Here is a 72,089-nt window from a genome sequence, read left to right on the forward strand (position 1 = left end):
AAGAACCTGAGTGAAGAAAATAGGAAAAAGTGACTTCTGAGCTCCTTGAGATTCCACAGAATATCTGATTTCTCATCAGCCATGGGAACAGATTGACCTCCTATTGAGGTAATCTCATAACCTAGCTAATTCCCTACTCCTTTGACTTACTTCACGAGGTTTCAGTTTAAGGGCCCAGTGTTGACTGTTTCAATGTGCATATTTAAAGTTACTAAGTGGGATTCCTTAAGTGAATAATAATACATCCATGCAGCTGTTCAAAATAATGAGATAGATCAATCTAAACACACTAATGTGAGAGAGCACCAAAGATGTATTACTAAGTGAGAAAAGCATGGTGTAGGGTTATGTGTATAATACAGTCTCATTCGCTATTTGTATGTGTGCATGAAAATTTTCTGAAAACATACTCAAGAAAATGTTAAAGTGGTTATTTCTCGGAAGCGGGTTGAGGAGGGAGGAAGATGACTTCCTTTTCAGATTATACCCTCCTGTCATATTTGAATTTTTTTAATCCTGTGGTTTATTGCATTTATATAAATCAAATGAAAAATAAACTCCCCAGATATAATTTACAAATGCCTTTTATATGTGTATCTCAGATATATCAACTTATTACCCTCCTAATATTTGAGAGTTCTTTTTTCATGCTAGGAAAGGGAGTAATGATGCTACATTAGAGAAAGCATCCAGAGTTGAAGACTGCATTTATTAGGGCAGCTTTACATGGATGAAATCCATGATAAGGTCAAGATCCATTGAAATTCAGTCAGAATCCCACAAGGACAATACCTATATCCCAGGGTTGCAAATTGCCGCTCTGACACTGAGTACCCTCTCCGTGGCGGTTCGGGTGCTGGTCGGCTGTAGATAGCTGGTTTGTTTAGACCCATCACCTCTATAAAGAAATTCTGATTTGAAAGCGCCTGATGGATTGGATTTGAAAGCGCCTGATGGATTACTTATCACATTTACATAAACAGGAAAGTGCATACATATACTTCATTACCCCTTGCTTCGCATTTATTTTGTAAGGCTATTTTCATTTAGTTTAAATTTGGTTTCATTGAAATACATTAAAAATTTAACAGATCATAATTCCAGTAAAAGCAACCTTTTTTTTCTCCCTGGTTATAAAAGTAGTAACACTCAATGTAGGAGAGGCAGAAAAAGCAAAATAAAAATCCAAACTCTAAGTATAGTTTGGTGCATATCTTCCCACTCTCTTTCGCCATGAATATATATTTTCATATTTTACATACTGCTTTGTGTCTGGATTTGCTTACAATCCATCACAAACCTTTCCCCAAACCCAACATTGTAAAACAACTATGCCCCAACTAAAAAAAAAAAAAACCTTTCCCCATAACATTCATTATTCTAAAACATGATTTTTGGCTATGTAATATGGTTACCCTATAATTTACTTAACCAATTGATTATTAGACATTACATAATAATTTTTAGTACTATAAATTATACAAAGAGACATACATAAAAATGATTTGTTTACCTTGCTTTTAAAAAGGAGTCTTAGAAGTATGACTGAGTTCAAAGGATATAAATATTTCTAATCTTTTAATACAAATTGCTCTCTGGGACAGTTGTGCCAATTAACAGTCTTACAAGCCCATAGGTTCCAATTTCCTTGCTGCGTTATCGCGATAATATCGCTTTTTACATCTTTACCAATTTGACAGGTAGAATTGGTATCTTGGTTTAATTTGGATTTATTTGGTTACTAGTAAGGCTGAACTTATTTTGATATACATGAACTATGACTGTCTTTGATTCTATACTCAAGCACATGGTAATGTGGTAGATACTCTCTGAATAACTCAAAAAGTGTTGGTTGATGAACTGACTGTACTCTTGAAATTTCCTTTTTTTAAAAAAAAAATTCTTGGACATCTAGATTTAAATTGTACTCTATTGCTGTAAGTTTTTCTATTTCAGAACTCTGCCTCTTTTTTTCCCTCCTCTTAATAAGGGTGTTCTAGATAATGAAAACATTAGCTCTTTTGGTAGGAGTTTTAAAGGCCAAGGACACAGTTTTATCGAAGCTCCACGTGTGAAGATGACAATCTTAATTTAAATTTGTTTGATTCTGTCTTCCAAAACATTCCCAAGGACACACTAATTCTTTGTTATACACAAATTGTAGAAATTGAGATTGAATTAGCTAGCAAGGACACAAAACTTTATGGCAGATGCAGTATATTTTTGTCTCCTGTGAATTTCTGTTTTACTTGATGGCATTTAGCTTCCTTGCCTTCTACAAGCAAATCTGGTAAATAATAGTTTACATATAATTTCAGATTTTAACGCAAATGTACTTAGGTAACCCAGAACATATATAGTAACTGGAATTAGAGATCTTACATAAAATATGCTTAACTCTTGAAATAATTCATTGTGTTTGTGACTAGTTATTGCCAAGTTAGTAGGAATGTGCTGTTAGAACAAGGTTATTAATTGATAACCATCATCTGTTAACAGAGGCTGTAAATTTTAATTAATCCACAGTGTTTAGGCAAGGGTTATTTTGGCTAATTGAATAGTATATTCACTCCACATGGGATATGGATTTTTGAAGTAATGAAAATTTAGCAAAATGTATTTATCACTAAATTTAAATTATTTCCATTTTTAATTTAGAAGACATCAGGATTATGAAATTCCTTAGTAATGTATATGATCCTTAACCGTAATTGTATAGTGTTCTACAAGGATTAGATTCAATGCTTTAATAATCTCTTCTCTGCTTGAAATTAGCTTATTACCATTTGCTGAGAGAAACAGTTTTTTTCATAGTTATTTTTTCATAGTTTGTATTCTAGAAAGCCAGTTTACTGTATATCATTTTTTTTTAACCTCACACAAAATTTGAAATTAAAGATAGGTAGTTTTTAATACTTTATTTCCATTGGGTCTTATTAATCTTAAATTAACCTCTCATTTAGAAAGTTAATCTAGTAGACAAATAACAAAAAAACATAATCTTGTTTTATTTATTCTAGGGTACTGCAATTCCCATATACTCTTCTTAAACTGTGGCATTTTTGTCACCTCATTTGGACACAAAAATCAATAACTTGTGTTAATTCTGTGGAAGGAAATTGAAGTATCTTAAATCATTTGCTGGGGTATTCTTATGAATTGTTTTACAAATCGTTCCTTTTCTTAAAGTTTTAGTTGTTTTTTTCTTATTTATAGTCTAATTTTCTAAAAGTTGTGGGTAAATGTACAAAGTTTAAGAGCCACACAAGTACACTTTCCATGACCTCTTCTCCCAATGTAGCCATATAGAAATCTCAACTGGAGCAATATTCAGTGTTTAATTATTATGACTTTGTAATAAAAGCTAGTCACAGCCAAGCCATGAAGTATAAGATGACTACTTTTTCCTTACTGTGTAACTTTTTGTTTTCCCTGGAATGAATAATTTTCTTGTCTCTTTTGTTTGTTTAGTTTTCTGGGTATCTACAAGTACTTCATCCCCAGACTCTTCTCTATCCTTCCTCTCAATAAGTTTGAGTACATTAGATATTCTCTCAGTTTATTGTTTTTTCAGAGAAGTCTCTCCCAAGATCTGCTTAAATATGAACAGCTTGCTCCCTAGGCTTGCTGAATACTGTCAGCCTAGAATCTCCCTTCACCACCATCTTAGGTGTGCTTTTTTGCCTTCTTCTTGACTTGGTTCTTCTATTTCTTTTTCTCGTATTTCCTCTTTGTATTTTATTGTCCTTTTTGATGAGCACATCCTCCAGTAGTTTCCCAAGAAAGAGGGCATGGGAGATAAAATTTTTGAGACTATAGGTGTTTTACTTTGCCCTCATACTTAACTCCTAGTTTCACTGAATGTAGAATTCTAGTTGGGAAATTATTTTTTCCTTCAAGTTTTGATGGCATTGTTCCATTGTTTTCTAGCTTCCAGCGTTGCTGTGGAAAAATAAAATGCCATAATGATTCATGATCCTTTATATGAAAGAACTTTTTTTTTCTTCTCTTGCTCTCTGGAGAGATGTTTTCTTTGTCTCAAGTGATTAAAACTCTGCCTTGATGTGGATCTATTTTTCTCTGTTGTGATGAGCTCTTTTAAACTGGAAATTCAAGTCTCAATTTTGAGAAATGTTCTGGAATTATTTTGTTGATGATGTCTTCTCATCTGTTTTTCTTTACCCTGTGTTTGTGGAAGACAGGAATGCAAAAGAGAGACAGCTCTTACTCTTCTTTATAAGCCTTATAGAACTATTTGCCTCTTAAACTATATACATTCCCCTGCAACTTTTACAAAACTGAGCTATAAATAAGAAAAAAAACTAAAACTTTTTAAAAGGAAAAACTTGTGAAACTTAAGAGCTCATTAGAATACCTCAGCAAATGATTTAAGTTGCCTCAGTTTCCTTCTACAAAACTAACTCCGCTTATTCAAATTTAGATCTTCTGAATTGGTCCTTATCTTTTTTCTCTTTTTTTTTTGCGGTACACGGGCCTCTCACTGTTGTGGCCTCTCCCATTGCGGAGCACAGGCTCAGCGACCATGGCTCACGGGCCTAGCGGCTCCATGGCATGTGGGATCTTCCTGGACCGGGGCACGAACCCGTGTCCATTGCATCGGCAGGCGGACTCTCAACCACTGCGCCACCAGGGAAGCCCTTTTTTTCCTCTTATTTTTAATCACATATATTTTGCTCTATTTTCTGAGAGATTTTCTCAACTTTATCTTCCTAATATTTTACTGAATTTTAATTTTATTTCCAATAGCTCTTCAACCCTTTGTGTATTCTGAATGTTCTTTTCTCATACCATCTTGTTCTTGTTTTGTGGATATAATATCTTACCTCTCTGAGACTATAAATAATCCTTTTTTTAAAAAAAAAGTTTTCTTCTCTCTGCAAAGTTTGTTTCCTGCTTTTTTCTGTTTGGTTATTTTGTCTACTTTGTTTCATATTTCTCATATCTGCTGACCCTTGACTCTTTGAACACATTATAAAGCTTTGCTTACATGAGTAGGTTTTTCAACTGTGGGAAGCACTATAGGATGATCTGCCTGATCTATTTCATTAGGAAATCCCCAGCAATAATATATTTTCCCCCTTGAACTGGTCAGATTCCCAAGAGAAGACCCTATCACCTCTTTCCAGCATTTGGGAATCTGATTGGGAAAAGAAGGCTGGCATCAACATTTAGTGTGGAAAATTTCCTTTATTCTCCTTATGTTCATTATAGTATCTCTTCCATCTGCCGCACTTGGTGTCCCCTACTCCAGAAACTTGCTGTCCTTCTCATCCACTAAAATGAATAAAACTTCAGTCTTTTGTTAGGATGAGGTAAGATCTGTCTTGGCTGTTTGGAGTGGAGGGACACTTTGGGATCTAACTTCTTACACAGATTTTCAATGAAACGTCCTTTTTTTAGCCTTACCTTAGCTGCCATTTCTACATATGCCACCAATCCCTGAACTCTTAGGAAATTCTGAAGTGCAAAATGGGTTGTTTCTTGGCTTTCCCACTTCTGGTTTAGAATTCAGCTGAATTGAGCCTCTTAAGTCAGTTACCATTTATCCATCTGTCATCCACCTTCCTTCATTTTACTGCTGTTGTCTTCTCTCTCTTCTCTTTGTTCTTATGGTTCTATGGCAGTTGTAATAATGTATATGCTCAGTTGGTCATTATTATCCAAAACAGTGCCCTCCTTTTAACTTGAATTCAATATAATATCCTTGTGCTTTTCTGATACATTTATTTCCTCCCATTGCTCCCATCATCCCTTTATCTCCTCAATCTAACCATATGTTCAAATGTTAGATCTCATTCATGATATACACATAAGGTTCTGAATGACAGTTGCAGATTTCAGTGCAACTGTTGGAAAAAACCATATGTATTTGAGTGTGCATGGGTGTGCGAGCACACACACACACAGAATATGATTAGGTTAAACTCCTTGTTTATTTAGGGAAGAACATAGAATCATCTTGGAAGCAAGTTGGCCAAACAGAACAAAGGCAGGTTCAGCATATCTTGAGAAGCTATCCTTCCAGCTCTGCCCCAACATCCCTTGGAAGCTGCAGGTGACACTGACCATGCAAAGTTGAAGTGTTTTGTTTACTTTTTTGACTTGGGAACTCATTTTTTAAAAAACTACACCACAGTACCACTGAAGAAGAATTTACACAAATGTATGCCCTTAGAGGGAAATATTTAGAGATACCCTAGAATATTAGAGGCAAGCTGGAGGGTAGATGGGCAAGAGATTCTTGAGGAAACTCAGCATCAGCAAGACCCCACACTCATTTAAAGGAAAATACAGAGTGAGTGTGAAGGTGTCCCTGGACATTTCTCTGTATCCATCTTCCCAGTGTCCTGGAAAGCCTGTTTCCCTACAGTCTGTCCACAGCCTTCAATAGAATACTCCTTTTGCTGGAGTGACTCTGATCCTATGTTTGGTCAAAAGATCATCTAGCATTAAATTTTAAAACAACCTCCCAAATGTTTGACTTTAGTGTTTATGGGATAGAGTAATGTTGATGTCCAAATGAGTCTTTTTTTTACATAAAAGCCATTTATTACTCTTGCAACCAGTAATATTATTGCTGACATCATACCTTTTTAGTTCTAAGCAATTACTGATCTACATAAATGATACAGAAACTTGCAATTTTAAAGAGTTTGCCCTCTCACTTTGCATATGGCCTTTCTCCCAGTAATACATTTTGTTTCTTTGTAATGGAGTGCAGTAGGACTCTGTTTAGTGTGGATTGGTTTAGTTATAGAAGCTTCAAAGACTGTTCTAGGTAAAATAAGGTGCTCAAGACCTTCATGCAGCCTTATAGTAGATGCTACAAGGACCGTAGTGCTTAGTGCAAGTCTATTGACAGAGAACACTTTTTAAGCCTCTAAATGGCAAACATAAGTGAGTTCAAAAGGCCTATAATTGGAAACAGAGTGATAGTGTGTCACCAAGGTATAAATAGCTAAATAATTCATTTTCATTCATAAAAGAAAATAATACGTGACCAAAAGGAGTAAGCTGAATATTCTCCATTCTTTTTAGTTGTCACTCCAAATTGCTGTTTAAACAAAGACTTCTTGGGTGCAGAGATAATAAACCCAGAAATTTTTACCCCAGCAGACCTTGGTGAGTTGTAGCCATTATGATAGCAGCCACCAAAGAGGATTTTCACCCATAAGCCAAGGAAGGCTTAGCTCAGATGCCCCAAATTTTACTCCTTACCCTGAAAATGCTTTTAGCAAGTTTAAGTGTCCTGCATGTTTGGCAGTTGGGTCAAAGTTAAATAATCAGTAGTTTTACGAGTTCTTGAGGTATTTAGTCCTTTTGGCAAAATAGATTTTTCTCATTTGAACTCAGCTCAGTTGCAAGGAGTTTGGTCTAAGTCTGAGCCCTCATATTAAGGAGTAAGCAAAGTTCATTTCCATTTTGTTCTTTCCTACAGGATGGCTGTTATTAAGTTAATATAATTCTTTCCTTAGTAACTAGTATTATATGTTTTAGGACTCTGGATCAGAAATGTAAGAAAATACCCTCAAATTCATTTTTTTCAGACTTTTAAAAGACAACACAGACTCAAATTTCAAGTTGACATTTTTGAACAAACTGTACAAACTACACTTTCTGCTGCTTTGGAGTGTAAGAGGATTTTTTTTTTGAATGTTTGTTATGTGGCTTACATGGCCTCTGGTCAAAGTTACCATTTGAGCTTATGTTTGATCTCTTGTAGAAATGTTCTTTTATCCCCTTTCAATAACTGAATCTACATACAGCCCATGGTTCATTAGTATTCACATTTTAATCAGTTCCAAGACCAAACATAGAATTGAAGAAAATTTTTAACCTGTAACATACATATCTAAGCTGATGGTATGCATTTCTAAAGTTGTACATCACATTAAGAAAAACACTTGAATGAAAGGGCATATATGGAGTGTTTTAAAATTCAAATACTAATGCCATTTGCTGGAAGAGTTATAGCTAAAAAAAAAAAAATCCCTCTACAGGAATTTGACAATCAACTTGCCCTCTGTTCTGCATTATGCATGCTTAAGATATGTTTAAAGTCTTTGGGCTACTTTCCAATGTTACAAGGAACCAGTTTTGTTGGTTTCTCTGTTTATTTTAAGGTCCCATTTTCAAAACAACCTCATAGCTGGGAGAAACTAAAAAATTAGAAAATTAACTTTAGAGCATATTATATAAGTTCCTTTTTAAAAAATACTACCTTTTCAAGCTCCAGGGGTGCCAGCAACTCACAGATAGAGAGCATTGCCCTCATTTTACAGATAAGAGTACTGAGATCCAGCTGGTAAGCCAAGATATGTGTCTGCTATTGGCAAAATAACTTTAAAGAGTAGTAATCATAAGCATGAATGTATCAAAATGATATAGCTATATATCTAATTTTGAACATGTTAGCACATAATAAATGTGAAGAAAATAAAATTATTATATATAACTATATATAATTATATATTATATTAATATATTATATAACAATTATATATAGTTATATCTGAGATATATAATTCTAGTATATATATCAGCTATATACTATATATAGTTATATCTGATTATATATATATATATATATATATATGTGGGCTAATTTGACTATTTGGACTCTGAACATTCCTAGTCTGCATTCTGAAGAATAATACCAAAAAAATGGATATGAGGCTTGAACGCTACAAAAATTTTGTAAAGCCCTAGCTTTAAGAATTTGATTCAGTAGACATTTATTGATGCCTGCCATGTGCAAGGCACTGTGCCAGATGCTAAGGAGGTATTGAATTTCCTTTAACAAACAATCCTCAAATCTCAGTGACTAAACACTTAAGTCACAGGCCCATGTAGTCAGCAAGTGTTGGCAGGATGGTGGGATGCTCCAAGCGTTATCCAGTCTGTAGCTCCATGTGACAGACTGGCTGGATTCTCACCAAACCCAGCCTGAGTTGGAGATGGCAGAGTAAATTAGTCAGGGTAAGTTACACACAGTGGTGTGCTGGAGTTAGTTCATACAGGCTCACAAGAGCCAATGGTTAGCATCCCTTCCCAGCTCTGTGTTCAGTGACATCACTTTGGTAGCTTGAAATTGGCCATGGTGGGAGTATTTATACCATGGAAATTTATACCATAGCAAACTCTACAAATCAATGTTTTTTTTGTTTTGTTTTATTTTGTTTCATTTAGAGATCCAGTTGCTAAACATTTACCAGCACACAACTGGTTATATAAGCTGCTTTTACAAACAATCCCAGTATCTCAGTGAATTGACGCAATACATTTTTATTTCTTGCTCACATCACCATATAATGCCAGCTGACAGGGGACTCCACTCCAGGCAAAAACCAGAGATCCAACTCCTTTCATTGGGGGGCCCAACTATCTTCACATGGCTTCACCGTTACCCTGGGACGTCTGCTTACAGACAGAGGCTAGGTGGAAAGAACACAGAGAAGGCCCAACACCTCTTAATTTTTAATGCCTCAACCCAAAAGTGACCCTTTACTTCCATGCACTTCCAGCAATGAGAACTAATCACAAGGCCCCACACAGAAGCAAGAGAGACAGCAAATGCTTGGCAGTGGAGGATAGCAGAGGAAGTAACACCTTAAAGTTATTGAAGGGCTAAACAAATGTTTGTTTTTTTTTTTCTGGATTCAGGAAGACCTGGATTTAAGAAGTACTTATTACATTGAATAAACCCCACTCATGTGATGTAAATTTGACCATTCTATTGATCAAAACAAGTCACAAGAGGAAGGGAAAAAAATGTCACCTCTTGAGGGGAAAAGCAGCAGAGTTACATTGCAAAGGAGCATGGACATAGGAAGGTGTGATTTTTAATAATCTACCACAACATAGTTCCAGCAGGATTCAAGCAACCCAGCCTGCCCTCTGTTCTTGAAAGCCATTTTGTGACTTTGGCTGTCTGTGATGCCAGCCCTAGAGATCAATTCAATTTGCCTGGTGCTTGCAAGACATGGGGAGAGCCCCAAATTCTTCCCCAGCTTAAATCTGCCAACCCACTCTTAGGTCTCAACTTTTACAGTGTTTTGTGTTCCAGCCATTTGTCTACTGATCATTTCCTCTTTACCAGGCTTCTGACTTTTTTAAAATTGAGGTATAGTTGACATACAATATTACTTTTCAGGTGTACAACATAGTGATTCAAAAATTTTTAAAGTTTGGACTTCCCTGGTGGCACAGTGGTTGAGAATCTGCCTGCTAATGCAGGGGACACGGGTTCGAGCCCTGGTCTAGGAGGATCCCGCATGCCACGGAGCAACTGGACCCGTGAGCCACAACTACTGAGCCTGCGCGTCTGGAGCCTGTGCTCCGCAACAAAAGAGGCCGCGATAGTGAGAGGCTCGCGCACCGCGATGAAGAGTGGCCCCCGCTCACCACAACTAAAGAAAGCCCTCGCACAGAAACGAAGACCCAACACAGCAAAAATAAATAAATTAATTAATTAATAAACTCCTACCCCCAACATCTTCTAAAAAATTTTTTTAAGTTATACTCCATTTATAGTTATTATAAACTATTGGCTATATCCCCTGTGTTGTATCCTTGCAGCTTATTTATTTTATACATAGTAGTTTGTACCTCTTAACCCCTTACCCATATCTTGCCCTTCCCCCCTTCCCTCTCCCCACGGGTAACCATTAGTTTGTTCTTTATATCTGTGAGTCTGTTTTTCTTTTTTGTTATATTCACTAGTTTGTTTTACTGTTTAGATTCCACATATAAGTGATATCATACAGTATTTGTCTTTGTTTGTCTGACTTATTTCACTTAGCATAATAACCTCCAGGTCTATCCATGTTGTAGCAAATGGCAACATTTTATTCCTTTTTTATGGCTGAGTAGTATTCCACTGTGTGTGTGTGTGTGTGTGTGTGTGTGTGTGTGTGTGTGTGTGTGTGTGTATACACACACATATATATATATACCACATCTTCTCTAACCATTAATCTGCTGATGGACACTTGGGTTGCTTCCATGCCTTGGCAATTGTAAATAGTACTGCTATGAACATTGGGATGCATGAATCTTTTCGAATTAGTGTATTTGTTTTCTTTGGATATATACCCAAGAGTGGAATTGCTGGATCATATGGTAGTTCTATTTTTAGTTTTTTGAGAAAACTCCATACTGTTTTCCACAGTTGCTGCACCAATTTACATTCCCACGAACAGTGTACTAGGGTTCCCTTTTCTCCACATCCTTGCCAACAGTTGTTATTTGTGTTCCTTTTGATGATAGCTATTCTAACAGGTGTGAGGTGATATCTCATTGTTGTTTTAATTTGCATTTCTCTGATAGTTAACAATGCTGAGCATTTTTTTCATGTTCCTATTAGCCATCTGTATGTCTTCTTTGGAAAAATGTCTATTCAGGTTTTCTGCCCCCATTTTTTAATCAGGTGGTTTGTTTTTTTGATGTTGAGTTGTATGAGCTGCGTATATATTTTAGATATTAACCCCTTATTGGTCATTATCATTTGCAAATATTTTCTCCCATTCAGTAAGTTGTTTTTTCATTTTGTGGATGGTTTCCTTTGCTGTGCAAAAGCTTTCCAGATTAATTAGGTCCCGTTTGTTTATTTTTGTTTTTATTTCCTTTGCTTTAGGGGATAAATCCAAAAAACTATTGCTACAATTTATGTCAAAGAGTGTTCTGCCTATGTTTTCTTCTAGGAATTTTATGGTTTCTGGTCTTACCTTTAGTTCTTTAAGCCACTTTGAGTTTATTTCTGTATATAACATTAGAGAATGTTCTAATTTCATTCTTTTACATAGCTGTTCAGTTTTCCCAGCACCACTTATTGAAGAGATTGTCTTTTCTTCATTGTATATTCTTGCCTCTTTTGTTGTAGTTTAACTGACCATAAGAGCGTGGGTTAATTTCTGTGCTCTCTATTCTATTCCATTGATCTATATGTCTGTTTTTGTGCAAGTATTATACTGTTTTGATTACTGTAGCTTTGTAGTATAGTCTGAAATCAGGGAGTGTGATACCTCCAGATCTGTTCTTTCTCGAGATTGTTTTGGCTATCCTGGGTCTTTTGTGTTTCCATACAGATTTTTAAATTATTTGTTCTATTTCTGTGAAAAATGCCCTCAGTATTTTGAAAGTGATTACACTGAATTTTAGATTGCCTTGGGTAGTATGGTCATTTTCACAATATTAATTCTTCCAACCATGAAAATGATGTATATTTCTGTCAGTTTGTGTTGTCTTCAATTTCTTTCATCAGTGTCAAATAGTTTTCCTAGTACAGGTCTTTTACCTACTTAGGTAGGTTTATCCCTAAGTATTTCATTCTTTTTGATGTGATTGTAAATGGGATTGTTTTATTATTTTCTCTCTGATAGTTTGTTGTTAGTATATAGAAATGCAACAGATTCCTGTGTATTAATTTTGTATCCTGCAACGTTACCAAATTTATTGATGAGCTCTAGTAGTTTTCTGGTAGTGTCTTTAGGATTTTCTACATATAGTATCATTATATGCAAACAGTAACAGTTTTACTCCTTCCTTACCAATTTGGATTCCTTTCATTTCCTTTAATTGTCTGATTTCTGTGGCTAGGACATCCAATACTATGTTGAATAAAAGTGGAGAGGGCTTCCCTGGTGGCGCAGTGGTTGAGAGTCCGCCTGCCAATGTAGGGGACATGGGCTCATGCCCTGGTCTGGGAAGATCCCACGTGCCACAGAGCGGCTGGGCCTGTGAGCCATGGCTGCTGAGCCTGCGCGTCCAGAGCCTGTGCTCTGCAACGGGAGAGGCCACAGCAGTGAGAGGCCCGCGTACAGCAAAAAAAAAAAAAGTGGAGATAGTGGGCATTCTCATCTTGTTCCTGATCTTAGAGGAAATGCTTTCAGCTTTTAACCATTGAGCATGATGTTAACTGTGGGTTTCTCATATATGGCCTTTATTATGTTGAGGTAGGTTCCCTCTATGCCCACTTTCTGGAGAGTTTTTATCACGAATGGATGTTGAATTTTGTCAAATCTTTTTCTACTTTGTGGCTATTGAAAAATCCTTGCATCCCTGGTATAAATCTTACTTGATCATGGTGTATGATTCTTTTCATATATTGTTGGATTCAGTTTGATAATATTATGTTGAGGATTTTTGTATCTATGTTGACCAGTGATATTGGCCTGTAATTTTTTTTTTTGTAATATCTTCATCTGATTTTGGTATCAGGGTGATTCTGGCCTTGTAGAATGAGTTCAGAAGCATTCCTCCCTCTGCAATTTTTTGGAATAGGTTGAGAAGGATAGGTATTGACTCATCTATAAATGTTTGGGAGAATTCACCTGTGAAGCCATCTGGCCCTGGACTTTTGTTTGTTGAGGGTTTTTAAAAAGTTATTAATGATTCAAATTCATTACTGGTAATCGTTCTGTTCATATTTCCTTTTTATTTTCTTTTTAACATCTTTATTGGAGTATAATTGTTTTACAATGGTGTGTTAGTTTCTTTATAACAAAGTGAATCAGTTATACATATACGTATGTTCCCATATCTCTTCCCTCTTGCATCTCCCTCCAACCCACCCTCCCTATCCCACCCCTCTAGGTGGTCACAAAGCACCGAGCTGATCTCCCTGTGCTATGCGGCTGCTTCCCACTAGCTATCTGTTTTACGTTTGGTAGTGTATATATGTCCATGCCACTCTCTCACTTTGTCACAGCTTACCCTTCCCCCTCCCCATGTCCTCAAGTCCATTCTCTAGTAGGTCTCCATCTTTATTCCCATCTTGCCCCTAGGTTCTTCAGAACCTTTTTTTTTTTTTTTTAGATTCCATATATATGTGTTAGCATACGGTATTTGTTTTTCTCTTTCTGACTTACTTCACTCTGAATGACAGACTCTAGCTCCATCCACCTCACTACAAATAACTCAATTTCATTTCTTTTTATGGCTGAGTAATATTCCATTGTGTATATATGCCACATCTTCTTTATCCATTCAACAGTCAATGGACTCTTAGGTTGCTTCCATGTCCTGGCTATTGTAAATACAGCTGCAATAAACATTGTGGTACATGACTCTTTTTGAATTACGGTTTTCTCACGGTATATGCCTGGTAGTGGGAAATAGCCCTCTTAGAACTGCTTTTTCTGCGTCTCATAGATTTTGGTCACTTTATTTGTTTTCATTTTTCTCCAGGTGTTTTTTTATTTCCCCTTTGATTTCTTCAGTGATCCATTGCTTGTTTAGTAGCATATTGTTTAGACTCCACATGTTTGTGTTTTTTGCACATTTTTTCTTGTAGTTGATTTCTAATCTCATAACATTGTAGTTGAAAAGGATGCTTGGTATTATTTCAGTCTCCTTAAGTTTACTGAGACTTGTTTTGTGGCCTAGCACGTGACCTATCCTGGAAGATGTTCCATGTACACTTGAAAAGAAGGTGTATTGTGCTGCTTTCAGATGGAATGTTCTGTATATATATATATATATATATATATATATATCTATTAAGTCTATCTGATAATGTGTCATTTAAGACCAGTGTTTCCTTATTGATTTTTTGTATGGATGATCTGTCCATTGATGTAAGTGGGAGGTGTTAAAGTCCCCTATTATTATTGTGTTATTATCAGTTTTTCCTTTTACATCCATTAATATTTGCTTTATGTATTTAGGTGCTCCTATATTGGGTACATAGATATTTACACTTGTTATATATTTTCTTTGGTTGATCCCTTTATCATTATGTAATGCCCTTCCTCATCTCTTATAACAGTCTTTATTTTAAAGTCTTTTTTGTCTGATATACGTATTGCTACCCAGGCTTTCTTTTGATTTCTATTTGCATGGAATGCCTGTTTCCATCCCCTCACTTAAAGTCTGTGTGTGTCTTTAGATCTGAAATGAGTATCTTGTAAGAAGCATATATACAAGTCTTGTTTTTGTATCCTTCAGCTGCTCTGTGTCTTTTGATTGGAGCATTTAGTCCATTTACATTTAAGGTAATTGTTGGTATGTATGTTCTTATTGCCATCCTGTTAATTGTTTGGGGGTGGTTTTGTAGGTTTTTTTTGCTTCTTTCTTCTTCTTTTGTTCTATTCTCTTGTGATTTGATGACTGTCTTTAGTGTTCTGTTTGGATTCCTTTTTGTTTTTGTGTGTGCATCTATTATAGGTTTTTGGTTTGTGGCTGCTATATGAAGTTTTTATATAGCAATCTCTCTATATATGTGATTATTTTAAGTTGTTGATCTCTTAATTTCAAATGCATTTTAACAACCCTGAATTCACATTCTCTTCCCTTATATTTACTCTTTTTGATATCATATTTTACATCTAATTATTTTTGTGTGTATCCCTTAATTGCATATTGTGGATGTAGATGATTTTACTACTTTTGTCTTTTAACCTTCCTATTAGCTGTGTGTGGATGATTTCCTACCTTTACTGTATGTTGGGCTGCTGACTTCTTGAAAGCGAGGCCTGGATCTTTCCCACCTGTATATCTTCAGTAATGCCAAGCACAGCTTTGCACATATCAGGCTTCAATAAATGTTGATTCAAATTGACCATCCCAATTTTGGTCAAACTTTTCTTCTTGATCTGCCCCAATATAAAATTATTTCTGATAATCAGTCTGATTTTTGTTCTGATTATCATTCAAGAAAAGAAAGCAAATAAAATAATACTGAGGTCTCCTAGAGAATTCCTGAAAACTATCCTTTGTTTCTAGCCACACTGTTTCTCATAGGCAAATACCATCCTTCATCTGGTATCTATGCCTGTGGTCAGCCTTCTAGGAGCAGCCCAAGGAAGGCCAAATACTTAGTGGGTACTGGATAGAGCCACTGGAAGAATAGAAATCAAAACTTTCCACAACTGGCTTTTCAAAAAACACAAAGGAATGGAGCCTCAATATTGTAAAGGGCTATGAGCCCTGTGTGGGAAAACACCATATAAAAACAATGAAAGAAAAAATAGCTAGCATAGCATTGCCAAACCACATACATACCTCTGTTCCCCTACCCCAGCCTGAAGTGACTATAGATTACAGTGAAGCCATTAGGAAACTTGTTGTAATTCCAATTATATTCTACTTGATTCCACTGCTGCCTCATACTCCATCTGCCATCACCAAAAAAGTGTGTCAATATATTCACCACTAATTCTGAGGCAGTCTTTGTCCTTTAGATGTGTTTGTAGACCCCCTCCACTCTGGTGACCCCTGCTAATTCCAAGATGAGGCAGTTTCAGATGAGTTCAAATACTTTGCCCACCAAATTAAACTGGATATTGATGCAATTTTAATTTCTCCCTTTTTCCATCCCTACTTGTGATTTGGGGAATTAGCCAGGCTTCTCAATCTGCTTGTCTATAAAGTTGGGCTATCCATTCACATAAAAGAGAAAATCTGTGAAAAACATTGAGATTTTTTTTTTCAGAGATGACCCAGCTTGAGTCAGATTTTTATACCTCACCCATTCCCAGGAGCTGAGAGATGGGTAGCTTCTTCCACCCTAAGGTTCTCTCTGGGACAGAAACAGCCCACCTTTCATTTTCCTTCCAGCTTATTCTTGTCTCACTGCCGATGTTTTACTTTGCTATGTAATTTTTTTGGTTTTTCTTTGTTGTTAGCAGTTGGATGTTTAATTTTTTAAATGTAGTGCATTATTTGCATTTGAATTAAAAACTTTAAAATCAATGAATTAATGGCCATCTATGTGAACTGTTTATCATAAATCATTGATTCAAAGCAAAACAGTTATCTATAGAAACTCCATACTTCTACCATATAACTGCTGTATTTTTAATAGCTTCATTGAGGTATAATTCACATAAAATATGCTGCACATATTTAAGGTACACAATTTGATAAATTTTTACATATGTGTATAGCTATGAAACCATCTTCACAATCAAGATAATGAACATATCCATCACCTCCAAAACTTTCCTCATGACCTTTTACAATCTCTCCTTTCCACTCCTTATAGCCCTGCCCATCCCCACACCCATCTCCAGACTGGTAGGAACAGGCACTATTCACTATTCCTGGCTCTGTGTGACCACTGGACACTGTTCCTTCTAAACCTTTGGGGTGGTTCTCTCCCCAGCCTTGTGTAGTTTCCTCACACACATACTGATCAGTACTCTGCTGAATACTTAAGGGGGGCCCTCTGCAGCTCTTCTGAGTTTTTTCTCTATATACTTTTCTTATCTCTACACTGTGAACTCCAGTTGCCTTGATATCCCTGGACTCTCAGCTCCATATCTTCAACTCAAGGGTTCTTCTGCTGCGCCTCCAAGTTCCTCCTCCCTGTACTGTGACCTGGATACCTTCTCCAGGTAGTAAGTAGTAGTGATTATGGAGCTTACTTCCTTTGTTTCCTCTTAGGGATCACTGTCCTTATTTGCCTGCTGTCCAATGTCTTAAAAACCATTGTCTCATATATTTTGTCCAATTTCTTAGTTGTTTAAGATGGGAGGATAAATTTTCTCCCTGTTCTCCATCTTGGCTACAAGAGGAAGTTCCTCATAGTACTTTTGTTTGCTGTAAAATATTTAAAGGGCAATAAAATTTCTGCTAATAAACTGTAGGAAAATGTTTTTCATGAACTCAATAAGCAGATTTGGAAGGTAAATTTAATTTCCCAACTCCTTAAGTACAAGGGCATGGGACTATTAAGAAAGTAAATATTCATTATAACTGCATTTGAAGGAAAATGGGTGAAATGAATAAAATTTAGAAGTGAGTAAATAAGGAGACATGATTTCCAATTTCTTTTCCCTTTTCTCCATTTTCTTACACTGCCTTCTCTCCAATGTCTGCCCACTCTCCTCAATTTAAACTTTACCACCCAACCCATCCATGTATCCATTAATCCACTTATCAAATGCTACTGAGTGCCAGGGATAAAATGAATTATAAGACAGGGAACCTCTTGCAAGGTGCTCATATATGATGGATGAGATTTCTCTTGTCATATAGGTGTGAATAAAATACTGAGACAATGTGGATGGTGGAGTCATTAACTTGGGGTGGGGTTGAGGAACAGCTCAAGGAAGGCCTCTCCTGGATGGGTACATTTGAAATGGGTATTGAAGAATAAGTAACATTTAACTAGGTGGAGATGGGATGGAGGAGGCATTTGAGAGAGAGGAAATGAGCCAAGGTAAGTGTGGCAAAAATATCAGTCCTGTTTGTAGAGTGGTGAAAAACTGACTATGGCTGGAGTCTACGGGATGGAGGTGTGACTTGGCAGGGAATTAGGCTGTAGAAGTGGTTGGGGCCAGGTTAAGGAAAACTGTGAGTGCCAGGTCAAGGAATCTGGATTTTAATCTTCCAGCAACCTGAAATTTTGGAGCAAGGAGTGGCATGATCACATGTGGGTCCTGGACTCTCTAGGAGAGGAAAGAAGCAAGAGGGTTCTTCAGGAGGCTGCTGAAACCATCCAAGAAAGGATATGTGGACTAATCTGAGAGACGTTTCTGCAGGAGAACCTACAGTGTACAGTGACGAGTTGCACACCAAGAATGAATGAGAGGGAGACTTGAGGATAAATGCCTCTAGGTTTTCCAATTTGAGAGAATTGGCAAATGTCATGCCATTAACTAAGATGGAGACAGAAGGCAGAATAAGCTTAAATTATCTTTTAGTCTCACTGAGTTTGGAGTTTTTATGAGCCATTCAGGTGGAGAATTATAGCAGCCAATTAGATCCCAAGAGAGATGCTTGAGAGTCAATAGTTGTGGTTAGGATGATCAAAATTGGTTTTGTCATAGTATATAAAATGAGAAGGAAATTAATATGTTACTCTTGCTTTCTCAAAAACCTTAATGAAGAATATTGTGCTTCAAATTTCTATCAAACAAAGATATTCATGCAGGCCAATTTCTAAGTGTCCCAGTGTAAGAGATAAAATTCTGCCATAATATTCTCTCAGTGAGCAAAGGAATTTAAGGTATTCTAATCGTCCCTCATGAATTCTAGAATTTTATGTGGTGTAATAATGTTCTTTAGTGAAAATGAAAGTATCAGACACGAGGCATATATTGTCATAGACTTTCTAAGCAGTGACCATTGGAAGAGAAAAGTAAGAGGGGTAGCTATAAGAGATTCTTAGGAGTCAGTGCTGAGCCCTTTTCCAAAGAGTTGCTATTTTAAGGTCAGTTCTGATTTAAATATTCCTGGTACTGAATAAACAGAGGAACTTGGGTCAGCCTGAGTCAGCCTCACACCCTCAACTGACTTCATCAACCAAGACACATTCTAACTTGGCCATTTTATGAGCCTATGAAAGTGAGACCTATTTGAGGAAGAAGTGATTTGGTTTGACCTTCAAGCAGTGGAAAAGAAAACACTTGCCACTTCAGGAGGACTTCCTCAGAGGAGGCTCTCCTCAGACAGTAGAAAGCACTGACATTTCTCAGGCTCTTGAAATGTCAGAAATATTGGCTACAACATTTGTATTCATGAGGACTACTTGTTTGAGCATTATTTCTGGACAACTTTGTTAGTGCCAGTTAGTCCAAAGCTCTTACCAAGTTCTTTCCTTCCTTAACTCTCCTGGTCCAGGGTAAGCAGTGTCACAAGTCATAAGGAGGCTCCTGGAAACTTCTTATCCAAGGCTACAAGATATAGGCAGAGAGAATGAAGAACCCAGGTTTCCTGGATCCTAAGCCACTCCCCCAAACATGGCATGGTCCTATTCCTCTATTCCAAAATCAGACATCCCATAGCATGATCACTCAGTTTTCAGACTGAGACAAGATTTGTTGTTTTTTTGTGTCTTTCAGGGAAGTAGACAACATCAAGAAACTTCTTGTTCCTCAAGTGCCATCTAGTATGAGTAATTCTCAAATACACCAGAGATTACAAAATAGCTAGGATTTGCAATCACACCGTTTAAAAGTTTTCTTCTTCATGTTATTGGAAGTTGTGTCAGTGGAAATAAAGAAATGCAATCATAAACTCTCTTCAGGAACCTCTAGACCTGCAAACATAATCCTGAGAGGAAATAGTGTTGTCACTTATTCCAGAATAATTGGAAGGTCCTTGAGAAGGTAGAAGTTGATCTTCAGACAGCTTAGAAATTTTTGGTAAGTGGAGCCTGTTTCTGGAATCCAGGGCTTTCTGTCTGCTGGGAAGAGAGTGCTTAAAAACGATGGTGAATGGGCAGCTATAAGCCACACCTATAGATGTCCAGTGCTAGAAATGGAGAAAATGGCCTTTTGTTTTCCAGGGCCATCCACAATGAACTTTGAAGGAAGTGCACAGAATGCTCAAATGGAGTAAAAGCCTTGAGCCATTTGTATCCAAAATAAGCTCTAGGTAATGATGAGTCATGTTAAGGATGTGGTGCAAAAGGTTAGGGGCAAGGAGCTCACACTCAAAAGGCCACCACCCTTGTCCCAAACTGCTACTGATCTCTGAACTTCTACCACCACTCACTCCCTAGCCACCCTCTTCTTGGAATTTATGGAAGAAAAACAGGTGCTACCACCAGGATGTGAATTAATTAACCAAATTGGTTCCCTGGTTATTATCTGGGTCATTGGTTGGTAAAGGAGAAGGTAAGCAACCCCAAATAAAACTCCGTCTCCTTTGCAATTTTGCTTACTTATTATATCGCTGTCTTTGGGAATTCCTGATTACCCCAGAAGTGAGAATACCTTATAATATGCTACTTTTTCTGGTCATTTTATTAGGTATTCTATGTTCCAGGTTTTGTGCTAAGCATTTTATGAATATGATTCTTACAAAAGATCCTGAGATGTGGATAATATATCTATTTTATAGATGAGGAAACTAGGAGTCCCTGAGGTTAAGTGACTTAACCAATGTCACTGAGACTCAAACCTGGGTCTGTGTAACTGCACTGTCCTATTCTGCCTAGACTTTTGTTACATCTCTAATGAGTCATAATGATAGTTTTCTCCATACTTAATCATAAAACTATGGCTTCTCTTCAAATAACTTTTAAATGGTTTTCCACTAAATAGTGTTTAGGGTTTATACTCATTCATTCTCACTATTTAATTCAGTCTTCCTCAGGGCCAACTTGTGTCCCATTTGCCTGGACAAACTTTGCTGCAGCCAAACTACAATACTTCATGTTCTCACATACCCCCAATATTTTCCAGTGTACATTCTTTTTCAAGAGCAGAAAAATGGGGACAGTGTGTAGAAAGAACTGCATGGTGTCCATCTTCTGCTCATTGTTGGGACAGACAGAAGCTGAAGACATTGTTTTAAGGAGGGCTGTGTCAGATATGAGACATTCAACATATCTTCGTGTCTATGTAGATGGCCCTGGAAAACAAAAGACCATTCTCTCCATTTCTCCATAGAATTAGTAAGGCTTCAGTCCCAGGAGTCAAAGGGACCATGAGGCCATCATGGCTTCCACTATAGCAGCTTTGGGTGCACAGGAGATAAATTCATGGGAGGTATACCATACTCACAGAAGGGGTGGTGGCTCTGCAGAGTGGGCATGGCTGGGATATTGCCTCTTTCAAAACATCGGATAAAGACCAGACTGGAAGAATAAGAGAAGACAGTGCATGAGCACATGCAAAACACCCCTTAAGGTCCTGGGAATAACTGAAATGACTTGGAAGAGAGATAGTTCTGGGCCTGAGGCCCAACATTATCCAGAGATATCAAAGAAATATGAGTTATCCCCATTCGGTGACCTCACCCTCATTTGGACTAACCAACTGGTGGGGCTTCGATAAGATTGAGTTCTATAGTTCATTCATTTGGGAGACATGTGTTAAATACCTAAGATGTGTCAGACTCTGTGCAAAGCTCTGAGGATCCAAAGACAAATAAGACCCAGTCCTTGCCCTCTGAGGATTTACATCACGATAGCAAGTCTACTGTTTATGTCTGCAAGAGATTTTGTCCTGGAAATGTCTTAGACTCTTGCCCCAAGATTGCTACCAGTGGCCACAAAGGTTGTATTCTGCTCAGAGAGTATGATGTGAATGGCAAGCCCTTGTGTTACAAATTGAACAACCTCACTTGGTAGCCCTGTTTGCCCACATATTCTCCACCTAAAAAACCTTCCCCTGCAACTCTGTCTTCCAACTCCTTCCAGATGCATCTCTGATCTGAACTCCTTTCTCTATCCTCACAGTCCCCTCCTGCCCACAAACCCCAAGGTGTCCCATTTTCCTCAGACCTTCTTTGGTATATTCTGTCTATAATGGTAACCTGAAAATTAAACAAAGCCTGCATGCACCATCTCTTGTTCAATGTTTTCTTTTACTATTATTTTAGCCCTGTGCTCTTATTCAGCTTTTGGCCAGCCTGAATCTTATGTTCTTGCATGGTTTTCAGCTGTAAGCGTAGGAACTGTGTCCTATCCATCTTTGTATCTCCCTACAGGGCTTGCACATAATTGAAATTCAATAGAACAAAAGAAGAAAGTACTGTTTAAGATGATAGAACTTTTAAAGAGTGAAAGATGCCAGTTGAAATGGAGTGTCTGTGACAAAAATCTTCAGTCAGTAAGTTTTTCAAATTCTTTCAGTTGTTGACTCTCAAATATTTATGCTAATATGGGGGGAAATATTTATGCTAATGACAACCAGGAAAAGCACAGATGTTGGAAATTTACCAAACTGAAGACTAATTCTAGCCAACTAATTCTTTTCACCAAACTTCCTGCAAGAGCATCTAACAAGAAGAGGGGCAGGCATCATTGACCCCTTGTAACTCTCCCTTGAGGGAGTCAATCTCTTTCTTTCTCGGGTTCAAACCGTTAGTGAGAGGTCCAAAGTATGGTGATCTGAGGGTATAGGAGGAATATGGAAAAGGAAAGGGAAAAAGCAAAAGATCTGAAAATTAAAGAAAACATATAATTGTTGATATAGAGCTTGGATTTAGAAACTTAGAAGATATCAGCTAAGGTCAGTTCCATTTAATTACTTAAGTAATTTTATTCTTGTAAAGAACAGTTGCTTTTTTCAAGGAAAGAAGGAAGGAAAGAAAGAGAGAGAAAGAGAAACAAAGAAAGGAAGAAAAAGAGGGAAAGAGAGAGCGAAGGAAGGAGGGAGGGGGAGAGAGGGCAAGTGAGCAGAACATTAGGGGAAGAGGCGGAGTCTCCAAACAGACCGCTGCTTGCCTTTTTGTTATTCTATTGAAGTTCAATGTGCTTTAATTGACACAAGAGTCTGGAATGCTCTGAAACTCTGACTAAGGGGACCTCCCTGGGTAATTTAAACTTCCGTTCTCATTCATAACCTTAACCACAAGGTTAAACTGGCACCCCATTCTTTTTAAATTTCATGAGTAAAAAATGTACTGAAAATGATTACTCTAGCTAGAATGAGTGATATTTCCTCCAGATCTACTTTCTGACAAATAGTAAGTCCTAAACCAGGTAGCTGACTAAGTCCTTAGTCACAGAAACAGAAATTTTTCATCTGAAGTCAGTGTTTTCCCCCTCTGAGTTGGCCAGGCTGCCCCATCTGCTCTGGGACAACGGAGTGCCATGAGTAGATTAGAAACCTAACCTCAGGGGAGTGAGATACTCAGAGGAAAACCCCAGCATCCTGTGATCTCTGATTGTAGCACCACACAAGGACATTAGGAAAGAAAATGCAAATAGTTTGACATAGACTAAGAATTAGTAGGTTCTGTAGTCTGATACTAGGGAGTCTGGGAAGACCCTAATGTCACCTCCCCCCACAGGATTGTGGCCTTCTGAGGTAAGGCTCTAATCCCTCCTCAAAGGTCAACTGATTAAGGTCCCAAAGTGTTGTTAGTCACATCTTCATGTGAATGCATAACTTGAAATAAAGTTTGGAGAGAAGGAGAGAAAGAGCAAGAAGAACAACGCAGGTTAGGGGGTACATGTCAGACCCCAAGGCAGAACCTTGGAGAGCTGGGTGCCTTTGAGAAAGTTCTTTTGCTTCTCTGAGGATCTTGACAGTTGATCTAACTTGATGATCTTACCTCTCTCTCCCCTTCCTTCCTCCCTTTCTTCCATTCTCTGTCTTTCCTTTCCTCCTTTTCTACAAGTATTTTTGAGCCCCTACTCTGGCTTTGTTCTATGGCATTAGGAATATAACTGTAAATAAAATAGGCTAAGTCTCCATCCCACTTAACTTACATTCTGGTGGGGGAAACATAACAAGCAAATAGTAGATGTGTAATACAGATAGTCCTCACTTTGCATTGTTCCGATTTACATGAATTTCAATCACCATGATTTAGTTAACAGTAGTCACCCAACAACACAGTTCAAATTTCAGTCCTCACCATAAATTAATTATGAGTAATTGCATAGAATACAAATTTCACTGCTAGCTCTCCAGTCCACAAATCAATATGTAAATAAGAGATGCATGTTATGGTATGATCAGTGACCAATCACATCCCTTCTTTTCAAAGTGAATCAGTGACTAGTCACTGCACATCTGTTGCTCAGCTCACACAAGGACAGCAAAGCATGTAGTTGTATTGCCTCCTTGTCTTCCAGTGACAGAGAGACGTTGCAGGGAAAATAATTTAACTTTTATAGATACATGTATATGTAAAAAAAAATATATATATATATATATACATTTGAATTTAAAAAGTTTATGTGATAACAAAAGAAAACCACTACTACTGTTGGATAATGCTCCAGGTCACCCTGATTCTCTTGAATGGAAATGTGAAAATTTGCTTTTTACCACCAAACACAATTTCATCCAATGGACCATGGAGTTATTTCAACATTTAAAGCCTAGTAGATGGACTTTATAACAGGCTATTGATGACACAGCTGGAGAGAGAGAGGGATACAATTTCATGCAATTCCTTTAGCTGAGTTTTGAAAAAAATATAAGTCATGCAATTGAAAATATTCAAGCATATAGCAAGTAGTATGCACACAGCAGGTCAGGAAATTTTACTGTGCTGTGTAAGTAACTTTACAGGTTTCTAATAGAAAGTAAACGAAGTTATAGAATAAATAGCTGACTCTGAGATGTGGACACAGTGCTGCTGTTTGAGAGGCTCTAGCTTTGCAGCCAGAGGACGTTAGAAAGGTAACTTTATGGGCTTAAATGAAAAAAGTGAGCATGACTCATCATGAAAAGGATGAAGAAGTCCCAGAGGAAGGCATACCAGCAAAAGAAGTTAACATTAAAGGAACTCTTAGAGATTTTTCGTGACATTGAGAACACAAAGGACAAAATGTTGGAAGCTGGTCCAAACTTAGAAAGGAATATGGCTGTTCAGCAAGGAATAAAAATAATGTCATGAGTTTTACAATGAGAAGAAAGAGGCAAGCACTGCTCAAATTACTCTTCATAAGTTTTTTTAATTGGCAAAATATACACAACATAAAATTTGCCATTTTAACCACTTTTAAATGTACAGTTATGTCATTAAATATATTCACATTGTCGTACAACCATCACCAATAGCCATGTCTAGAACTTTTTCATCATCTCATACTGAAAATATGTACTCATTAAACACTAACTCCCCATTCCCTTTTTTTACTTTTTAACATCTTTATTGGAGTATAATTGCTTTACAATGGTGTGCTAGACTCTGCTTTATAACAAAGTGAATCAGCTGTACATATACATATATCCCCATATCTCCTCCCTCTTGCATCTCCCTCCCACCCTCCTTATCCCATGCCTCTAGGTGGTCACAAAGCACTGAGCTGATCTCCCTGTGCGATGTGGCTGCTTCCCACTAGCTATCAATTTTTAATTTGGTAGTATATATAAGTAGATGCCACACTCACACTTTGTCCCAACTTACCCTTCTCCCTCCCCGTGTCCTCAAGTCCATTCTCTACATCTGCACTACTTATTGAATAGGCTGTTCTCCATTGTATATTCTTTCCTCCTTTATCAAAAATAAGGTGACCATATGTGTGTGGGCTTATCTCTGGGCTTTCTATCCTGTTCCATTGGTCTATATTTCCGTTTTTGTGCCAGTACCATACTCTCTTGATTACTGTACCTTTGTAATATAGTCTGAAGACTGGGAGCCTGATTCCCCCAGCTCCGTTTTTCTTTCTCAACGTTGCTTTGGCTATTCAGGGTCATTTGTGTTTCCATACAAGTTGTGAAATTTTTCTTTTTTACATCTTTATTGGGGTATAATTGCTTTACAATGGTGTGTTAGTTTCTGCTTTATAACAAAGTGAATCACTTATACATATACATATGTTCCCATATCTCTTCCCTCTTGCGTCTCCCTCCCTCTCACCCTCCAAATCCCACCCCTCTAGGTGGTTACAAAGCACCAAGCCGATCTTCCTGTGCTATGCGGCTGCTTCCCACTAGCTATCTATTTTACGTTTGGTAGTGTATATATGTCCATGCCACTCTCTCACTTTGTCACAGCTTACCCTTTCCCCTTCCCATATCCTCAAGCCCATTCTCTAGTAGGTCTGTGTCTTTATTCCTGTCTTACTCCTAGGTTCTTCATGACATTTTTTTTTCTTAAATTCCATACATATGTGTTAGCATATGGTATTTGTCTTTCTCTTTCTGACTTACTTCACTCTGTATGACAGACTCTAGGTCCATCCACCTCATTACAAATAGCTCAATTTCATTTCATTTTATGGCTGAGTAATATTCCATTCTATATATGTGCCAAATCTTCTTTATGCATTCATCCAGTGACAGACACTTAGGTTGTTTCCATCTCCTGGCTATTGTAAATAGAGCTGCAATGAACATTTTCGTACATGACTCTTTTTTTTTTTTTTTGTGCGGTACGCAGGCCTCTCACTGTTGTGGCCTCTCCCGTTGCAGAACACAGGCTCCGGATGCGCAGGCTCAGCGGCCATGGCTCACGGGCCCAGCTGCTCCACGGCACGTGGGATCTTCCCGGACTGAGGCACGAACCCACGTCCCCTGCATCAGCAGGCAGACTCTCAACCACTGTGGCACGAGGGAAGCCCACATGACTCTTATTGAATTATGGTTTTCTCAGGGTATATGCCCAGTAGTGGGATTGCTGGGTCATATGGTAGTTCTATTTGTAGTTTTTTAAGGAACCTCCATACTGTTCTCCATAGTGGCTGTACCAATTCACATTCCCACCAGCAGTGCAAGGGTGTTCCCTTTTCTCCACACCCTCTCCAGCATTTATTGTTTGTAGATTTTTTGATGATGGTCATTCTGACCGGTGTGAGATGATATCTCATTGTAGTTTTGATTTGCATTTCTCTAATGATTAATGATGTTGAGCATTCTTTCATGTGTTTGTTGACAGTCTGTATATCTTCTTTGGAGAAATGTCTATTTAGGTCTTCTGGCCATTTTTGGATTGGGTTGTTTGTTTTTTTGTTATTGAGCTGCATGAGCTGCTTATAAATTTTGGAGATTAATCCTTTGTCAGTTGCTTCATTTGCAAATATTTTCTCCCATTCTGAGGGTTGTCTTTTGGTCTTGGTTATGGTTTCCTTTTCTGTGCAAAAGCTTTAAAGTTTCATTAGGTCCCATTTGGTTTTTTTTTTTGTTTTTATTTCCATTTCACTAGGAGGTGGGTCATAAAGGATCTTGTTGTGATTTATGTCAAAGAGTGTTCTGCCTATGTTTTCCTCTAAGAGTTTGATAGTTTTTGGCCTTACATTTAGGTCTTTGATCTATTTTGAGCTTATTTTTGTGTATGGTGTTAGGGAGTGATCTAATCACATACTTTTACATGTACCTGTCCAGTTTTCCCAGCACCACTTATTGAAGAGGGTGTCCTTTCTCAACTGTATATTTCTGCCTACTTTATCAAAAATAAGGTGACCATATGTGCGTGGGTTTATCCCTGGGCTTTCTATCCTGTTCCATTGATCTATCTTTCTGTTTTTGTGCCAGTACCATACTGTCTTGATTACTGTAGCTTTGTAATATAGTCTGAAATCAGCGAGCGTGATTCCTCCAGCTCCGTTTTTCATTCTCAAGATTGCTTTGGCTATTTGGGGTCTTTTGTGTTTCCTTACAAACTGTGAAATTTTTTGTTCTAGTTCTGTGAAAAATGCCAGTGGTAGTTTGATAGGGATTGCATTGAATCTGTAGATCGCTTTGGGTAGTAGAGTCATTTTCACAATGTTGATTCTTCCAATCCAAGAACATGGTACATCTCTCCATCTATTTGTATCACCTTTCACTTCTTTCATCAGTGTCTTATAATTTTCTGCATACAGGTCTTTTGTCTCCTTAGGTAGGTTTATTCCTAGATATTTTATTCTTTTTGTTACAATGGTAAATGGGAGTGTTTTCTTGATTTCACTTTCAGATTTTTCATCATTAGTGTATAGGAATGCTAGAGATTTCTGTGCATTAATTTTGTATCCTGTTACTTTACCAGATTCATTGATTAGCTCTAGTAGTTTTCTGGTAGCGTCTTTAGGATTCTCTATATATAGTATCATGTCATCTGCAGACAGTGATAGATTTACTTCTTCTTTTTCGATTTGGATTCCTTTTATTTCCTTTTCCTCTCTGATTGCTATGGCTAAAACATCCAAAAGTATGTTGAATAAGAGTGGTGAGAGTGGGCAAGCTTGTCTTATTCCTGATCTTAGTGGAAATGCTTTGAATGTTTCACCATGGAGGACGATGTTGGCTGTGGATTTGTCATATATGGCCTTTATTATGTTGAGGAAAGTTCCCTCTATGCCTACTTTCTGGAGGGTTTTTATCCTAAATGGGTGTTGAATTTTGTTGAAAGCTTTCTCTTTATCTATTGAGATGACCATAGGTTTTTCTCTTTCAATTTGTTAATATGGTGTATCACATTGATTGATTTGCATATATTGAAGAATTCTTGCATTCCTGGGATAAACCCCACTTGATCATGGTGCATGATCCTTTTAATGTGCTGTTGGATTCTGTTTGCTAGCATTTTGTTGAGGATTTTTGCATCTATGTTCATCAGTGATATTGGCCTGTAGTTTTCTTTCCTTGTGACATCTTTGTCTGGTTTTGGTATCAGGGTGTGATGGTGGCCTCGTAAAATGAGTTTGGGAGTGTTCCTCCCTCTGCTATATTTTGGAAGAGTATGAGAAGGATAGGTGTTAGCTCTTCTCTAAATGTTTGATAGAATTCGCCTGTGAAGCCATCTGGTCCTGGGCTTTTGTTGGTTGGAAGGTTTTTAATCACAGTTTCAATTTCAGTGCTTGTGATTGGTCTGTTCATATTTTCTATTTCTTCCTGATTCAGTCTTGGCAGGTTGTGCATTTCTAAGAATTTGTCCATTTCTTCCAGGTTGTCCATTTTATTGGCATAGAGTTGCTTGTAGTAATCTCTCATGATCTTTTGTATTTCTGCAGTGTCAGTTGTTACTTCTCCTTTTTCATTTCTAATTCTATTGATTTGAGTCTTCTCTCTTTTTTTCTTGATGAGTGTGGCTAATGGTTTATCAATTTTGTTTATCTTCTAAAAGGACCAGCTTTTAGTTTTATTGATCTTTGCTATCGTTCCCTTTATTTCTTTTTCATTTATTTCTGATCTGATTTCTTTATGATTTCTTTCCTTCTGCTAACTTTGGGGTTTATGATTTCTGCTAACTTTGGGGTTTTTTGTTCTTCTTTCACTAATTGCTTTACGTGCAAGGTTAGGTTGTTTATTCGAGATGTTTCCTGTTTCTTAAGGTAGGATTGTATTGCTATAAACTTCCCTCTTAGAACTGCTTTTGCTGCTTCCCATAGGTTTTGCGTCATCGTGTCTTCATTGTCATTTGTTTCTAGGTATTTTTTGATTTCCTCTCTGATTTCTTCATGGATCACTTTGTTATTAAGTAGTGTATTGTTTAGCCTCCACGTGTTTGTATTTTTTACAGAGCTTTTCCTGTAATTGATATCTAGTCTCATAGTGTTGTGGTCGGAAAGATACTTGATACAATTTCAATTTTCTTAAATTTACCAAGGCTTGATTTGTGACCCAAGATATGATCTATCCTTGAGAAAGTTCCATGAGCACTAGAGAAAAATGTGTATTCTGTTGTTTTTGGATAGAGTGTCCTATCAATATCAATTAAGTCCATCTTGTTTAATGTATCATTTAAAGCTTGTGTTTCCTTATTTACTTTCATTTTGGATGATCTGTCCATTGGTGAAAGTGGGGTGTTAAAGTCCCCTACTATGACTGTGTTACTGTCGATTTCCCCTTTTATGGCTGTTAGTATTTGCCTTACGTATTGAGGTGCTCCTATGTTGGGTGCATAAATATTTACAATTGTTATATCTTCTTCTTGGATCAATCCCTTGATCATTATGCAGTGTCCTTCTTTGTCTCTTCTAATAGTCTTTATTTTAAAGTCTCTTTTGTCTTATATGAGAATTGCTACTCCAGCTTTCTTTTGGTTTCCATTTGCACGGAATATCTTTTTCCATCCCCTCACTTTCAGTCCGTATGTGTCTCTAGGTCTGAAGTGGGTCTCTTGTAGACAGCATATATATGGGTGTTGTTTTTGTATCCATTCAGCGAGTCTGTGTCTTTTGGTTGGAGCATTTAACCATTTACATTTAGGGTAATTATTGATATGTATGTTCCTATTCCCATTTTCTTAATTGTTTTGGGTTTGTTATTGTAAGTCTTTTCATTCACTTGTGTTTCTTGCCTAGAGAAGATCCTTTAGCATTTGTTGTAAAGCTGGTTTGGTGGTGTTGAACTCTCTCAGCTTTTGCTTGTCTGTAAAGGTTTTAATTTCTCCATCAAATCTGAATGAGATCCTTGCTAGGTAGAGTAATCTTGGTTGTAGGTTTTTCTCCTTCATCACTTTAAATATGTCCTGCCAGTCCCTTCTGGCTTGCAGAGATTCTGCTGAAAGATCAGCTGTTAACCTTATGGGGATTCCCTTGTGTGTTATTTGGTTTTTTTCCCTTGCTGCTTTTAATATGTTTTCTTTGTATTTAATTTTTGATAGTTTGATTAATATGTGTTTTGGCATGTTTCTCCTTGGATTTATCCTGTATGGGACTCTCTGTGCTTCCTGGACTTGATTAACTATTTCCTTTCCCATATTAGGGAAGTTTTCAACTATAATCTCTTCAAATATTTTCTCAGTCCCTTTCTTTTTCTCTTCTTCTTCTGGAACCCCTATAATTCGAATGTTGGTGTGTTTAATGTTGTCCCAGAGGTCTCTGAGAGTGTCCTCAGTTCTTTTCATTCTTTTTCTTTATTCTGCTCTGCAGTAGTTATTTCCACTATTTTATCTTCCAGATCACTTATCCGTTCTTCTGACTCAGTTATTCTGTTATTGATCCCTTCTAGAGTATTTTTAATTTCATATAATGTGCTGTTCATCATTGCCTGTTTCATCTTTAGTTCTTCTAGGTCCTTGTTAAATGTTTCTTGCATTTTGTCCATTCTGTTTCCAAGATTTTGGATCATCTTTACTATCATTATTCTGAATTCTTTTTCAGGTAGACTGACTATTTCCTCTTCATTTATTAGGTCTGGTGGGTTTTTATCTTGCTCCTTCATCTGCTGTGTGTTTTTCTGTCTTCTCATTTTGCTTATCTTACTGTGTTTGGGGTCTCCTTTTTGCCGGCTGCAGGTTCCTAGTTCCCATTGTTTTTGAAGTCTGTCCCCAGTGGCTAAAGTTGTTTCAGTGGGTTGTGTAGGCTTCCTGGTGGAGGGGACTAGTGCCTGTGTTCTGGTGGATGAGGCTGGATCTTGTCTTTCTAGTGGGCAGGTCCATGTCTGGTGGTGTGCTTTGGTGTGTCTGTGGACTTATTATGATTTTAGGCAGCCTCTCTGCTAATGGGTGGGGTTGTGTTCCTGTCTTGGTAGTTGTTTGGCATAGGGTGTCCAGCACTGTAGCTTGTTGGTCTTTGACTGAAGCTGGATGTTGGTGTTGAGATGGAGATCTGTGGGAGATTTTCGCCATTTGATATTACGTGGAGCTGGGAGGTCTCTTGTGGACCAGTGTCCTGAAGTTGGCTCTCCCACCTCAGAGGCACAACACTGACTCCTGGCTGCAGCTCCAAGAGCCTTTCATCCACACAGCTCAGAATGAAAGGGAGAAAAAGTAGAAAGAAAGAAAGAAAGAAAGAGGATAAAACAAAATAAAATAAAGTAATATAAAATAAAATTGCTAAAAAAATTATTATTAAAAAAATATTTTTTTAAAAGTTAAGAGAAAGAAAAAACGGACGGATAGAACCCTAGGACAAATGGTGACAGCAAAGCTATACAGACAAAATCTCACACAGAAGCATACAGATACACACTCACAAAAAGAGGAAAAGAAGAAAAAATAATAAATCTTGCTCTCAAAGTCCACCTCCTCAATTTGGGATGATTCGTTGTGTATTCATGTATTCCACAGGTGCAGGGTACATCAGGTTGATTGTGGAGCTTTAATCCGCTGCTCCTGAGGCTGCTGGGAGAGATTTCCCTTTATCTTCTTTGTTCGCACAGCTCCCAGGGATCAGCTTTGGATTTGGCCCCGCCTCTGCATGCAGGTAGCCGGAGGGCGTCTGTTCTTCGCTCAGACAGGACGGGGTTAAAGGAGCGGCTGATTAGGGGGCTCTGGCTCACTCAGTCTGGGGGGAGGGAGGGGTATGGAGTGTGGGGCGAGCCTGCGGCGGCAGAGGCCGGCATGACGTTGCACCAGCCTGAGGCGCGCCGTGCGTTCTCCCAGGGCAGCTGTCCCCGGATATCAGTACCCTGGCAGTGGCGGGCTGCACAGGCTCCCCGGAAGCGAGGTGTGGAGAGTGACCTGTGCTCGCACAGAGGCTTCTTGGTGGCGGCAGCAGCAGCCTTAATGTCTCATGCCTGTCTCTGGGGTAGCGCGGCTCGCGCCCGTCTCTGGAGCTCCTTTAAGCAGCGCTCTTAATCCCCTCTCCTCCCACACCAGGAAACAAAGAGGGAAGAAAAAGTCTCTTGCCTCTTCGGCAGCTCCAGACTTTTCCCGGGCTCCCTCCCAGCTAGCCGTGGTGCACTAACCCCCTGCAGGCTGTGTTCACGCCGCCAACCCCAGTCCTCTCCCTGCAATCTGACTGAAGCCGGAGCCTCAGCTCCCAGCCCCGCCCGCCCGGGCGAGTGAGCAGACAAGCCTCTCGGGCTGGTGAGTGCCGGTCGGCCCTGATCCTCTGTGCGAGAATCTCTCTGCTTTGCTCTCTGCACCCCTGTTGCTGCGCTCTCCTCCGCGGCTCTGAAGCTTCCCCCCTCCGGTGGGTTTAATTCTGTCCCAGAGGTCTCTGAGACTGTCCTTAATTCTTTTCATTCTTTTTTCTTTATTCTGCTCTGCAGTAGTTATTTCCACTATTTTATCTTCCAGGTCACTTATCCGTTCTTCTGCCTCAGTTATTCTGCTATTGATTCCTTCTAGAGTATTTTTAATTTCAGTTATTGTGTTGTTCATCATTGTTTGTTTGCTTTTTAGTTCTTCTAGGTCCATGTTAAACATTTTTTGTATTTTTTCCATTGTATTTCCAAGATTTTGGATCATGTTTACTATCATTATTCTGAATTCTTTTTCAGGTAGACTGATCTGGTGGGTTTTTACCTTGCTCCTTGATCTGCTGTGTTTCTCTGTCTTCTCCTTTTGCTTAACTTACTGTGTTTGGGGTCTGCTTTCTGCAGGCTGCAGGTTTGCAGTTACCATTGTTTTTGGTGTCTGCCCTCAGTGGGTAAGGTTGGTTCAGTGGGTTGTGTAGGTTTCCTCGTGGAGGGGACTAGTGCCTGTGTTCTGGTGGATGAGGCTGGATCTTGTCTTTCTGGTGGGCAGGACCACATCTGGTCGTGTGTTTGGGGGCTTCGGTGACCTTATTATGATTTTATGCAGCCTCTCTGCTAATGCGTGGGGTGGTGTTCCTGTCTTGCTACTTGTTTGCCATAGGGTGTCTAGCACTGTAGCTTGTTGGTCGTTGAGTGGAGTTGGGTCTTGGCGTTGAGATGGAGATCTCTGGGAGAGCTTTCACTGTTTGATATTATGTTGAGCTGGGAGGTCTCTGGTGGACCAATGTCCTGAACTCAGCTCTCCCACCTCAGCAGCACAGGACTGACACCTGCCGGAGCCCCAAGACCCTGTCAGCCACACAGTTCAGTAGAAAAGGGAGAAAAAAAGAAAGAAAGAAAGAAAAATAAAATAAAAAGTCATTAAATTAAAAAATAATTATTAAAAAATTTAAAAAGTTATTAAAAAATGAAAGAAAGAAAGAAGAGAGCAAACTAACCAAAAAACAAATCCACCAATGCTAACAAGTGGTAAAAACCCCAATAACAACAACAACAAAAGAACCAAAACAAAAAGAAAAACAACAAAAAAAATACAGACAGGCAGAACCCTAGGACAAATGGTAAATGCAAAGGTATACAGTCAAAATCACACAAGGAAGCATACACATACACTCTCACAAAAAGAGAAAAAGGAAAAAAATATATATCTATATTTAATAAAAAAAGAAGGAAGAGAGCAACCAAATCAATAAACAAATCTACCAATGATAGTAAACTCCAAATACTAAACTAAGATAAACATGAAACCTAAACAAATTAGATGCAGAAAGCAAACCCTAAGTCTACCGTTGCTCCCAAAATCCACTGCCTCAATTTTGGGATGATTTGTTGTCTATTCAGGTATTCCAGAGATGCAGGGTACATCAAGTTGATTGTGGAGATTTAATCCGCTGCTCCTGAGGCTGCTTGAGAGATTTCCCTTTCTCTTCTTTTTTCTCAGAGCTCCTGGGGTTCAGCTTTGGGTTTGACCCCACCTCTGCATGTAGGTCGCCTGAGGGCGTCTGTTCCCATCCAGACAGGACGGGGTTAAAGGAGCGGCTGATTAGGGGGCTCTGGCTCACTCAGCCCGGGGGGAGAGAGGGGTATGGAGTGTGGGGCGGGCCTGCAGTGGCGGCGGCTGGTGTGACGTTGCAACAGCTTGAGGCACGCCGTGTGTTCTCCTGAGGATGTTGTCCCTGGATCACGGGACCCTGGCAGTGGCGGGCTGCACAGGCTGCTGGTAGGGGAGGTGGGGATAGTGACCTGTGCTTGCACACAGGCTTCTTGGTGGCTGCAAGCAGCAGCCTTAGTGTTTCATGCCCATCTCTGGGGTCCGCGCTGATAGCCGTGACTCACGCCCATCCCTGGAGCTCGCTTAGGCGGTGCTCTGAATCCCTTCTCCTCGTGCAGCCCGAAACAATGGTCTCTTGCTTCTTCAGCAGGTCCAGACTTTTTCCTGGACTCCCTCCCAGCTAGCTGTGGTGCACTAGCCCCCTTCAGGCTGTGTTCATGCAGTCAACCCCAGTCCTCTCCCTGGGATCTGACCTCCAAAGCCACAGCCTCAGCTCCCAGCCCCCACCCATCTCGGCGGGTGAGCAGACAAGCCTCTCAGGCTGGTGAGTGCTGGTCGGCACCAATCCTCTGTGTGGGAATCTCTCCGCTTTGCCCTCCGCACCCCTGTTGCTGTGCTCTCCTCCGCGGCTCCGAAGCTTTCCCCCTCCGCCACCCGCAGTCTCCACCCATGAAGGGGCTTCCTAGTGTGTGGAAACCCTTCCTCCTTCACAGCTCCCTCCCACTGGTGCAGGTCCCGTCCCTATTCTTTTGTCTCTGGTTTTTTTTTTTTTAATTTTGCCCTAGTCAGGTACGTGGGGAGTTTCTTGCCCTTGGGGAAGTCTGAGGTCCTTTGCCAGTGTTCAGTACGTGTTCTGTAAGAGCTGTTCCACGTGTAGATGTATTTTTGGTGTATTTGTGGGGAGGATGGTGATCTCCATGTCTTACTCCTCTGCCATCTTGAAGGTCTCCCCCCATTCCCTTCTTCCCCCAGCCCCTGGTAGCCTCTATTCTACCTTCTGTGTCAATGAATTTCACTACTCTAGATACCTCATATAAGTGGGGTCATATAGTATTCGCCCTTTTGTGACTGGCCTATTTCACTTAGCATAATGTCTTCAAGGTTCATCCATACTGTCGCATGTGTCAGAATTTACTTTCTTTTTTTTAAGATCTTTTTAAGGCTGAAAAATATTCCATTGTATGTATGTACCACATTTTGTTTATCCCATTTAGCTTTTTTCTACCTTTGGGCTATTATGAATAATGCTGCTATGAATATTGGTGTGCAAATATCTATTCAAGTCCTTGGTTTTTAATTCTTTCATGTATATATCTAGATGTGAAACTGGAATTGTTAAATCACAGGATAATTCTATGTTTAGTTTTTTGAGGAACTGTCATACTATCTCCCATAGTGGCTGCACCATTTTACATCTCTGCAACAATCCACAAGGGTTCCAATTTCTCCACAACCTCAACAACACTTGTTATTTTCTGTGTTTTTGTAGAATAATAGCCATCTTAATGATTTGCAGCAGTATCTCATTGTGTTTTGATTTGCATTTTGGTAATGATTAGTGACATTGAACATCTTTTCACGTACCTTTTGGCCTTCTGTATATCTTCTTTTGAGAAATGTCCATCCAATTGATACGTTTTCTATAAAGAAATAAAACATTTAAATTCTCAATATTCCTAATGTTTAAAATTACAGTGTAGTAAATAAATCTTTATTTTATAAGTTTTTCATATTTCTATATGTTTATAACCAATGATAGGAGTGTTTTTAAAGTTTTGACCAAAAATTTTAATGGTCATTAATGGAGCAATCATAATTTTCCCCATTTATTATTAAGAATGCTTTGCAGAAGTGTATGACCATTTTTATGGTCCCCACTACCATGCAAAGTGAGGATTTCCTCTAGAGTGTTAAATTAGTGATCAGGGATATGAAAATAAAACAGGATGAGGGGATAGGGAATGATGGACTGTGATGGGAGAATAGGCTATTTATTTTATTTTATTACTTTTAAAAATATTAGCTTTATTTTATTTTATTTTGGCTATGCCATGCACCTTGTGGGATCTTAGTTTCCCGACCAGGGACTGAACCCAGGTTCTTGGCAGTGAAAGCCCAGAGTCCTAACCACTAGACCACCGGGGTCAGGGAACTAGGATCCTGCAAGCTGCGCAACCAAAAACAAACAAACAAATAAACAAAATCAAAACAAAACAAGAAACAAAGAAAACGAAACAAATAAAACAAAACAAAAAACCAAAACAAAAAGAGAATGGGCTATATATGTCAGTTGTTAGGCAATGCCAACTCTGGGAAAGTGAAATTTGAGTAGAGGCCTAAACGGAGTGAGGAAGCTAGCTATATCCCTGCCTATGGGAAGCACTTTCCAGGCTTGGGGAATAGCTATGGAAAGGCCCTTAGATGGGATCCTGCTTGGCCTGTTTGGGAAATAGTAAAAACCTCACTATGGCTAGAGCACAGTGAGGGAGGGGGAGAGTGGTAGCAGATAAAGATGGAAAGGTAGACAGGCGCCAGATCATGTAGGGCCTTGTTGGCCATGGTATGTACTTTGGGTTTTATTCTAAAGTGATGGGAAGCCATTGGAGGTCTGAGAGTGATGTTATGTTAGTCCATAGACCATCTGATTGATTAGGGCTGAGTTCCTCTCAGAAGAGAAAAGGAGAGAATGAGGTTACAAAAGTTAACTTCACCTACTTCATAATTTGCCTAATGGCCAATTTTGGCTTGAAAATGAAGAGACGATAAAAGACTAAGAGGAGACTAAGACCTACTCATAGTTTTATTAAGCATCCCGTATGTACCAAGGAGGCTTCTCAACTCCTTCAGTCTCACTAAGAGCCTCCTGGAATTTTCCCAGGAGGCTTTCAGGACAAGACACTTCTCACCCAGGACATGGAAGACGGAGGGTTCCTCATCAACAGAGCTATCAGAGGACATGAGTGCTCCCGAATTTCCAGAGAAGCAGCAGCCAGATTTCTTTACACACCAAGCCAGGTTCACAAACCCACAAGCCCATCAGTCAGGCAGGGAGTACAAATTGGTAAAGCTGGCCCAGGGAGGCTGGTGAGATGGCAAGCTTGTGCCTTGCCTAAAGGGTAGCCATTGGCAGCTCCTACTAGCTCCCATCATGAGGAAATATGGCCCCGGGGGACAAAATCTTCAAGAGAAGCAGGAAATACAGATTAAAATCCTGGGTTTTGAGTAGTGGCAAGTAATTTAAAACATTTAACACGTCATGCAGGCTGTATATAAATGCACCTATGACCCTGGTGTTCTTATTTCTGATCTTAAAGGACCTTGCCCCTCATACACCTCTCCATCATTCCCTAAGAATATTCATGCAGAAATCAGAAGTGTTACCTTTCTTGAGAAGGGAGTTACACTTAATTGAAAATCTCAGTGTCTTTTAGTGACCTTTCAATTCCAAGTTTAATGTGCCTTGACCACTGAAAAGGTCTTTTATAAAAGGATCCTGGATTTGGCAAAAAGCTCTGAATTGGGCAGATATTATTATTTAACATCTAAGTATCCATTGTTTTCTTAAAACACTACAAACCCTTAAAAGGTATGGTATCTTAATTAAGCAACTTGATACAAAAAGTAAGAAACATCACCAATGTCATTGATTTCCAAGGCAGGAATTCACTAAGAAAAACTTATGCTTGCTACACTCTAATTGTAGAGAGCCAAGAAGAGCAAAGCAAATACAGAGAGCATTTTGATTAAGGGTTTAGTGGATTTTCTTTGTGTTGAACTTTCCAAAAAGATCTATTGAAATATTTGTACTACTGAGAAATTGTATACATGCATATTTTTTTTTCGCTCCTAGAAAAGCTCCATATTTATACTGGTGTTTTACTTTCACTTTCCTGCTTCTCATTTGTTTCAAAGAAAGGAGAAGTTTAAATGGGATTTTGTAATCTGAGGCTATATTATGAGAGAAGGGAAATTATATCAGTCTTTCAGGGCCAGGCTTTTTAAAGATTTTTTTACTTCTGAAGGCAATTTAGTCAATTATTTAACTTGAGAACAAAAAATTTCATATCTTTAAAAAATATCCCCGTGATTGTTACCCTTCTAAACTCAAAAAACGCTGAAGAAGAACTTTTTTACGGTACCTTAAACCACAATGTCTGTTACTCAGTGTTAGGTTAGAAAGAAATCTGCAGTGTGTAGTTCTCCTAGACTCTTCATTCGATGTAGATAATTACTCTCAAATTATTTAATCATCTCTTCTAAGAATATCAATATCTCATCTGATTGGTTGGCTTCTGTAGTAGCAATAGCTTCAGAGCTTCAAAATATTTTGGCTTAGCTCAAGCTAATAGGAAATGGAACACATACCCAGCCTCAGAAGTTGGGCATCCCAGCTCCTTTTACATGGATAGACCAAGAGGGCTATTTCTCACTGCTCCAGAGTAACACCAGGGAAGGACACAATTTCTATGTTAATTTTAGGGACATGTGAGAACTTACAAGGATCCAGCGAGGATCCAATTTAATTTAACAAAGGACTGATCCCCACCATATCCCATTTCTGAGACGTTTGCTTTCACAGGGGGAGTTAAGTGATCTTTAAGATCCCTACCATACCTAGAAGCCTACGACTCCACCTTTAAAATTCTTACAGCTCCCATTGTATTTATTATGTTTAGTCAATGAAGGAGGGTCGTGAGATCTGTCAGTATATATGGCACATGGCTCTGAATCCAAAGAATATTTTGTACTTTCAGAGAATGCTATTCATGGAGTAAAGAAAAAGTGGTCATTTTGTGCCACGCCCCTCACAGAGCAAATATGGGGCTTGTATACAGCACATTTCTCTAAAACAGAACTCAAATACTTTTGCATATAGATGGATTTGATTTTTTATTTTATTATTTTTTTCCATTGTAGAAGAGTGTCCTATGAGATAAGAAGTGACAAATACCAACCTGATGTTGCAGAAGAAATCAAGATAAGAGGGGTGTGAAAGATTGTCTCCAATGTCTGAATGAATCAATGCAGAACACTGCTCACAAATTTAAGAAACCAGGTCATGAGGCACAAAGTGGAGATTCTCTTTAGAGTTTTTATTATGAGACTTTATGATGGAGAATTAACACTAGCATGCATTGCCAAAGGTTAGGCCAACTGTATTAGTTTCCTATTGCTGCCATAAGAAACTACCAATTAAGATATGGCAGATCACATGACTTTTAGCACTTCTGTGTAACAGACCTGGATAAAGGTACCATGTCCAGTCTGGCCTAGAGAAACCTTAGGAAAAGTCTTTGGACAGAATCAGGAAGAATCTCTGAGAAACAGTATCAGGTCATGATTTGTTTGGCCTGGATTTGTTTCCTATTGGGTTCCTATTGACAGAATCTCCAACTGCAATGCTCCCTGCTAAAATGCCTAACTACTTTGATCTTGAGAGGTTAATTCTATACTTTTGTAATTTTATACTAAGACCCTAATGAATAAAGCTACACAGTTGTCAAAAAGAGAGAAATTACCACAAATTTAGTGGCTCAAAACAATACTAATTTATTATCTTATGGTTCTGGAGGTCAGATGTCCAGAATCTGTCTAACTAGACTAAAGTCAAGGTATCAGCAGGGTGACTCCTTTTGGAGTCTCTGAGGGCAGAATCCATTCTCTTGCTTTTTCCAGTGATTCTAGAGGCAGCCTGCATTCCTTGGCTCATGGCCCCTTCCTCCATCTTCAAAGCCAGAAATGGTGGGTTAAGTCCTCCACGCATCAAATCACTGACACTAACTCTCCTGCCTCCCTCTTATAAGGAAGCTTGTGATTACATTGGACCCACCTGGATAATGCAAGATAAGCTCCCCGTCTCAAAATCTTTAATTTAATTACATCTACCTTTAAAGCCCCTTTTGCCATGTAAGGTAACATATTCATTTGTTCCTGGGATTGGGATACGAACATCTTTGGGGGTCATTATTCTGCCTATTACACTAGCCATACTGCAAATGTCAATCGGCTCTAGGGGTGGAAGTTCAGCAAGTAAACATTATGATTTCTTTTAAAGTATCAAGTTTAGGGCACTCCCCTGGGGGCTTCTATTTACCTTTGCCTATTATGTTTCCTAGCTAGGGCCAATCTCATTTTACAGATGAGAAAACAGAAGCCCAAAGGGCAAAATGGTTATCTCTAACAACCGTCCAGTGTGATCAAGGCAGGAGTAAGTCTGGAACATGGAGCTCTCGATGCTCTGCCAGCATGTTTCTCACCTTTCTCCAGTGCCTCTTCTCTGGGAAGTGTGTCCTAAAGAGATGTCGGAGTGAATTTGGCACCATATTGAGTAGCATTGGGCAGGGTGGGCGTTGAGGGTAGATAAAGGAAGGGAAACAACATTCTACCCAACATTCTACAACATTTGTCTAAGAAGTAGACAAAGCAACCACACACAGGTTGTACTCTCAGGCACTGCTCTCCACTCTTACACAGACTTTTAAAGAGGGTCCCTTCCGTAGTATCTTCTAGACTTTAAGTTGGATGATGATAGTGGGCATGCTTCATCTTATATGTACACAATGAGGTATTTGAGTCCACTGATTTCTTTGGTATATCAGTAGAGTAAAATATTTAATAACTAGAACCAGTTTTGGGGATCAATTGGGAGACTGGGATTGACATATACGCACTACTATATATAAAACAGATAACTAATAAGGAACTACTGTATAGCACAGGGAACTCTACCCAATACTCTGTAATGGCCTATATGGGAAAATAATCTAAAAAAGAGTGGATATATGTATATGTATAACTGATTCATTTTGCTGTACACCTGAAACTAACACAACACTGTAAAACAACTATACTCCAATAAAAAATTTTAAAAAAAAGAACCAGTCTTGGGGTCAGACCCTGGGGGGCTCCACACCCCAGCTCTAGCATGTACCATTGGCCATGTGAACAGTGGAAATAGCACCCACCTCGCGGACTAGATGTGACAAATAAAGAAGCTAATCCACAGAAAGTGTTTGGCGGGGTGCAAGGATGCAATAAATGCCAGCTGCTGCTATTATTATTGTTATTGTTATTAGGACATCAGCTTGCCCTTCACGAGCTGGCCCCTGCCCAACTCCCAGCATCATCTCCTACAATTCTCTCCCCTTCTCCATTGCACTCCAGTCACACCAGCCCAGCCTTCTTTCTGACCCTCAAGCAGGCTGTGGAGAGTCTTTGTATTTGCTGTTCTTTTAACTTGGAATTCTTCCCCCAAATATTTACATGTCTACCTGTATCTCATTATTCAGGCCTTAGCTCAAATATTACCTCCTAGAAAATTCTCCTCTGACCACCCCAACTACAATAGCCATTCCCACCATCCCCAGTCACACCCTGTACTATCTTTTTCTTTTATCCCTTTAGTCGTTGGACATTATTAAGCTTTGAAATTAACTTCCTCCCTCTTTCCCCTCCTGCCTCTCTCCTTATCTATAGACTTTAAGCTCCTTTCATTCAGCAGTGTTATCATGTTCATTGATATATCTCCAACACCTAGAATAGCTCCTGGAACACCACAGGAGTTCAATGTTTGCCAACAGGCTGGCCAACTGATAATAGACTACCATCAGAACAGATCTTAGTTTAATGTATTAATTAAATTTTTTTGTTTTTTATGAGCATTGACCTTTTGGGACCCATTCTCCCCACCCTTGTTAATTACCCTGGTTTCTCTTTGATGTCTCTTCACCCCTCCCCAGCTCTTCCTCCTCTTCACCTCATTCCTTTAGGGCCATAAAGTGGGCTCCTCCCTCATTCCAAGTACATTTAAAAAAATTATAGTAAAGTACTCTCAAAGTTCAAGGAACTTAAAAGACTCAAAGAATGAATCATTACTGGTGAAACTTCAGAGGCCATTGTTGGTTGATTGGGCACTATTTCTGGTCCCTTTGCCTCCCTGATCTAAAGCACAATTGCATAATTGCTTGCAGGCTCATGAGAGTTAAGGGCTTGCCCAACTATGTCTTATATCCAGGGTGTGGCACAGTGATTTAAGCATATAACAAGCACTCCGAAATGTGTGTGACATGAATGGGGGCTTCTACCTACTCATAAAATTGTTTGAAAGAAATGCAAATCAATAGTGATCAAGGAAGGATATAAGAATCCTGCCTTATGTCCTGGCAGACCTCCTTACCCCTCTCAGAATCAGGGCAAAGGCCAGCTGATCTGCCAGTGGAGAGGGGGTCAAGAAAGAGTGGGGTGGGTGAGTGCCCTGTTCCTAAGCCCTATCTCCTAGGAGATGGAGTTTGGCAGAACCATTGAGGTCCCCAAGTGACAGTCAAGAGCTGTCAAGAAGAAGAAGCAATACCTCTTGGTGTTTCCTTTGAAAAGAGGAAGAGAAATCCCATGGCTAAAATCTTGGGACCATAGAATTTCGAAATTGGAAGGGTCTCTGGGAGTCATCTGACCTATTTTCAATTAAATTACTAGCCCACAATAACCCAGTAGTGGAGCTGGGAATAGAACTCAGGACTGATACCCATTGCCTTGTTGTAAGGATAGAAAGAGATGAAGTATGTAAGGCAATTTTCTCCTTCTCAATCATCATGTACTAAAACTCGAAGAACAAATGTAAGGCTGTATAGATATGCATACCCTTCTTTATTTCATACACATTATATATATATATATATATATTCATCAAAATTTCAACTTAATTAACTGGAAAATAGAAAACTATGTTTAATCTTCTGATCTCAAATTCCTTACCCTCAAAATAAATCCTTATTCACAATATGGCAAATGTTTATACTGAGTTAATATTCTAGGTGCTTCTTCACTCTAGTAAACAGTATTTTTTTAATGAGTGCTGGGTTATACATTGTAATACACAGATGGGCACACATTTATACTTCAGAAGATTTCAGAAGAACAAAATATTGTTGGCAATTGTACCCCTTCCTCTCCTCATCCTCCCTCTCCTCTCCTCTCTTCTGTGTCCCAAATTTGCTCTTCCCTGCAACATCTCAACACACAAGGAATGCAGTCTCCCTGGGAAATATATGAGCACTGCTCAGCTTTGAATTTTAGCTACCTCCAACATCTAAGCTCTTTAAGACTACCTTGAATAATAAAAACATTAGCTTTGCAAAGTTACTATACCTTTCTTCCCTTAGAAAATGGAACATTTTTTAAAAAGCTTTGGGACATAAATGGTTAAAATGTCAGCTCCCTCTTGTTTTTACAATTCTTAAATCATTTATTTATTTTCCAGGGGTGCGGAAGGTAGGGGTGATGGTATTGATTCTCTGCCTGGTATTAATTTTAAGAATTTTCGGTGTGTCATTCTTTGTGTGTGTGTGTGTGTGTGTGTGTGTGTGTGTGTGTGTGTTTCTCCCTTTGGAAAAACAAAAGATGGGTTTCCTTGCCCACCATGGAAAAAATGTAACATACAACTCAATCCCTTCCTGAGAGCACGGAGGACCAAAAGCAGGCAGCTTAGATCAGGGTGGTGAGGAAGTTTTGTCATTTCCAGAAGGAAGTATGAGTCATAGTGTGCGACATTTTGGGAGGCCTGAATCAGAGCTGTCAAGGAAGTCAGTTCTCAGACAGTTTAGCTTAGAACCACAATGTAATTTAATTTAACACCTTCAATATCGTGTCTTTCTCCAAGATGGCTGCAGACATAGATGTTCCAATTATTTCCCTTCAGGAACGGAGAATAATTTAACAGTTGAAGAAGTACCCTAATCCATTTCTGAGCAACTAAGCCTGAAGATTATAATTAACATATATCTTTTAGAAAGGATAAAGGAGAGTGGGTAAAAGAGGGAGGGAGGATGCTGCTCTAAAATCTATTAATAAATGAAGAAGGGTCAAGTTAAACTAGATTGTTAGAAATATTAAATCTTATGGACAGATAAGCATTTTAACAAACACCCTTTTCCTCTTTGAGACCAAAATGGACTTGAGAAAAAAATCTTTCCACATACTCAAATTTCTCGATGCTATAAGATTCTATCCTCTTTTGCAAAGGCTCAATACCCAGAAAGGTTCCAGAATGCTAAGGAACACTCCATATAACCATTCAGAAGAAGATGGTCATGGGTGAGCTTCAGGGATGAGAAGAAATTCTGCTCTTTGGGGCCGGGAGAGGGGTGGCACTGAGTTGGGGTGGAACCAAACAGGGGAAGAAGTGCAGAGATAGCAGGATGCAATGCCTTTCCTAGATGGGTTTGGAGCCACTACTAAGAGGTTCGGGGTAAAATAAGTTAGAAATGTTTTGAAATTAGAGGCAGAGAGCATAGAAAAATCTTGATACATTATGGTTCCAGGAGCCTGATGATTCAGAAGCCTAATAATATTCATTATAACATGGTCTGATAATCAAATAGATTTAGAGTGAATTCAGGTAGATAACTTTGGGTTCTGCCCTGTTCCCAAACTCCACCATTATCTCCTGGAGGCCTGAGAACCGAGAAGGGTGTTACTTTAGGATGATCGTTTCCTGTGGTTGGTTTTACTTACAGCTAAGCATTTGGGGGAGTCAGTTGCTGTTAGACCTGGGAAAATTTGCTTGGGACAGTTACAGCCCTTGGAAACCCTAAGAACATGTGTGTAAATGAGAAAAGAAGAAAGAGAAACATATGTTCTGCAATCTAGAAATTTAAGAGATACACACACATGCAATATGAGGCATGAGGCCACAAGATCCATTTGGGATATCAAAGGTTGGCAAGATACTAGCAGAAAAGGGACTTTCCCATTGGTCCAGTGGTTAGGACTCTGTACTTCCACTGCAGGGGGCACGGGCTCAATCCCTGTTTGGGGAACTAAGATCCCACATGCCCCACGGCATGGCCCCCCCAAAATAATAATAAAATAAAATAAATAAAAATAAAAAAGATAGTAGCAGAAAACCTGTCCTCCTGACCTTCTATATGTAGGTTGTAAAGAGACATTATTGATATCAGGACTTATAAGACCTTTGTAAAAGTTTTTCTCTGAGTCAGGCATAAACTGTCTAGGACCTGTCCCTGGGGTTTGCGCGGGGGTGACTGTTTGCCCCATCAAACTTCCTAGGATTCAGTGGACCACACAACATTTGCCTCCTTCAAGATGCCTTGGTACTGTCACAGAAAGTACTTCGGGACAGAAGCAAAATGGAAAATCATGGGATATATGGTCAGAAGGCCTAGTTTCAATTTTTCAGTTTGTCCTTGCAAGCTATGAGCTGGGAGACTCTCAGTCTGGGCTTCAGGGTCTTGATTCCTAGAAGTGAGAATGAGGATACCAGGGTTGCAGCAAGGGCCAGATGAAGTAAGTACTGAGCAGTGGTAAAGCCACAGCACCCTGAGCATTGCCACATGATAGTGTGGTAACTGTGCACAGTGAGAGGGCCTTTCTCCTTCTAGACCATTCTCCTTTTCTTCCTCCTGGTTCATAAAATAAGATTCCTCAGGTGTGTTCCCTCCTTCCCTCCCACCACTGCCATGGTTCAAACCTTTTTTCTGTTGCATCAGAACCATTTTCAGGAGGCTCCTTCCTGAGAGCTTCCACCTTGATCCTTTGCTCTCACTGTTTCCACTTCCTGGCACACTCTTCCCCCAGATGCCCACATGGCTTGCTGCTCAAATGTCAGCTCCTCAGAAAGGCCTTCCTCAGCACCCTGTGTAAAATAGCCCCCAGATCCCTCACACCCAATCTCCCTTACCTTGTTTTGTTTTTTCCATAGCACTTATAATAAACCTCTATAATCATTTGGTTATTTTTATGTAAATAAATACTTTATTTTTGAATACTTTTAGATTTACAGAAAATTTGCAAAAATAATACAGAGAGTTTCTATATGCCTCTTTCCCAATTTCCCCTGTTGTTAGCTTCTTACATTGCTAGGGTACATTTGTTAAAACGAAGGGACCACACTGATACACTATTATTAGCTAAATGCCATACTTTATCCAGATTTCCTTAGTTTTTCCCTAATGTCCCTTTTCTGTTCAAGGATCTCATCCAGGATACCATACGACATTCATCCTTAGCTTCCTCTACTCTCTGTGGGAGTTTCTCAGACTTTCTTTGTTTTTGATGACCTTGACAGTTTTGAGGAGTACCATCAGGTGTTTTGTAGAATGTCCCTCAATTTGGGTTTGCCTAGTGTTTTTCTCATGGTTAGTTTGGGTGTTATAGGGTTTTGGGAGAAAGGACATAGGGTGAAGTGCCCTTCTCATCACATTATATCAAAGTTCATACTATCAACAAGATTTATCACTGTTGATGTTGACTTTAATCATCTGAGACAGTGTCTATCAGATTTCTCCACTGTAAAGTTACTTTTACCCCCCTTTACATACTCTACTCTTTGGAAATAACTCACTAGGCACTGCCCACGCTCAAAAGGTGGGGACTTAAATTCTACCTACTTAATGAGGAAGTGTCTACTTAAATTACTGGGAAGTTCTTGTGTGCTGGAGGTTTGCGTCTTCTCCATTTATTATTCAACCATTTACTTATATCAGTATGGACTCATAGATATTTGTTTTATACTCTGTTATAATCCAATACTGTATTATATATTTTTTGCTCAAATTGTTCCAGCCTTGGCCATTGCGAACTATTTCAGGTGGCTCCTGTGTCACTTTGACATTATTTTGTTATTTGAACACTTCCTTACTTTTTGGTGCTACAAGATGCTCCAGGCTCATCTTGTATATTTCCTGCCCCAACCCTAGTATCAGCATTTCTCCAAGAAGTCCCAGTTCCTTTTCTTAGAGAATGTTATTAGAAAACAAGATCTGGGTTTTGGGTGTGCTTGTTGCTGGGTGTCTTTGCTTCTAGGCCTTCTCAGAGGACAAACCTAAGAAACTCACGTATGCACTCACATCTATAATTATTTCTGTATGAATTCATCTGTATCTGTGTTAAGCTAAATGTAAATTTATACTGATATCTTTGACTCTAATCCAGTATCACATGGATCATTCTAGCCTTCTCTCCTTGCTTATCTGTAAGTTCCCTCACCAGTGGTGAGCAACCTGGCTCCCACCATCCATTTATTTATTTGTTCATCCCAGTATACATGTACAGCAATGTTGGAATTATTAGGCCATATCCCCATGAGAAACAACTTTAACAACTAGCGTTCAGTGTTCCTATACAGTCCCTTTTGTCTTTAGTCTTAGTGTGTATAGTGAAAACACCATTTGTCAAAGTTACTTAGGTCAGCACCTTTTGCTCAGTCTCCTCAGTGAGGTTATGTCTTACATAATACAGTTAGATTTTTTTTTGTCATAGTGTGCATTCTATCCTGGGATCCCCCAACCTCCTGGTTGAGTTTTTAAAAATTTTTGTGTATATTAAGTTTCACTCTTTGTGCTTTAAATTTCTGTAACTTTTGACAATTGCACAGCATCATACATCTACCACTACAATACAGATTAATTCCACAGCCTAAAAATCCCTTGTGCTTCCCCTAGTTCCATGCTATTACCTGTTTTCCCTCCAGTAGAATATAAGCTTCATAATGATAGGGATTTTGTCTGTTTGGTTTGATGTTGTATTCTCAGTCCCTAAAAAAGTGTCTGGTGTGTAGTAAGTGCTCAATAAATATGTTTTTGGAAGGCAAGAAATCATCTACTCTGGCCTTTTGCAATCCAACTCTCCCGTCCTCCATAGTAAAACTTCTAAAACTTCACATAGAAACATATCAGTTCCTGGCCTGGAAATTCATCATGGTATAGAGAGACATTTGTGCATATAGGCCCTAGCCAACTTCTCTCCCCCAGGATGGGTTACACGCTCCACCCCTGTAAGTAAGCATATGTATAACTCTACTATAGTATTTTCTACCATATACTACAATGATTCTTTTTCCCCTAGCTTTATTGAGGTATAATTAAGAAATAAAGTTGTTATATGTACACTAATATGTATAAAATAACTAATAAGAACCTGCTGTATAAAAAAATAACATAAAACAAAATTCAAAAAAAATTGTTTAAAGAATACAATGTGATAATTTGGTATACGTATACATTGTGAAATGATTACCACAATCAAGGTAATTTACGTACACATCACCTCTAATAGTTACCATTTTTTGTGTGTTTGAGACTGCTTAAGATCTAGTCTCTTATCAAATTTCAAGTATTCAATACAGTATTGTTAACTATAGTTATCATGCTATACATTAGGCCCCTGAACTTATTCATCTTGTAATTGAAAACTTGTACTCTTTGACTAGCATCTCCTGATTTCCTCCACATCCCAGCCCCTGGTAACCACAATTCTACTCTATGCTTCTATAAATTTGACTTTTTTTTTAGATTCCACATATAAATGTGGAATAGAAATTACTTAGCATAATGTCCTCTAGGTTCATCAGTGCTGTTGCAAATGTGGCAGAATTTCCTTCTTTCTCATGGCTGAATAATATTGTGTGTGTGTGTGTGTGTGTGTGTGTGTGTGAAATCTTCTTTATTCATTCATTCATAAATGAACACTTAGGATGTTTCCATATCTTGGCTATTGTGAATAAAGCTACAATGAATGTGGGAGTGCAGATATTGCTTTGAGATACTGATTTTGTTTCCTTCAGATATATGCCAGAAGTGGGATTATGGATCATATGGTAGTTCTATTTTTAATATTTTGAGGAACCTCCATATTGTTTTTTATTTATTTATTTTATTTATTTATTTTTTTAAAGCTTTTTTTTTTAATTAATTAATTTATTTTTTGTCTGTGTTGGGTCTTCATTTCTGTGCAAGGGCTTTCTCTAGTTGCGGCAAGCGGGGGCCACTCTTCATCGCAGTGCGCGGGCCTCTCACTGTTGCAGCCTCTCTTGTTGTGGAGAACAGGCTCCAGACGCGCAGGCTCAGTAGTTGTGGCTCACAGGCCTAGTTGCTCTGTGGCATGTGGGATCTTCCCAGACCAGGGCTCAAACCCGTGTCCCCTGCATCAGCAGGCAGATTCTCAACCACTGCGTCACCAGGGAAGCCCCATATTGTTTTTTATAATGGCTGTGCCAATTTATGTGTCTACCAACAGTACACTAGGCCTTTTCTCCACGTCTTTGCTATCACTTATCTCTTGTCCTTTTGATAAAAGCCATCCTAACAGGTGTGAGGTGATATTTCACTTTGGTTTTGATTTGCATTTCCCTGGTGATTAGTGATGTTGAGCACCTGTTCATGTACCTGTTGACTGTTAAGTCTTCTTTGGAAAACTGTCTATTCAGGTCCTTTACTCATTTAAAAGTGGCATTATTTAGGTTATTTTTTATTTTCTATTGAGGTGTATGAGTTCCTTATGTACTTTGGATATCAACCCCTTATCAGGTACATGGTTTGCAAATATTTTCTACCATTACGTAGGTTACCTTTTCACTCTATTAATTGTTTTTCTGTGCAGGAAAATCACAGAATGTGTTTTCTCTAGGAATTTTATGGTTTCAGATATTACATTTAAGTATTTAATCCACTTGAATTATTTGTACGAGGGCTGTAAAATAGAAGTCCAGAGTTATTCTTTTGCATGTGGCTATTCAGTTTTCCCAGCACCGTTTACTGAAGAGACTACCCTTTCCCCATTGTGTGTTCTTGGTGCCCTTATCAAAAATTAGTTGACTGCATATGTACAGACTTATTTCTGAGCTCCCTATTGTGTTCCATTGATCTATGTGTATGTTTTATGCCAGTACCACATTGTTTTGATTACTGTAGTTTCACAATATAGTTTGAATTCAGAAAGTGTGATGTCCCCAGCTTTGTTCTTCTTTCTCAAGATTGCTGTGGCTGGTTGAGGTTTTTTGTGGTTTCATACAAATTTTAGGATTGTCTTTCAACTTCTGTGAAAAATGCCCTTAGAGTTTTGCTAGAGATTGCATTGAATCTGTAGATAATTTAGGATTGTATGGGCATTTTAACAATATTAATTTTTCCAATCCTTGAAAATGGCATATAGTTCACTTATTTGTGTTTTCTTCAATTTATTTCATTGGAGTCTTGTAGTTTTCAGTGTGCAGGTTTTTAACCTCCTTGGTTAAATGAATTCTTAGGTATTTTTATGCTATTTTAAATGGGATTGTTTTCTTAATTTTTCTTTCTGGTAGTTCATTGTTAGAGTGTAGAAGCAGAACCGATTTCTCTATGTTGATTTTGTATCCTTCAGCTTCACTGAATTTGTTGATCAGGTCTAACAGTTTTCTGAGTCTTTAGGGTTGTCTATATATATGATTATGTCATCTGCAGAGATAATTTTACTTCTTCCTTTTGGATTTGGATGCGTTTTATTTCTTTTTCTTGCTTAATTACTCTGGGTAGGACTTCCAATATTATGTTGAATAACAATGGCAAGACTGGGCATCCCTGTCTTGTTCCTGATCTTAGAGGAAGCTTTTCAACATTGAGTATGATGTTAACTGTGGGCTTGTGATACATGCCTTTTGTTATGTTGATGTACATCATTCCTTCTATACCTAATATTTTGAGAGTTTTTATTATGAAATGATGTTGAGTTTTATCAAATGCTTTTTCTGCATCTATTGAGATGATAATATGATTTTTATCCCTTATTCTTTTAACATTGTGTATCATATTGAATGACTTTCATGTGTTGAATTTCCCCTGCATCCCAGGAATAAATTTCACTTGATCAGGTGTGTGATCCCTTTAATGTACTGTTGAATTCAGTTTGGTAATATTTTTGTTCAGTACTTTTGTGTCTATACTCATCAAGGATACTGGCCTATAGTTGTTGTTGTTGTTGTTGTTTTCTTGTAGTGTCCTTGTCTGGCTTTGATATCAGGGTAATGCTGGCCTAGTAAAATGAGTTTGGGAGTGTTCCTTCCTCTTCAATTTTTTGGAAGAGTTTGAGAACGACTCATATTAATTCTTCTTTAAATGTTTGGTAGAATTCATGAATAAAGCCATCTCGTGTGGGCTTTACTTTGTTGGGAGGATTTTGATCACTGATTCAATCTCCTTATTTGTTATTGGTTTATTTCTTCATGATTCAGTCTTGGTAAGTTGTATGTTCCCAGGAATTTATCTATTTCTTCTAGGTTATCCAATTAGTTGACATATAATTGTTCATAGTAGTCTTTTATGATTCTTTGTATTTCTGTATCAGTTGTAATGTTGCCTCTTTCATTTCTTATTTTATATTTGAGTCTTCTCTCTTTTTTTTCTGAAATCCAACTGTGAACCAGAGCTAGTGTCTTTGCTGATATCTTCAGTGATAGTCTTTACTGGGCAAAATGGCCAGGATCAGAACCAGAAACTGACCCAAAATGCTCTGAGAGTGCAAGCTCTCTCATTGAACCAAGGACTTAGGGGCACACTTCACCTACACCACCTTCCTCCAGCACCACCCTTGGACATAGATAATCTGTACACACTCCTTAGAAGGACCTGCTTTGGCCTTTCTCTAGGATGGCTTCACCCTGTGTGATGAGGATTCCATGAATCCAAGGAGATGTGCCCATACAGAGGCTGTGGTCCTTCTTCTGGACCATGCTTTGGGTAGCTGGGACCCTGAGATTCCCTTCCCAGATGACTCCAAACTGGTTTCCAGAACCTGTGTAGTCCTCTTCCCTGGGCCTGTCTTCCTGAGGGTGGATATACCATGGGGTGCTTCCCCCTGAGAATAGTTCTATGGGTGGAGGTAGGATATGAAATCTGGAATGTCTTATGTTCACATAGCTGTGTGCATGGTCCCTCACAGTGCATAACTGCATTGGATATGAGCAGAGAGAAACTGGCCACAGTCTTAGGGACTCATTGATATTTTTGTCCAAAATTCTACCAATGTTAGGGATGGATCCACTTTCCTCCACCCCAGGCTGAAAGGTGGGTTCACTGGAATTTAGGTCCATTCATTAGAATCTGATCTAAACGTTTTGTCTTGCTTCTCTCTGATCATAAGTTACAGGTTGGGTCATAAGGTTGTTCACTGTTCATGGCTGGGCTAGGACAGCATCAGGGGTGCATGAGTTCTTGGCTGAGATATATATATGGAACTATCAAGAGACTCCAGGAAGGCCAAGGGCAATCTTGAGCTACAGTGACATTGCTTTCTTGAGCATCCTTATACTAGGCTCCCAAACACATTTCCTCTGATTCATCAAGGGAAAGGTCTGTGTCTTAGTCTATGTTGAATCCCTTTCTTTTAGCATCAAGTCTGGCTCTCAGCAGTTACACAATAAATGCTCATTGAAACTTACTGACTCTTCCTAGAAACTATAAAGTAAGATATTATCATATTCACCCTAGCAGAAAAGAGCAGGTCTCCCAGTCCTCAGGTCAAATAAAACAAAAGCCGTGGCCTCATTAGAAGAACCAGAGATGCCATTCCTAAAGCAATTGTCAGCTGCAACAGGCACTGGACAAAATATATGGAAGGAAAACCAATCTTTATTCCAGCATTAACAGATCTTTGCAATGGCTAGAGCTGTAGTAATACACTCAAGGACTCTAAAATGTTTGTTCATTAAGCCATGGTTCTCAAATTTTAAGGTTCAGCAGAATAACCAGGAGGGACTTTTAAAAACATATACTCCTGAGCCTCTCCCACAGAGTATCTATCTGATTCAGTAGCTGGGGGTGGGATCTGAAAATCTGCATTTATAACAAGTTCCCAGGTGATGCTGATGATGCTGATCATCATACTTTGAGAACCATTGCTTTAAGCAAAAGAAGAAAGGTGCTTAAATTACCAATAAAGACCTTCACACAAACCAATGTGAGATATAAAAGTTTGGTAGATAACCCCAAACCAGGATCATGAGAGAAAAAGAGAATCCAGGTTGAACAAATCAGAGATATTAAAAAAAGCCTCGGGAGCCAACTTGGAAGATGCTCATACTGGCGAAAGACCAGACAATTTGAGCTTCCAAAGGATAATAATTGCAATTGAAATCCATCAAACATGTTTAAATCCATGAGTTCTTAATATTTAAGAAAACACATTGGTCATCGCTGGGGGATAATAAAGGGAAAGCAACCAAACACTTATCCTGCTTTTCCTACATGAACCCTCTCACTGAGTAACAATTATAAATGAGAGGTAACATCTCTTTATAAAAGTATTTTAATTAATAAAAATAAAAAATAGAATTAGAAAATCATCATTTTACAGCTTCCCAGTGAATTGGTGAATCCAGGCATACGAACATTGACAGTTGATAATATAAAAATAGAGACCATCAGATATTATGTAACCCTACCAATGAAAGAACAGAATACCACCTATATATATATACACTTTTGCCAAAGAGATTGAACATGATTCTGGTCAAGCTTCTGGAACCAGCTGCCAATTTTCAGGGAATACTGAAGTCAGAGGAATATGCTTAAATGCACTACAATTATACATACAATCAAAAAAATCCAAACTGGGAAATTTTACAGATCAAATTCTCCCAGTTCCTAGACAGATAAATAATATGAAGAAGATGGAGAAGGAAACTGTCAATTAAGTGACTTCAGTTTTTTAATGGGCAAGAATAAACTAAAGTACATAGAAATGCACCCGTGGGTGACAAGACAATAAAGAAAAGCAAGTCAGGATAGTGGTTATTTTCGGGGGAAGGAGGGGTTGGGATTGGGGCAGGGAATTGAGAACCTTCTAGGATGGTTGACAAAGTTTTCTTTCTTGACCTGGGTGATGATTACAAGGGCACAACTCCATTGTGTGGTGAGATTTTTTGTATCTATGTTTTATTTTACAATAAAAAGTTTTTTAAAAATATCATTCAACCACTGTTGTAGACAAAACAAAATGGTGAACTGTTCAGGGATATGTTCCATGTGAAAATACTTATTTTATAGAAACCAAATATATTTTTTCAGACCTAGGTCTGCCTTTCTTATGAAGTGTTTGGGCGAAGATAATGTTGGAGTTAGTGGATATGTCGGAAACCATTCATGCTAAGCAGAGGCTTTCTTCCAGTTTAGTGCACTATGAAAACTACTGACAAAGTTAGAATAAAGAATCCCAACTTAGTCTTTGATATTTGCAACTAAATGATAAATGAACAAGACTTCAGAGGATTGGATATAGAGAGTTGTGAAGACAAAACAAACTCTCGAGGTTGTTTCTCCAATTTGAGAAGGAAAATGTTGAATCTTGGTTCTAGTTGCCATATTGTTAGCTAGGGATGAGTATCCTTTGTTGAGCCCTACTCAGCACCCACTTTGGTACTGCCTCTGTGGCCTTGAAGCTCTGAGAGTTTATCTGACTTTTTGTGCTGCCCAACCAGTTCAAGACAAGTGGATCAGTCTCTTGGTCTGATAGGCTATAAATTTGTGATGTTCAAAGGAAGGGAGAGAACCTACCACCTCAGTATACCCACAGTGCTGAGCACAGTCCAGACACATCACAGAAACTAAGAGTCTGTCAGTCTGAAATGATTGTCCCTCACACTGACCTCATCTCTACTTTTCATGGAAGTTGAAACTATGTGGAATATTTGAAAATATTGTTGAAAGTATGCTTGCAGAATTAAAACACATGATTCATATCCTAAAATCATCTTGGTTTGTAGCAAAAGGGTAATGACTAAGTCTTTAACAATACAAATAAAAGAAAAGCTGAACTACCCAACCTAAAATATTATGCACACTCATATGTATATATACCTGTTCTTTTCTGACGGTACATGAATAAATGCTTTAATAATTATAGCTAATGTTTAATAAGAGACCAGGTAATGCCTAGGACATTTTACATATATTAACTCACTTAACCCTCATCACAGCTCAATGAGGTAGAGACTGTTATTTTGCACATTTCACAAGTGAAGAAACTGAGACACAGAGAGGATATGGATGCTGTCCAAGATCACATGTACTCCCCTGCTATTCCTTGTTCCGCTTCAGGCTCTTCACCATGTGGCAGCCAAAGTGATTTTTCTAAAAATAGAACACAAACTATCAATGCCTAACCACTGCTTTTAGGGCAAAGTCCAAATGCTATAAAATGGCTGCAAACACATCATCTGAAGGTAGACTTCTGCGTATCTCTCAGCTGCATCTTTCAGCCATCCCTGCCTCCTCACTCTCTTTCCCTAAGCAACTTCATCCACCTCCTTCAATGTGTCATTCCCTACTGCACCTCCCTGCTTTCTCACATGCTGAGCCCTCTCCCTGGAATGCTTTCTCTTGGTTTCTTTGCCTATCTAACACCTACTTTCTGTGGATATCCTCCTCATGATGTCTCCACAAACATACAATACGTTAGGACACTGTAGTGTGAATTCTCCTACTGTACATGTTACCCCCTCAGTTGGTGTGACTGCTTGTTTCCTTATGTGTGTTTCCTGCTAGATTATAAGCTCCATGAGGTCATGGAACCTGACTATCTTATTAACACTCCCCTCCAATATAGAGCCCCACGTTCCAGCAAGTAGTAGGCACTTAATAAGTGTGTATTGGATTCTGGTTATTGTTATCAATCGGGTTTTGAGACCTAGGCCAGAAATGTAAGTTTATGATACAATCATATAACAAGAGTTGAATCATGTCAAACATACACCACAAATTTGTTTCTGAACAGATTCTACATTCATGGCCAAGACAGACCAACATGGGAGTCCTGGAATGGTGTTAAAAACTGGGATAGGGATACACATAAGAAAATACAGTATAAGGCAGAATAAAATAATCACTATACTTTTCTTCTGTGTGTATGGGGGGACAGGTACGAGTGGGAAATCATGTGCATCAGACTTAAGAACTGAACAAAAAAGACAAGAGAGATTCTTTGAGAAGATAAAATAAATTGATAAACCATTAGCCAAACTCATCAAGAAAAAATGGGACACGACTCAAATCAATAGAATTAGAAATGAAAAAGGAGAAGTAACAACTGACACTGCAGAAATACAAAGGATCATGAGAGATTACTACAAGCAAGTGTATGCCAATAAAATGGATACCCTGGAAGAAATGGACAAATTATTAGAAATGCACAACCTTCCGAGACTGAACCAGGAAGAAATAGAAAATATGAACAGACCAATCACAAGCACTGAAATTGAAACTGTGATTAAAAACCTTCCAACAAACAAAAGCCAAAGACTAGATGGCTTCACAGGCAAATTCTATCAAATATTTAGAGAAGAGCTAACGCCTAGCCTTCTCAAACTCTTCCAAAATATAGCAGAGGGAGGAACACTCCCAAACTCATTCTATGAGGCCACCATCACCCTGATACCAAAACCAGACAAAGATGTCACAAAGAAAGAAAACTACAGGCGAATATCACTGATGAACACAGATGCAAAAATCCTCAACAAAATACTAGCAAACAGAATCCAACAGCACATTAAAAGGATCATACACCATGATCAAGTGGGGTTTATCCCAGGAATGCAAGGATTCTTCATTATACACAAATCAATCAATGTGATACACCATATTAACAAATTGAAGGAGAAAAAACATATGATCATCTCAATAGATGCAGAGAAAGCTTTTGACAAATTCAACACCCATTTATGATAAAAAACCGTCCAGAAAGTAGGCATAGAGGGAACTTATCTCAACATAGTAAAGGCCATATATGACAAACCCACAGCCAACATCATCCTCAATGGTGAAATACTAAAACCATTTCCACTAAGATCAGGAACAAGACAAGGTTGCCCATTCTCACCACTATTATTCAACATAGTTTTGGAAGTTTTAGCCACAGCCATCAAGGAAGAAAAAGAAATAAAAGGAATCCAAATCGGAAAAGAAGAAGTAAAGCTGTCACTGTTTGCAGGTGACATGATACTATACATAGAGAATCCTAAAGATGCTACCAGAAAACTACTAGAGCTAATCAGTGAATTTGGTAAAGTAGCAGGATACAAAATTAATGTACAGAAACCTCTTGCATTCCTATACACTAATGATGAAAAATCTGAAAGTGAAATTAAAACACTCTCATTTACCATTGCAACAAAAGGATTAAAATATCTAAGAATAAACCCACCTAAGGAGACAAAAGACCTGTATGCAGAAAATTATAAGACACTGATGAAAGAAGTTAAAGATGATACAAATAGATGGAGAGATATACCATGTTCTTGGATTGGAAGAATCAACACTGTGAAAATGACTACTACCCAAAGCAATCTACAGATTCAATGCAATCCCTATCAAACTACCACTGGCATTTTTCACAGAACTAGAACAAAAAAATTCACAATTTGTATGGAAACACAAAATACTCCGAATAGCCAAAGCAATCTTGAGAAAGAAAAATGGAGCTAGAGGAATCAGGCTCCCTAACATCAGACTATACTACAAAGTTACAGTAACAAAGACAGTATGGTACTGGCACAAAAACAGAAAGATAGATCAATGGAACAGGATAGAAAGTCCAGAGATAAACCCACGCACATATGGTCACCTTATTTTTTATAAAGGAGGCAAGAATATACAATGGAGAAAAGACAGCCTCTTCAATAAGTAGTGCTGGGAAAACTGGACAGCTACATGTAAAAGAATGAAATTAGAAAACTCCCTAACATCATACACAAAAATAAACTCAAAATGGATTAAAGACCTAAATGTAAGGCCAGACACTATCAAACTCTTAGAGGAAAACATAGGCAGAACACTCTATGACATAAATCACAGCAAGATCCTTTTTGACCCACCTCCTAGAGAACTGGAAATAAAAACAAAAATAAACAAATGGGACCTAATGAATCTTAAACACTTTTGCACAGCAAAGGAAACCATAAACAAGACCAAAAGAAAACCCTCAAAATGGGAGAAAATATTTGCAAATGAAGCAACTGACAAAGGATTAATCTCCAAAATTTACAAGCAGCTCATGCAGCTCAATATCAAAAAAACAACCAACTAATCCAAAAATGGGCAGAAGACCTAAATAGACATTTCTCCAAAGAAGATATACAGATTGCCAACAAACACATGAAAGAATGCTCAACATCATTAATCAGTAGAGAAATGCAAATCAAAACTACAATGAGATATCATCTCACACCGGTCAGAATGGCCATCATCAAAAAAATCTACAAACAATAATGCTGGAGAGGGTGTGGAGAAAAGGGAACCCTCTTGTACTATTGGTGGGAATGTAAATTGATACAGCCACTATGGAGAACAGTATGGAGGTTCCTTTAAAAACAAAAAATGGAACTACCATACGACCCAGCAATCCCACTACTGGGCATATACCCTGAGAAAACTGTAATTCAAAAAGTGTCATGTACCAAAATATTCATTGCAGCTCTATTTACAATAGCCAGGACATGGAAACAACCTAAGTGTCCATCAACAGATGAATGGATAAAGAAGATGTGGCACATATATACAATGGAATATTACTCAGCCATAAAAAGAAACGAAATTGAGTTATTTGTAGTGAGGTGGATGGACCTAGAGTCTGTCATACAGAGTGAAGTAAGTCAGAAAAAGAAAAACAAATACTGTATGTTAACACATATATATGCAATCTAAAAAAAGAAAATGGAAATGTTCCTGAAGAACCTAGGGGCAAGGTGGGAATAAACTCACAGACCTACTAGAGAATGGACTTGAGGACACGGGGAGGGGGAAGTGTAAGCTGTGACAAAGTGAGAGAGTGACATGGACATATATACACTGCCAAACGTAATATAAATAGCTAGTGGGAAGCAACCGCATAGCACAGGGAGATCAGCTCGGTGCTTTGTGACCACCTAGAGGGGTGGGATGGGAGGTGGGAGGGACGGAGATGCAAGAGGGAAGAGATATGGGGACATATGTATATGTTAGCTGATTCACTTTGTTATAAAGCAGAAACTAACACACCATTGTAAAACAATTATACTCCATAAATATGTTTTAAAAAAAAGCAGTAGGACATGCAAAAAACAGTGAATCTTTGAAATTACTTGGATTTAAATATATTTAAATAATATGGCATTCCATTTTCCTAATCTCTACAAGTATATTATTCATTGAGTTTAATTAAACTTAATTGAATTACCAACAGAAAGAATACAGAGAATTTTGATAAGAAGGTGATGGAAATAGCAATCTAGACAGAAGGAATAACGTAAACTAGGGCTTGAGGACAAGGAAAGGCATAACTTGTTCAGGGATAATGGGAGTCTTCATAAATTGAAATGCACCTGAATTTTGAATGCTATAGCATTTTACCTAGCATCTCAGTACAAGGCAATAATCAAAGAGGCAGATGGAGTGTGGATGAATGTGCACAGGTACTCATTGTAGATGCCAACTCTGGGTGAACTGCATCAAGTAGTGTTCTCAAAATCAGTCCTGTTTTTTTCAGGAAAAACTTGTGTCAGCATTTCTAGTATCCATCTCCATAAGAGAGATGACCTGATGAAGGAACTTGAGTTTGGTGAAACAGATTTCTTTAGTCTGAGGGATGCATGAATATCAGACAATCTTGGTTCAACACCATGCAACCCTGGACTCATCAACTCATTTTGTTTGGAGTCTGTCTAGTAAGTCCCCTACATACAAACCTTCAAGTTGTGAAATTTCAAAGATGCGAATGTGTATTCACATGTCCAGTCACATTAGTTCACATGTCTGGTTTACATTGTCACGTGTATGCATCCTCTACAAGTGGTTGTGCTTTTACAGTACTGTACAGAGTCCAGTAGTACAGTATCTTTATTTCAAACCCAGGATGCCCAGAAGCAAGCATAAATGCAGCAGTGATGTAGCTGGTACTACTGTACTTTTCAAGGTGCTGTACTGTAAGATTAAAAATGTTTTCTTTTTTTGTTGTTGTTCATTTGTTTTTTATGTATTATTTGTTTGAAAAGTAGTGTAAACCTATTACAGTAAAGTACTATATAGCTGATTGTGTTAGTTGGGTACCTAGGCTAACTTTGTTGGACTTACAAACCTGTTCTCAGAATGGAACTCATTCATATGTAGGGGACTTACTCTATTTTCCTTTGGCTGTGGTTTGTCCTCACATGGAGGGCTTCCTACAGGAAGAAAATATGCTGGTCGGGGAGCTTAATAATTTCCATCCCTGTGATTCTGATTTCCAAAAGCACACTGATAAATCCCCCTTTTGGATACACTGTGTTGATGAGAAGTTGCCCTGGAGAGATAGATCCACTCTTGGTGGGCTCTTAAGTCAGCTTTCTGAGCTCTAATGATGAGGTTCACATAATTCAAAAAGAGTCATGTACCAAAATGTTCATTGCAGCTCTATGTACAATAGCCAGGACATGGAAGCAACCTAAGTGTCCATCAACAGATGAATGGATAAAGAAGATGTGGCACATATATACAATGGAACATTACTCAGCCGTAAAAAGGAACGAAACTGAGTTATTTGTAGTGAGGTGGATGGACCTAGAGACTGTCATACAGAGTGAAGTAAGTCAGAAAGAGAAAAACAAATACCATATGCTAACACATATATATGGAATCTAAGGGGAAAAAATGTCATGAAATACCTAGGGGTAAGACGGGAATAAAGACACAGACCTACTAGAGCATGGACTTGAGGATATGGGGAGGGGGAAGGGTAAGCTGGGACAGAGTGAGAGAGTGGCATGGACATATATACACTACCAAACGTAAAATAGATAGCTAGTGGGAAGCAGCAGCATAGCACAGGGAGATCAGCTAGGTGGTTTGTGACCACCTAGAGGGGTGGGATAGGGAGGGTGGGAGGGAGGGAGATGCAAGAGGGAAGAGATTTGGGAACATATGTATATGTATAACTGATTCACTTTGTTATAAAGCAGAAACTAACACACCATTGTAAAGCAATTATACTCTAATAAAGATGTTAAAAAAAATCCTCAACAGAAAAAAAAAAAGGATGAGGTTCAGTCATCGAGCTGCACCTGTGATCCGAGACATTGAATGGAGGCACAGTGGTGTTGTAACTAAGAGTGCAAGCTCTAGAGCTAGTAGCCCAGTTCCACCATTATGGTAGTAACTTCTGTGTCTCAGTTTCCTCATCTATAGAATGGGTTAATGACAGAACCTACCACATAGAACTGTCATGAGGATTAAATGAGTTCATAAGAATGAAACCCTTAAAAGAGTGCTTGGCACACAGAAAGTGTTCAATGAGGGTAAGCTATTAGTATTGTTCAGTCAATAAAGACAATCTAGTTAATAACTCTTGTAATTCTCAAAGCCCTCTTTAAGGTGACTATGAATATCTCTGTTACTCATGAATTTTTCTCAACCCAAGACACACAAAACCAAGGTTCATAGCAACCAAAGAACAATTATCAGCCATCTTCCTGGAGGACAATTTCACTTGAAGATTTAAGGCAAAAGTAAACATTGTGGTATTAATATAAACAGAGATTGCATATAGAGTGAAATTTAAATTTTGTATAAATGTTTACTATAAAGCATAAAACTTTCAAGAAATTTCTTGCTTGTAGCACACCAACTCCAGGGATTAACCTCCAGAATCCTGGGGCTGAGTTTGGTCTCTTCTCTCTTTGAAAGAATTTGATTTTGAAAAGACAATTTTATTTCTAAGTCCTTTGGGACTACCTCACTGTAATCCCCATTTCAGACAAGATAATCAAATATGAAACTGCTTCTTGCTCAGGAAATATTTCTGTACATTAACAAAATCAAAGTAGAATAAATGATAATTAGAAAATGACCAGATCATAGAAAACTTCATAGTGACCCCATCTTTATATTATTACTCGCTATTAGGGTAAATATTTTGAGCAGTTATGCCCTTGCCTTCTTGTAGTTAACAAGGTTAAATAGGAGGATATCTATACACAGGCATAGTTACTGGAATCAACAAGGATGGGGGGAAAAAGACACATAACCACGGGACAGGAATAAGAGTCATCTATCTCAAAACAACATGCATGGAATTGATCCATGTTCTTTCTCTGAGAGATGCCATCTGCTTTGGGTGTCAAGGATGGAGGAGGTGAGTGACTAAGACTGGAATAGCAGAGTGATGGCAAAGGAAAGCTTGGCCACCCCCAGAATCTTATTTGTGTTCTCTCCATTTTTTCTCTGTGGCCTTCCTTCTTTCTCCTAGACAACCAGTGCCCTCAAGCCTTTTCGCCTCTGTTCAGCTCATCAGTACTCTTCATCTGCTGCTGTGGAACTAATAACCTCACCCCATTAAAGAATATATGACTAATAAAGATTACCATAGTATCTTTACTAAGAAGCTTGCCTTTTTAAAAAAAATAGTGATTTACTTTTATATATGATTATTTGTAATATTTATTTTGATAATTGCAAATTTTCAGAAAAGTTGCAATAGTATACACTACTCAGATTCACCAATTATTTACATTTTGCCTCGTTTGCTTTATCATTCTCTCTCTTTCAAATATATATGTATATATTTGTAGTTCATTTGTTTCCTGAAACATCTGAGAGTAAGTTGGTGACATCAAGCCCCTTTACCAAGTACTTCAGCGTGCATTTCCTAAGAACACATTCTCTTACATAACCATAGTACAGCAATGAAAATCAGGAAATTTAACACTTATACAATGCTATTATCTAATCCACACTCCATATTCAAATCTCACAATTGTCCCAATGTCCTTTATAACTGTTTTGTTTTTGCCAATCCGTAATTTGACTCAGGATCATGCGTTGCATTTGGTTGTCATGTAACTCTAATTTCCCTTAAACTGGAGCAGTCCATGAGCATTTCCTTGTCTTTTTTGTCCTTAACAATTGTGCAGAGTACAGACTAGTTATATTGTAGAATGTCCCTCAATTTGGATCTGTCTGGTGTTTCTTCATGATTAGATCCTCTGATAGGAGCACCACAGAAGTGAAGTTGTTCTTCTCCAGTGCACTGTATCAGGAAGGACCTAACATTGGTTTGTCACAATATTGGCGATGTTAAATTTGATCCCTTTGTTAAAGGGGCGTCTGCGAGACTTCTCCACTGAAAGGTTATTAGTTTTCCCGTGGTAATTAATAAGTATGTGGGGAGATTCTTTGAGACTATGTCAATATGTTCTTCATCCAACTTCTACTCACGAGATTTGGCATCTGCTGATGATTTTCTAACTCCGTCATGCCGTCTACATTTATTAGTTGGCATTCTCCTTTAAGGAAAACCTTTTCCTTTCCCCCCATTTATTCATATCAGTATAGACTTATGGGTTTTTATTACATTCATTGGGCTGTAATCCATTACTGAATTATTATTTATTTTAAACCTCAAATTATCCAATATTTCACCAGTGAGAGTCCCTCCAAGCTGGGTTCTGTGTCCTTTTGATAGGTTCCCGCTATTCTTTGAGCATTTCCTTATTTTCTGGCACAACAAGATATTTCAGGATCATCTTATGCTTTCTATGCCTCAGCCCTGGAAGCATCCATTTCTCTAAGGTGCCCTGGTTCCTTTTAATAGAGAATAGTATTTAGAAAACAAGATATGGCACTAGATATATTCATTGTTATTGACGTGTCAGTGTTTCCAGGTACGTTCAGAGAATAAAGCTAAGAAATATAGACATGTATGTGTATTCACACACATACAGACACATATATGTAAACATACATACATATATACAGAAGGTTGCAATTTTCGTTTAAGGCAAAAGAATCAAGCATTAGCTCAACTTTTGTTCTCTAACAAAATCAATGGAAGATGGCACTTTTAAGGAGTAAGATGTATGTCTCTTGGTGATTCTGAAATCACACCATGGTGATGAAGTTCTCTGCCTAAGGGTTGACCTGGGAGTGAGCTTTAAAATGTTTTTCCCATTCATGTGTATTGAACCATCAAAACACTGCCAAAGGAGATAGGGTGATCAGAGGTTTTGAAGGAGAGGGTAGTTGACAGTGATTCAGGATGGACCTTTTGCACCTAGGAAAGAGTTGTGGACAAGCCTGACAAATAGACTCTCTCTTCTAGAAATGAAAACAATTTAGAAATAAGAAGGTTGTATTTATGTCAGAGCAAAACTGCTGATGAATTTAGGAAGCCACCTGTTATTTCAAGTGAACCTTCCATCTAGCCTCACTGTGTAAAAGTGAGATCACATATCTTATGAGATATGGGATTACATATCTTACTGTTTATTATTAGTTTCTTTGACTACCTGAAGACAGGTGATCACCATGTCTTACTCAGCCCTGTACCACTGTAGCACTTACTAACCTGTAGTTGTTCAAGAAATGTCTGCTAAGAGTTTCTTACTTTGGTTTCCTTGGAACATTTTAAATGACCTTAACGGGCACTCATAACTTTTAAGGTAATAATCGTCATTTACTTTTATTAGAAACCTTTAGTTTGGCTCATGGCAATAGATCCAGCAAAAGGAATGATTGTTTACAACAGCTTAGACAAAAGGGCTGCCTTTGGAAAAAGAAATGCACTAAGATAAATATTACATTCTACACTCAAAACACCTTCCCACTTAAAAAGAGTCCAGGTGCAGAGGGAGGCTGCTAAGCTATGGCAGGGAGAGCTCTGCAATGGAAGCCAATGTCATCTTCCTAGTAGCTCATAACTGCATGATCTTGAATAGGTTCCATAACCACTGGGGCTCAGTTTCCTTTTCTGTAAAATGGGAGTATTAATACCTGACTACTGTGGCCTGAATATGTCTCTTCAAAATTCATATGTTGAAATCCTAATGCCTGATTTAGGAGATGGGACATTTGGGAGGTGATTAGATTGTAAGGGTAGAGCCCATGAATGAAAGTAGTGCCTTATACAAGAGACCCCAGAGAGATCCCTAGAGATCCATCATGTGAGGACACAGCGAAAAGGAGCCAGCTATGAACTGGGAAGAGAGCTCTCATTGGAATGTGACCATGCTGGCACCTTGATCTTGGACTTCCCAGCCTCCACTATTGTGAGAAGTAAATCTCTGTTGTTTATAAGCTACGCAGTCAGTGGTATTTTGTTATAACAGCCTGACAGATTAACAGACTGCTTTATAGATTACTTACGGGAATTAAATAGGATAATGAATGCTGAAGGTACTGCATGTCTCTTTTATGCCTTCCAGGTTCAGTTGGAAGGAATGTTGGGGGCTACAGCAGGGAGGGATAGGAGGAAGATTCTTGGGATGGGCTTGGCCATTGTAAAGGAAACTCTTTTGACTATACAGATACACTTAGAAGTGTTACAGTCTGAAGTTTTCATGTTAGAGGGTGTACTCTTTTTCTGGGGCTGCCATTAGAAAGTACCACAAACTAGGTGGCTTAGAATAACAGAAAGTTATTGTCTCACAATAAATTATGGAGTTCAGAAGTCCAAAGTAAAGGTATTGGCAGGGCCGTGCTCCTTCTAAAGGCTCTAGGAAATAATCTGTTCCAGGTTTTTCTCCTAGCTTCTGGTCATCTCTGGCATTCTTTGGCTCGTAAATGGCTGTCTTCTCCAAGTGTCTCTTCACATTGTCTTTCTTCTGTGCATGTCCAAATTTCCCCTTTTTATAAGGACACTGGTCATATTGGATTAGGGCTCAACCTAATGACTTCTTTTTAATATGACTACATTGGCAAGGACCTAATTTCCAAATAAGATCACATTCTGAGGCACTAGGGGTTAGGACTTCAACATATCTTTTGGGGGGGACACAATTAAACCCATAACAGAGGGGAAATGGCAAAGTCAAGTCTGATCCAGGTGGCTGGATATCAAAGGCATTTGAAGGTCTGTTCTACATGAGAGGAAGGATGAGGGGAGGCACACACAGCAATAAGAAACTTTCTACTGAGGAGATTCCTCCTATCAAGTCCAATGTGGTGGGTTAAAAATGGCCACAAATTCTTTGTCACTTATCTCATTGAGAGGTGAGATATATATCTCCTCTGCTGAATCTGGGATGGACTGTGATTGCTTTGACAAATAAAATATGGTAGAAGTGATGCTCTGCCAATTCCAGACGCAGCCTTTAAGAGGACAGGCAGGTTTTGCTTCTTTCTTCTTGAAGCCCTGAACCATCATTTAAGCAATCTGATTACCCTGAGTTTTCCATTTTGTGAGGCAGCTCAAGCTAGCCACATGGAGAGTCCATGTGGGAGGAGAAACAGAGAGACAGAGACAGAGACAGAGATAGAGACCCAGCCTGCCTCCAGCCATTTCATCCTTCAGCTGTCCAAGTCATCCAAGCTGAGGCTCCAGACTTTGTGGAGCCATGATGGGCTTCTCTGTGCCATGTTTGGATTCCTGACCCAGCATGAGATATAATAATAAACTGTTGTTTTAAACCACCAAGTTTGGAGTCATTTGTTAAGCAGCAATAGATAACTGGAACAGCCAGTGACAGGATCTTGGAAATGGAAATATCCAATGGATGTGAAGGTAGGGATAAAGGGACTGGATGTTGTTCTTGGAGGAAAGGGTCCTGGTAGTATGAGCAAGTGAGTGGGATTTGGAGTTGGTTCCAGTACCAGCAGAGGCTCAGAAAGCATACCAGCAGAAGCCAGATCACGTAGGCCACGTAACTACATTGTGGAGTCAGGGAAAGTCTGCTGACTTTGGGAATGGAGATGGAGGATGGAGTTAGGGGTGACATGAACACCCATAAGTTCCCTCTGGACCTGCTAGAAGACACACTGGTAGCAGAAACAAATTCCAGCCACTAGTGCCAAGCTTGATTCTCATTGGCCCATGGACTGGGAGGCAAGTCTTCACTGCCCAAAGCTAGAAGGGTATGGGTGGATGGATGGAGGGATATCTACTGGGGTGAGAAATGGAACGGGGTTTTCCTGGGATAGGAGAGGGCTGCCGACATTACCCCTGCACTGCAGGGAGAAGAGAAGAAAGAAGACACTTTCAGATTTAATAGTGCCCAGGATAAGCATGCAGAGGAATGTTTCTCCAGCCTGTCATTCAGACTGTCTACAATCTGACTCCCACCTGTCTTTCCTTCCATTGTTCTCCAGGGCTTGTCTTCATGCATGTTGTGTTCTCTGTGTAAGACACTAACTTCTTTACTTTGATGTCTTCATTCAAAATGGAGTATTTTTTCCTGGTCTCACATGTCTGAACCCTGGATACTTACAAGGGATTCCTTGAAATGTCACATGAAGAGATGTGAGATAACCACACACTCTCTGAACATCTGGGGTGTGTGGTCTACAACCTGCACAGCTATGAAAGTCTTGCCTTGTTCTTCCTTATAGCCCAGGGACTGCCCAATGTTACAACCCTCACAGCAACCCAACATCAAATATGCCTTCAACACATTTTATAGAATTGGTGATTGGAAGTAAATCCAGATATTTATAAAGGCCCTGATTTTTTAAAATTTATTTATTTATTATTTTTAAAAATTTTGGCCATGATGCTTGGCTTGCAGGATCTCAGTTCCCCGACCAGGGATTGAACCCAGGCCATGGCAATGAAAGCGCCGAGCCCTAACCACTAGACGACCAGAGAACTCTCAAAAGGCCCTGATATTATTTGAAATAGAAATATTTTAGGACTCAAGTAACTCAGCCATGACCATACAGCTAAGGAAGATAGTTCCAGAATCCAAACCCAAGGGATGGGGCTCCAGAGCCAGTGCTCTGAAATTCTACCCTGTGAGAGTTTACTGTCTATCCATAAAATATCTTACCCTGTTATCTTACTCTGTGACCATAGATAACTAAATTAGTTAAGCCAATTAAAGCCAACCATATCAATTATAAGCTATATCAATTAAACATGACTTTCTTTTATTTGTCAACTATGTGCAAGGTGTGTGAGATGTCTCTGCCCTCAAAGATATTATGTGCTTGTAGAGTCCCTTGCTGAATTGCAGTTCCAATTTCTGATGTGATAAGGAAAAACTCATCTGATTCAATCTGTTCTACTCTAGCTATTAACAACTTGTCAGTCACTGAAAATAGACTGTGTCAGTTCTTCCTCTTTGGGTACCCTTTATACTACCAGGTTTGAAATGCCTGGGCTATCTTGAGTCTCTCTGCACCATTGTCATTACTGAGGAGCATGGCAGGAAGCAAAAGACAGACGAGGTAGAGGCTTTACTCTTTCCATAAAACCCATCTTGGGTAGAAACTCCAAGTCTGGGGAAAATGGGGGAAGGGAAGACTCAAACAGGAGCAAGTGCAGGTGTGAAGGCCAAAGAAATAGCAGCAAAAGTAAAGTAAAAGTAAAAAATGATTGAAGGGGCTTCCCTGGTGGCACAGTGGTTGAGGGTCAGCCTGCCAATGCAGGGGACACAGGCTCGTGCTCCGGTCCGGGAGGATCCCACATGCCGCGGGGTGGCTGGGCCCGTGAGCCATGGCCGCTGAGCCTGCGCGTCTGGAGCCTGTGCTCCGCGGCGGGAGAGGCCGCAATAGTGAGAGGCCCGCATACCGTAAAAAAAATTAAAAAAGATTGAAGAAGGGAATTAAAAGAAGGAGAAAAATTAGAGAATAGAGAAAAAATGGAAACAGATGGAAGTGTGGGGAGAAAGGGAGAAAGTACTTTGGAAACTGAATGAGAAGACTAAAAATAAACCAACAGGCAACAACAATACTTAGGATCAATTGTGGTTTTATTTGCAGCTGTGTTGCCCAAATGTCACTGTCAATTTATTCACTATCTTGACTTCATTAGATAATGTGCTTATATCTTCCCCAAATATTTGCATTTGAATGAAAGTCTTTTCCCTACTAAATATTTATCTGAATTTGACTACTCAGCATACCTCACATGAGTGGAATCATACAGTATTTGTCTTTTTGTGTCTGGTTTATTCACTTGGCATGATGTCTTCAAGGGTAATCCATATTGTAGCATGTGTCAGAATTTCATTCCTTTTTTAGTCTGCATAATATTCCATTGTATGTATATACTGCATTTTGTTTATCTATTAATTTGTTGATGTACATTTGGGTTGTTTCCACCTTTTGGCTATTGTCAATAATGCCACTATGAACTTTGATGTATGGGGTAGCTTTTTGGTCTAGTAAAATAGTAACTTTTGAACTTAGGAAAGAGATGCAGAGTGGGTTTTTAGGATGTGTTAGTTCTAGGACATTGAAGCCAACTTTACTTGGGTAAATAAGCCATCCATGGGATCCAGCCCAAGTTATCACAGTTTCATTCAGTTTGAGTTTGGAAGCAAAATCCTAGCTAGGAATCAAGTTTTACTTGACCTCACTTTGCAAATGCTTTTGTTTCTATCTCTTGAGGTCCAGACAGGTGAGTTGAGGCAATATTCTTGAATCTCTAGCCCAACACTTTTATAATATCATTTTTTTGTCATACCCCATTGCATCCCCAATGACAGGCTTTTTCTAGAGCAAATATCTGTCCTTCTAGAGGAAAAAAAAGAAGATTTTGACTTCTACTGTAATGTGTATACACAGTCTATACATCTACCTCATTTTTTAAAGCCCAAATCAATTTATTGTCTTGTCCCCCAAATCCACAGTGAAACACAAATTTTGTAGAAAACAATGGACTAAGCCCATCAAATTTGAATTGAGTTTCTACTGGATTTGGCCATTGTTGTGGGGAGATATTCTTCACTTGATGTGTGTTTTTTTTTGTTGTTGGCAGTGTTTCTCAGGATTTTGGTAGTTTCTTCATAAGTAGGATGGGCGGGCTTCCCTGGTGGTGCAGTGGTTGAGAGTCTGCCTGCCGATGCAGGGGACATGGGTTCATGCCCCGGTCCGAGAGGATCCCACATGCCGTGGAGTGGCTGGGCCCGTGAGCCATGGCCGATGAGCCTGTGCATCCGGAGCCTGTGCTCTGCAATGGGAGAGGCCACAATAGTGAGAGGCCTGTGTACAGCAAAAAAAAAAAAAAAAAAAAAAAGTAGGATGGGCCACTTTTAATCTAGAGTGTATCTGTTGAGGTGAATTTTCAAATTTTATCCATATACGAATCACAGAATGATTCTAAATATTTCGGGTTGATTTATGTCTCCCTCCCCCCACCACTGCTAATTCATATGTTGAAGTCCTAACCCCCAGTGAGAATATGACTTTCATCTGGCCAGAGCTATCAGGAGTGCTCAGTGCTTCAGGATTCTCAAACGTTAGCTTGTATTAATACATTTATAGGCAAACTCTAAGCCTGTATTTTCTTTTAAATTTTATTTTAATACTCCATGTGACAAAGTGAGATGTGTACACAAAGCATTTCTACTGCACACTAATGTGTGATAGTCGTCTCAAGGAAAAGTACTTGTGCAATTGAGTTGTGAGCTGGGCTAGTTGCTTTTTTTCATGGAAGACCATTTTTACTTGAATGAATAACTGACAGAAATATCATGGTTATTCGAACTTGGGTATTTGGTTTTTTCTTGTTTGTTTTGTTTTTTTTCGGTATGCGGGCCTCTCACTGTTGTGGCCTCTCCCGTTGTGGAGCACAGACTCCGGACGCGCAGGCTCAGCAGCCATGGCTCACGGGCCCAGCTGCTCCGCAGCATGTGGGATCTTCCCAGACCGGGGCACAAACCCGCATCCCCTGCATCGGCAGGCGGACTCTCAACCACTGCACCACCAGGGAAGCCCCCGAAATTGGGTATTTGACAGATATTTTCTTGACAATGAATGAAGTGAACCTGTTATTTCGGGAAAAACAACTGACATTTTTCTTGTTTCCTGAGGTAAGATTGTATTGCTATAAAATTCCCTCTTAGAACTACCTTTGCTGTGTCCCACAGGTTTTGGATCATCATGCTTTCATTCTCATTTGTCTCTAAGTATTTTTTATTTCCTCTTTGATTTCTTCAGTTATCCATTAGTTGTTCAGTAGCCTGTTGTTCAGCCTCCACGTGTTTGTGTTTTTTACAGCTTTTTTCTTGTAGTTGATTTCTAATCTCATAGCGTTGTGGTCGGAAAAGATGCTTGATATGATTTCAATTTTCTTAAATTTACCAAGGGTCGCTTTGTGGCCCAGCATGTGGTCAATCCTGGAGAATGTTGCATATGCACTTGAGAAGAATGTGTATTATGCTGCTTTTGGATGGAATGCTCTATAAATATCAGTTAAGTCCATCTGGTTTAATGTATCATTTAAGGCCTGTGTTTCCTTACTAATTTTCTGTCTGGATGATCTGTCCATTGATGAAAGTGGGTGTTAAAGTCTCCAACTATTATTGTGTTACTGTAGATTTCTCCCTTTATGGATGTTAGTAATTGCCTTATATGTTGAGGTGCTCCTATGTTGGGTGCTATATATTTACAATTGTTTTATCTTCTTTTGGATTAATCCCTTCATCATTATGTAGTGTCCTTCTTTGCCTCTTGTAGCAGTCTTTATTTTAAAGTCTATTTTGTCTGAGTATTGCTACTCCAGATTCCTTTTGATTTCCATTTGTATGGAATACCTTTTTCTATCCCCTCACTTTCAGTCTGTATGTGTCCCTAGGTCTGAAGTGGGTCTCTTATAGACAGCATATATAC

At 38.8% G+C, this 72,089-nt stretch overlaps 1 long non-coding RNA gene across 1 annotated transcript; it reads left to right on the plus strand.

Annotated features, from left to right (window-relative positions):
* Positions 1-18,145: 18,145 nt before the first annotated feature.
* On the plus strand, positions 18,146-41,617 carry LOC137217512 (uncharacterized). The gene is made up of 4 exons (XR_010940120.1): positions 18,146-18,184; positions 19,809-20,111; positions 22,405-22,526; positions 39,694-41,617. It is a non-coding gene; the product is annotated as an uncharacterized lncRNA (long non-coding RNA).
* Positions 41,618-72,089: the final 30,472 nt, after the last annotated feature.

Source organism: Pseudorca crassidens, chromosome X (assembly GCF_039906515.1).
Source record: "Pseudorca crassidens isolate mPseCra1 chromosome X, mPseCra1.hap1, whole genome shotgun sequence".
NCBI classification, from domain to species: Eukaryota; Metazoa; Chordata; class Mammalia; order Artiodactyla; family Delphinidae; genus Pseudorca; species Pseudorca crassidens.